Source organism: Carassius auratus, unplaced genomic scaffold, assembly GCF_003368295.1.
Source record: "Carassius auratus strain Wakin unplaced genomic scaffold, ASM336829v1 scaf_tig00216334, whole genome shotgun sequence".
Lineage (NCBI taxonomy): Eukaryota > Metazoa > Chordata > Actinopteri > Cypriniformes > Cyprinidae > Carassius > Carassius auratus.
In genome coordinates, this window is record NW_020528516.1 from 45,958 (window position 1) to 115,527 (window position 69,570).

General features: G+C 37.3%; 4 protein-coding genes and 1 long non-coding RNA gene across 7 annotated transcripts; 4 read left to right on the top strand and 1 right to left on the bottom strand.

Moving 5' to 3' along the window:
• The first annotated feature begins 4,333 nt into the window (after positions 1-4,333).
• Positions 4,334-14,539, top strand: LOC113097617 (gastrula zinc finger protein XlCGF57.1-like). Of its 2 annotated transcripts, XM_026262886.1 has the most exons (3): positions 4,334-4,553; positions 5,274-6,058; positions 11,876-14,539. In XM_026262886.1, the coding sequence occupies exons 1-3, from the start codon at positions 4,439-4,441 to the stop codon at positions 13,343-13,345; spliced, it is 2,370 nt and encodes a 789-aa protein (XP_026118671.1). In that variant the 5' UTR covers positions 4,334-4,438; the 3' UTR covers positions 13,346-14,539. The 2 variants fall into 2 exon arrangements, with proteins under 2 accessions (XP_026118671.1, XP_026118670.1); XM_026262885.1 differs by lacking the exons at positions 4,334-4,553; positions 5,274-6,058 and adding an exon at positions 9,501-9,696 and having other exon boundaries at positions 11,772-14,539.
• A 3,908-nt stretch (positions 14,540-18,447) lies between these two features.
• Positions 18,448-27,998, top strand: LOC113097618 (zinc finger protein 850-like). Its single transcript, XM_026262887.1, has 3 exons — positions 18,448-18,721; positions 20,907-22,397; positions 25,754-27,998. The coding sequence occupies exons 1-3, from the start codon at positions 18,622-18,624 to the stop codon at positions 27,925-27,927; spliced, it is 3,765 nt and encodes a 1,254-aa protein (XP_026118672.1). The 5' UTR covers positions 18,448-18,621; the 3' UTR covers positions 27,928-27,998.
• Positions 27,999-28,988: 990 nt separating this feature from the next.
• LOC113097624 (tektin-4-like) lies at positions 28,989-32,506 on the bottom strand. The gene is made up of 6 exons (XM_026262892.1): positions 31,958-32,506; positions 31,178-31,248; positions 30,816-30,959; positions 30,422-30,644; positions 29,315-29,469; positions 28,989-29,236 (listed from the first exon to the last, which is right to left on the bottom strand). The coding sequence occupies exons 1-6, from the start codon at positions 32,504-32,506 to the stop codon at positions 29,023-29,025; spliced, it is 1,356 nt and encodes a 451-aa protein (XP_026118677.1). The 3' UTR covers positions 28,989-29,022.
• A 6,283-nt stretch (positions 32,507-38,789) lies between these two features.
• LOC113097629 (lipopolysaccharide-induced tumor necrosis factor-alpha factor homolog) lies at positions 38,790-44,261 on the top strand. 2 transcript variants are annotated; one of them, XR_003288899.1, is made up of 4 exons: positions 38,790-38,829; positions 39,127-39,184; positions 43,104-43,187; positions 43,806-43,934. XR_003288899.1 is itself a non-coding variant. In XM_026262898.1 (4 exons), exons 1-4 carry the CDS (start codon positions 39,088-39,090, stop codon positions 44,125-44,127), a joined length of 429 nt encoding a protein of 142 aa, XP_026118683.1. In that variant the 5' UTR covers positions 39,085-39,087; the 3' UTR covers positions 44,128-44,261. The 2 variants fall into 2 exon arrangements, 1 of the variants encoding a protein (XP_026118683.1); XM_026262898.1 differs by lacking the exon at positions 38,790-38,829 and adding an exon at positions 44,022-44,261 and having other exon boundaries at positions 39,085-39,184; positions 43,806-43,947.
• Positions 44,262-56,666: 12,405 nt separating this feature from the next.
• LOC113097632 (uncharacterized) lies at positions 56,667-59,616 on the top strand. The gene is made up of 4 exons (XR_003288900.1): positions 56,667-56,711; positions 56,984-57,010; positions 59,237-59,375; positions 59,454-59,616. It is a non-coding gene; the product is annotated as an uncharacterized LOC113097632 (long non-coding RNA).
• Positions 59,617-69,570: the final 9,954 nt, after the last annotated feature.

The window sequence follows — 69,570 nt, forward strand, 5'->3', positions numbered from 1 at the left end:
GTGAAACACTTCTGAAACACTTTTTCTTCTACTCTTTTTCTTATTTTATCTCCAGGTTCCCTTTTAGGACACTGCAAAAAGATTGATTGAGCTTCTAAGCACATTTGAATTAAAATAAATACATTTAAACTGCGTTTATTGTCTGGAGTTACTGTAAAATAATGATCATCACTGTGATTTCATGATGATTCTTGCCTAGTAAAGTGCATATAAGGGTTGTGACACATCTTTTTATGTGTTTGTGTGACTGCATCATCCTCCAGAGCTTGTGTGGCCCTCAGTATATGTCTGTGGTCTGTGTGTGTGTCTCTGTGCTGCATTGTTCTTCTGAGTCAATGTTTGTGAATATGCCTTCTTGTGTTTCCTTTTGATCCAAACCTGTTTTACAGCAGGTGGTCTCATCGTCCCCCGACTGCACCTCAGAGCTGAGCTGGAAGATTCAATAAAAAAGACCAAATTAATGAACATGTCAGATGCACAAAAGTGTTGTGTTTCATATAAAGTATTATTATTGCAAAAATAAATAAATAAAGAGAGAAAGGACATGAAAATGCCCACAATGACATAACATATTATATTTTACCTGGTCTGGGGGAAAATATAACAAGCATAAAAAAAAATCTTAATAAAAAGTAGGTTTGTTTGAGAGTTATATTAGTATAAGCCAATTGAAAGTGTCCATCGTGATAAAAAATAAATGTGTGTGTGTAAGAGGGTGTTGTGTTGAATCTTTCTGTCTGCATCCCTGTGAAATTTGATTTCTTATCTCAAAGGTTTATGATAAGGCTTTAATTTGTGAATGATGGTTACGATAAGGAAAATAACTTGCGTTAAAAAACTGCCAGTTGTTTTGCATTTTCTGCCTAAGAATATCTTAACTTTTGGAAGGGCAATCAAATTACATAAAAAAAAATCACAGCTGTTATTATAAAAATGACAGATCAAGTCTGCATTAGTTAATGCACAATGTTTCAAAAGCAGCAGTTTACTATTCAATGCATACATTAATTTCTCATACATCCTATATGCTTTAAAACCAGTGTGTGTTTCTGAACCTGGTGGTAACAGGAATAAATGTAGACAGAAATATGAATGATGGCTTTGAAGTCGAGAGGGGAAAAAGAGGCTAGAATGAGAGGTTTTGGTGTGAAGCATGCAGCCTAAAACACACACACACACACACACACACAGGCCTTGTGTGTCACTGAAGCCAGCAGTCACAGCATTGACTTTGATGAGAAAGTCTGTATGAAGTTCAGACCTTCTGTGGATCAGAATAAACATCCACTTGGAGGCTCTAAGGGGAAGGACCCCTGAAACAGACCAAACCCTGTTTAAAGAGGAGACAGTCTGTGTCCAAACATCTGTGTCACTATACTTCATAATAAGCAAAAAGAAGTAAGTTCATGAACAGGGTTTCAGAGTCAACCATAAGATTTACATATTTGAATTGCAAATAAGATTTCCATATATTTGGATTATACTGTTTAACTAAACTAATAAACTTCAGATAATGCATATTTGTCAGCCAAAAAATAAATGACATGGGTTAGAAAATGGTGAGATGTCTACACTCAGAAACTCATGGCATAGTTCATTAACTATGTGCATCTATTTGATTTTATTTAAATAACCATGTTTTCAAAATGCAGGATAGATAGATAGATAGATAGATAGATAGATAGATAGATAGATAGATAGATAGATAGATAGATAGATAGATAGATAGATAGATAGATAGAGAACAGAGGTACTAAGCACAGCACAGCCTTCAGAGCTGCATTCATCCATCCACCCACTCACCATGCCTCAAGTTTTTCTTCTCTCACACTCCTCTATTTCTCACTGCACAGTCTATTCTGCACTTACAACCAAGCTCATCAAAAATGAATTATTTATATTCGCATGTTGAACTGACCAATCAGGATCATGCAGGTCCGTGATTCTGACAGACTCTGTATAATCATGTGCAGAATGTGCTGTTTCATGCATGTCTCATACACGGATGTTAACAAACTCTGCTGATTCTAAGTCTATGAAAAGGGTTTTGAAAGCATTTAAGCTGTAATTATATAATCTGTTGCTGCTTTACAATCTTGTTAATGAGATAATCAGCGATTGCACTGATGCTAATTACCAAGGACACCATACTTAGACCTTTAAGCTGACTGCTTTCAATGTAAACAGTGTGGGTCTCTGTGGAAACAGGAACACTTTATTTATTTATTTATTTTTCCTTACTGCTTTGGTAAATCATTAATATGACATTAAAAGTTAACATTATGACATAGTCATAATTATTAGGTAAAATATACAATTTATGACATTCTTTATATGTCAGTTGCAGCTATAATCTCTTACAAGTTATGCATAAGTTACTTTTGAGTCCATGTTGTCTTTTTATCTTCAAAAACTTTTACTGCATGATTAATGGTTTTTAACATGTTTAAATGTTTAACTTTTTTTAATGTTACTAGGTTCTGAAAGTTCTGAAAGTAGCATGATCAAAAAGAATGTTCCTATAACATTTGCATTACCAAGAATAAAACTTGTAAAAATGTATGTTTTTAACATTCACAGAACACAGAACTCATGTGAACGTTAGTAAAATATTCTTAGAAGATATTTTTGTTAGCTGGGATTGCACATAATAGGAAATGACAAAAACATCTAACACCATTTAAATGTCTTCTCTCGGCCTGGACATGAAGGAGCTGAAATTGTACAGCCTGAGGAGGACAGCTGTGCTGTTATCACTCACAGAAACTGTAAAAATCTAGTTTACTTAAGATGCCGCATTTACTAACGTTAATGATCAAGCGCGTATTTGTGACAAGGAATTTATATATTTAACAGCCCTGTGTTATGGTTGGTACATTAGAGCCTTTGCTGTTATCTTTTACATAGCAAGTGATTGTCATTTTTTCACAGTGTTGAATCACACAGTGAGTAAATGAGCATGAGCTGATATTGCTTTACATTGACAATTATCTCTGTGTGTCTAGGTTTTATTATCTGAATGGGAATGAAATCTCTAAGAATGACCTAAGAAGAAAAGCATAAAGATTAAACCACATTCTGGACACATCCCCAACATGATTTAAGGCCCATGAATACAACAAAATAATACTGCAATTCATATCTAACACTGCCAAGAGTTAGTCTTAGTCTATTATTATCTAATATATATTCACAGTAGATGTTAATTGGGTGCCCTAACTTGGATTGATACTCAATTGTGTTAGTATGTAAAACAAACAGACAGACGATATAACCTCGGCCCACACACATATTCCAAAACAATATAGTCTTTGTGCTTCGGCTCCACTCTTTCTCACTAGTGTCCTTCAAGATAAGATGAGTTTTCATCCTTTACTTAATGCTTTCAGCTCCTTCAGATCTCAATTCAAGAAGGGTTCAAAAAGAAAAGAGAACAATAAGCTAGATGTGTGTTTTCATTTCCATATGTGCTACAGTTAAAGCTCATAAATAAGTATACAGGTATAATAACGGAGTTTAATTTGTTGTTGCATTGTTAGAAAGAGACACTCATCCTTTCACATAGTATGATGAGGTGTGGGTAAAAAACTGAAAAGGTTTAGATAGCCTAATATATGCTTTGTTGTACAAACATATAGGTAACCTAACCACATTATTATGCACAAGATCAAACATAAGCATGATGCACACATCTCTATGTTCTCCACAAACTATGATATCCCCTCGGGTTACTTTGTGTATTTTAACTGCTCACACGAAGTTTGGATAGAGATGGCTATTATTTATTAAAATAATGCAGTGCTAAATGGAGCTTTTTGCTTTGGATCCAATTGATTTGTAAAACGATCCTCGAAACACTTTACACTTGCGACACCTGTTGACCAAAACCATGTGCAACAAGAGCACGGACCAAACCTATATTTGATGACAGAATATACAATGGCAGTATACAAAACACATTAAGTGTATGTTTATTTTGTTCTTAATTTGAATGATTTGTAGTGCTTGCTGTGTGTGTTTAATGAAAACATTTAGAGATAATTAAATATCACTCCCCTTTTTCCATTATAGATACACCAACCTACATTATAAAACTGAACCCCCGATCAGTTAAAACTATATCAGACGCTGGTTTATCCATTCATTGCCCTCTAGCGGAGAACCATTTAAATTCCCAAAGAATCAAACCAGTGTGTGACGTAATAAAGCATCGTTTGCTGAAACCACGTGATTGGTCGGCTTCATACGGGTTTCGAACCCCTGATTGATTCAGAACAAAAGATTCATAGTTTCGAAGCTTCGTGGAGAAGTGTTGTGATTTTTGCCCATTACCACATTATACTTTCCTGTTTCAAATCGAAACAGATTTAGACGTGGACTCTCTAATAAGGAAAGCAGTGAATCAAACCTGACTGATTATATCTTCGAAATAACCGGGATGGAAAACTGCCTGGTTATAAAGATGGAGCAGCGTGAAAACAGCCATACAATGCCAGATGTGAAGACAACAAACCGCCAATCCTCACGAAGGCAAAGGCGGGAGAATGAAAAATGTAAGCTGGTTATTTGCAACTTAGAAAGAATAAGTTAATTCGGTTATGGTGTGATGGCGACTATTGAAATATTACGTTACGTGTGTAAAATGATAGAGAAGTGTTTAGCTTTCTCCACATGTTTTGTGAGACCAACTAGGCTAACGTTACTTTAAAAGTCGTTTACTAAAAATGACTCCAGAGATGCCAAAGGCCTTCATGATAGAGGTTTAGACAATAAAAGTAATTTCATAGATGATTTTATAATTAAGGTAACTTTAACAATTTACCAGAGAAACAGGCCAGTGATAAAATGTAAAATTTCTCACATATGTTGTAATTGGAGATACTGATGCCAAATATATTAAATGCCAAATGCGAAAACAAATGAATTCACCTAACAGGTTAGAGAAACTGGGGAGCAAAACATGATTATAGTTGGAACATATATGTTTACATACAGTTGAATAAACCGATATATTAACGTGTGATTATTATAATAACAGTGCCTGCAGACTTATTTCTGAGTCTGTTATTTTGTTTGCTGTATGTAACAACAGAAAAGTTTCTAAAAATGGCTAAATCATAGGCTAAGACCATTTTGCTCCTGGCCAACTAACTGCTCACCAAATAAATAAATAAAAATCAAGCTAGCATCAAGAAGACCACCGCAACAATATTACAGTAATATTATTTATTGTTCTTATACTGATTACTGGGATCTTTTATGTTTTATTTTAGATCAGAAGGAACTGAAAGAAGATTCGGTCACTTACCATCAATGTGGGATGCCTTTCATTCAAGAAGCAAACCATAAGCAGCACATGAGAAGTCCCTCTGAAGAGAAAGCTTTCACCTGTTCTGAATGTGGAAAGAGTTTCAAAAATAAAAGGATCCTTAATGACCACATGACCAGTCACTCCGAAGAGAAAGCTTTCATCTGTTCTGAATGTGGAAAGAGTTTCAAAAAGAAGAGGGTCCTTAATGACCACATGATTGTTCACACTGGAGAGAAACCTTTCACATGCTCTGAGTGTGGAAAGAGTTTCAAACTGAAGAGGATCCTTAATCAACACATGAAAATCCACAGTGTAGAGAAACCTTTCACCTGCTTCGTGTGTGGAAAGAGTTTCAAAATGGAGAAGGTCCTTAAACAACACATGAAAATTCACACTGGAGAAAAACCTTTCACCTGCTCTGAGTGTGGAAAAGGTTTCACAGTGAAACAAAACCTTAAATATCACATGAGAAATCACACTGGAGAGAAACCCTTTACCTGTTCTGAGTGTGGAAAGAGTTTCATCGTCAACAAGAGTCTTAAGCAACACATGAAAGTTCACACTGGAGAGAAGCTTTTCACCTGCTCTGAGTGTGGAAGGGGCTTTGGTTTTAAACAATCCCTTGAGAAGCACATGAGAATTCACACTGGAGAGAAACCTTTCATATGCGCCGAGTGTGGAAACAGTTTCAGAGAGAGACAAAATCTTAATGTTCACATGAGAATTCACACTGGTGAAAGGCCATACGTGTGCCCTCACTGTGGAAAGTGTTGCAGATTGAGAAAAAACCTTCAGAATCACATAAGCATTCACACTGGAGAAAAGCCTTTCATTTGCCCTCTGTGCGGAAAGTGTTGCAGAATAAGACAAAACCTTCAGAGACACATGAGAGTTCACACAGCAGAGAAGCCTTACAGCTGTTCCGAGTGTGAAAAGAGTTTCACAATGAAACATCGCCTTACGAGACACATGAGAATTCACACTGGAGAGAGGCCTTTTGACAGTTCAGAAAACCCACCAGCTATTGAGTATGTGATATAGATTTGGCCATTTGACACAATAAGAATACATGGAATACCGTTACAATTAGTTTACTTGCAGCAACTGCAGGCGGTCTTGATGATTCATTAGCTGTTGGGCTTAAAGCAGGCGTGCTAGTGTGTGCTAGGGCCAGTCGCGTTTCCACTGTCACTTCTGGGGCTTGATCATGCCTCGTTGGGCCTTCCTCGGGGCCAATGGTCAGGAGCCGTGTTTCCACTATCGAGCTAAGACCGGGCGCGCTAGTGCGTGCCAGGGCCAGTCGCATTTCCACTGTCACTTCCGGGGCTTGATCGTGCCTCGCCGGGGCTTCCTCGGGGCCAACGGCCTGGGTTTTTTGGCCCGACGAAAACCTTGGGCCAAAGGGGGCCAGCTGGGGCTAGAGGAGGGGTTATAAACAAAGGCGGAGTTTCTCCGTGTCTAGAGAGCGTCAGCGTGGATCATTTCAGAAAGATAACAGCTATAACACCAGCATTAAAGACGTTTTAAAATACGTGGAGCTCAAAACTCACTCTTAGTTAGCAGCAAGTGTTTGAAATAACTTGATCCAATGTGGATTATAATCACTAAACAAGGCAGAAATATTTATAAGCGATGTAAAAGACTATGCACGCTAAACATATTACCATAGTAAACATGGTAAAATATGACCACTTGAAGAAATCAGACGTCAGCTCCTTATTCTCTATCACAATCATGTATTTATTAAGTAACTTATATTATCTGTCACAAGCCTCGTCTCGAGAGTTTTTCTCACGCCTATCATAAAAGAATATATTCTAATAATGTTTTTTGTTCGGGAGCTTAAAAATAGAGATATTATCATTCATTCTAAATGTGACGGTTACTGTGGCTAATAAACAGAAACAGACTCGACTGAATAAGCAGGCTATTTTCATGAGCGTTAAAAATAAATAGATAAAATAGAAATAAGTGTATTTATGTGTGATTAATTTTGAGTCCTGATAAATTAAATCAATATGATCAATGTATCATGTATTCTATAGTTAAAACATCGATGCTTTTTAATTTGAGTATTTAACAAAGCATGCAAACAAACGGCCGCTTTTATCATGTTCGTTTTGTGATCACGCATGTTCCAGTGACTTATTTCTTAGTTTTCTGATAACTTCTCTTTGATGGTGAAATGATGAGGTTGCATGACGTTGTTCTGAGAGGCGTGTAAAGGGCGTGTTTTAGTTACGTGGAGCGGTGCTTCAAGCTCCACTGTGGAAACCCTGCGCTATTCTGGCCTCGGTGCTACTGGCCCGATGCTATTAGCCCCAGCCGGCCCATTTTAAGCCCTGGCTCGCACTGGCCCGGCAGTGGAAATGTGGCTTTTTAAAACTTGTATAGCCCTAACAGAACTACATAGTTAATTAAATATCAATGTTTTTGTGGGTTTTCTTCCATTATTTGTGTATTTCTTTACTCATTTATCATTTATATATAATCCTGTATACATTATATATAGCCTTCCGTAATATTTGTTTGCCACATTTTTCTAATGATGTGTAATCTTACATTGTTCAACATTTACTAATGCATTATTAAAATCAACAGTTGTGCCTGTTAACAGTTAATGCACTATGAACTGACATGAACTAACAGTGAACAACTGTAATTTTATTAACATTAAAAAAGATTAATAAATACTGTAACTGTAAATGTATTGTTCATTGTTTATGTTAGTTAACTTAATACATTAACATTAACTAATGGAACCTTTTTTTTTAAAGTGTTGCCTTAAAGGGTTTCTTTCTCCCAAAAATAAAATGCTGTGTTTTGCCACTCACCCCCGAAGCATCATCCTAGGTGTACAGTATATGACTTTCTTCTTTCAGACGAATCCACAAATCAAAGTCTAACTATCTGTTTCAAAAGTTACATTCACATTCTCTATAGATGCTAAATCGAAGTGCATTTCGGGTACAAGATAATAGATTTGTATAATAGTTGTCAAATTCAATAGCAATAACATGAGATTAACAGATCTAAACAATGCTTGTTTCTTCCTCGAATATATATATATATATATATATATAATTATTATTATTTTAGATCTGAGGGAAGTAAAAAAGGTTCTTTCATTTGTTAGTTAACAGACGCACACAATCAGACAGAGACGCAAGATGAACGCACAGCCCCATGAACCACAACCAATAGAGGAAAACCGTTGGAATTGTGAATTCAAATTGCGGACGCGCGGGAGCGGAGCAGATTTCAGCCAAATACGAAACAAACATCAGTCCTAAGAGAAGACATGTTCATCGTTATAGGCCTATTATTGAGCAATGTAAATCAATGAAATTATTTTCTAAAGATTTTGTCAGTAACAGTTTAAGCATTTTAAAGCTGGTTATATTTAGGACATGTCATGGAATTATAAATCTGTTCTGTCACTTTCAAAAACCTATTTAATGCGAGGAAACTTTGTCATTAATGTTTTGACGTGAACTGCTTATGAAAGTTTGATTTAACAAGTTATTCCGAATTAATGGAGAAAACCTCTTGAATGTGTATTCCTTAATTAGAATAAGGTACCTCCGCCAAATATTCTGTTAAAGACAGGTTGAAAACTTTGTTTTCAGTTCTCTGTTTGTTTGTTTTTTTGTTTTTTTTATGTAGGCTATTTATGTTTTTAAAACATATTTTTTCTTACTGAAAAGTTGAAATATTTAATTACTCTAACTACACTGTTTGGTAGACTTTTGTTTTCCATTGGCTCTACATATTTCTGATTGAGCTAATGTTAATAAATAATTTAATAATGTTAATTGATGAAATCCATTTTACAGAAATTCAATTAGTCCAATTGAAATATTATATAGTATTATTCATTTAGCTACATTCTATGGAAAATATATAGGCTAGAAGTATTTCTTGATTTATTTTCTTTGTAACTTACATAGCCTAACCTGACATTAAATTATACAACACTGAATTCACCGCCCTCTATTGGAAATACATCGAAATGGCCAACTTATGACGTAGCGAAGGCTCTTTTGCTGAAATCACGTGTCCTGGCAAGGTTGATGCGTGCTCCGAACCACTGATTCGAAACAAAAGAATCGTTGACGTTTCGGATCTTCATGAACCAGTGTTTTGAAAGCGCCCATCGCTGCATTAATAATGCTTACATTTCAAACCAAATCAGTTTCGATTGTAGAATGTCTTATAGAGAATAGAATGTATTAAAACTGACTAACGGGTAGCCTATTCTGCGAAATAAACTTGATCGATAAAGATGGAGCAGCATGAAAGCAACCAGACAACACAGGCACCAGATGTGAAGACAAAAACCTGCCAGTCGTCACCTAAACAAGAGCAGAACAGTGAAAAACAGAGTAAGTTGATTATTTGTCAGATACACAAAATCTAAATAGTTAAATGAATCTGTTATTTGTTGATCGTGACGTGTCAAATGATTTACAAGCCTAGAAGGGTGGTTATTCCAGATGTTAAAATGACCGCAATACTTGCGGATTTGTTAGAGCAACTAATTTTTTTTTCTTCTATTGTTTTTTTTATATCTAAAATCAGACTGAAGTCAGAGAAGCTAAATGTTTTTAAAATGTGATTTTCAGACTCTTGAATAAATGATCATTCATTCCTTATAATAAAATTAAAAAGACATCTACACCACTCTCTAAGCAGAAGTATATTTCTTTATTGACTGCCTTCCAAAACATCCTGCAAGCTGAAAATTGTTCAGTATAATAGAAAAGGGAATTGGGGGTAATTGAATTTAATAAATTATTTTTAAATAATAAATTTAATGTAATAACTATAAACTAGCTTTTATTCCTTAGTGATTATGAAGTTACTTCACACACACACACACACATATATATATATATATAAATCCATTTTGAATGTTAAAAATAGATAGTCATTTTATGTACTGCTTTTTTTAAGTCTACATCTAGTAGATTTAGGCTACATGCTCTACATCTAGTAGATTTAGGCTACATGCTCTACATCTAGTAGATTTAGGCTACATGCTCTCTTCATACTGAATGTGTCCCAAATGTGTATAAAAATGATAGTGGTGTGGACATGACAGAAGCTGACTTTTGACTTAACATAAAAACTTAAGGATTCATCATTGATGTTTGATCTATGATTTACAATAAAAATTAAAGTTACAGAGCAGTTACATATGCTTCTGTTTATTTTTTTAATCACATGAATGTAAAAAAGAACTCCATTATGGCTTTTAAGGTTTAAACATTTAGATTAAAAACTAAACAAAACTCTGTTTATGTCACATATATTAAAAAAGAATGAGCATTTAAATACATTTTCCATACAATTATCTGATCTGATGATGTTTTGATGACTCACATCTCACTTTACTGTTATAGAGCAACAGAGTGAGAAATAACCAGAGTGTTACACTCACCCGACTAAACCTTACTCTTATCTGGGTCAAGGCCCCGATGTAACCCCTCTGGGTATTACTCCCTGAGCTCCGAGCAGGATTTGAACTGGCATTATCGGCATTGCAGGTGTTTTCCCATTTTAATTCTGGTCTTTTAACCCCGATCACATTTCCTCTTTCCTGTTATGGCCATACATTTTGTGTATTATTGTCACAAGGTGTTGCTTGGCCATTTGGTTCCACAGAATGGTTATGTTTTGGGGACAATGGAGGGTCTTCTTTGATCAATTTTCAGACCCAGACCCAGTTGAGATTTAGCAGATATAAGGAAGACAGTGGACTCAGACGATCAGGCACCACTGATTAGTTTTTATGATCAATCACTGACTTAGTGGGGAATCTCCTTGATCTTAAAAAGTGTTGTGTCAATTTGTTGGACTCTGATTAATGGTAAATCCTACAGTGTCTTGAGAGCAGAAGAGTCAGGTATTACCAACACAGCTCTTGTTATCTGGCCTCCATTACATTCACTCCCATCCGGGTCACGGCACCAATGTAACCTCTTCAGGTTTTACTCCCCTCATTCACTCCAAGCGGGATTTGAACTGGCGTTACCAGCATGGGAGGTGAGTGCACTAACAAGGACTCTTAAGACCACAGCCTCTAACATCAGTTGCTAGTGTACCTCTTGGGGTCAGGGGAGTGAGGTCTTACCCACAAAGTTCAGACCTCCATTACAATTGCTTTTGACTGACAGTGGAAACGTGTCTATTGTGACCACATGCATCCCTAACCACCCATGAAAGTGGTTTGATTTTTGGATCCTGTTTAAACCTATTTTGACAAATACAAGTGAGTTAGCACCTTGTAGGAGATCTAACAGTATCTTATCATGGAAAATTCTGTAGGCATGGACATTAAAATCAATAGTATGTCAAAGACCTCTGTCGCATTCTGCTGTTAAATTTCCCTAGCTCAATCTCACCTTGATTATCATTGAACTGATTTTTGACATTGATATTTTAACATTTGTTTTAGATCAGAATGAACAGAAAGAAGATTCTGTCACTTGGCATGAAGGTGGGATGCATTTCTTTGAGCAAGCAAGTCTTGAGGAGCAAATGAGAATTGACTCTGAAGAGAAACCATTCATTTGCTCTCAGTGTGGAAAAAGTTTCACAGTGAAACAAAAGCTTGAGGCTCATTTAAGGATTCACACTGGAGAGAAACCATTCACCTGCCCTTATTGTGGAAAAAGTTTCACGCAACAAGGTCAGCTTAACATTCACATGAGAAGTCACACTGGAGAGAAACCTTTCATCTGTCCTCAATGTGATAAGAGTTTCACATCGAAACAAAGCCTTAAAAGTCACATGAGAATTCACACTGGAGAAAAACCTTTCACCTGCCCTCAGTGTGAAATGAGCTTCACACAGCAAGGATACCTAAAACGTCACATAAGAACTCACACTGATGAGAAACCTTTCACCTGTCCTCAGTGTGGAAAGAGTTACAAAGTCAAACAAAGCCTCGAGAGTCACTTGAGAGTTCACACTGGAGAAAAGCCGTTCATCTGCCCTCAGTGTGGAAAAGGATTCACAGCAAAACAGTGTCTTAAAAGTCACATGAGCATTCACATTGGAGAGAAACCTTTCACCTGCTCCATCTGTGGGATGAGCTTCACACAACATCAAAGTCTTAAACGTCACATGTGGACTCACACTGGAGAGAAGCCTTTCATTTGCCCTGAATGTGGAAAGAGTTTTGCAGTGAAACAAAGCCTGGAGTGTCACATGAGAATTCACACTGGAGAGAGACCTTTCTCCTGCCCTCAGTGTGGAAAGAGATTTGCAGTGAAACAAAGCCTCGAGAGTCATATGAGAGTTCACACTGGAGAGAAACCTTTCTCCTGCCCTCAGTGTGGAAAGAGATTCACAGTGAAGCAAAGCCTCGAGAGTCACATGACCACTCATACTGGAGAGAAACCTTTCACCTGCTCCGAGTGTGGAAAGAGTTTCACAATGAAGCAAAAGCTTGAGAGACACATGAAAATCCACACTGAAGATAAGCTTTACATCTGCCCTTTATGTGGGAACAGTTTCACAATGAAGACCAACCTTGAGAGACACATGAAAATTCATACTGAAGAGAAGCCTTTCGCCTGCTTTGTGTGTGGAAAGAGTTTTAGAATAAAACAAAACCTTGATGGTCACATGAGAGTTCACACTGGGCTGAAGCCCTTCATCTGCTGTGAATGTGGGAAAAGTTTCACTGTGAAACAAAGCCTTGAGAGTCACATGAAAATTCACAATGAAGCAACGGCGTTCACCTGCTCCGAGTGTGGAAAGAGTTTCACAGTGAAACAAAACTTAGAGAATCACATGAGAATTCACACTGGAGAGAAACCTTTCACCTGCCCTCAGTGTGGAAAGAGTTTCACACAACACGTGCACCTGAAACGTCACATGAGAATTCATTTTGACGCAGTTGGGGAATCTTCTCTGCTGTCTCCTGTGTACACCATCCATCCAGATGAAGTGATAGCAGTAATAGCGTATCAGGACACCCACCAGCTGTCGGAGCAGAGTGATGTAGTCAATCTGTTTATATGATTATTTGGCCGTGACCAATAAGAGACCAATGGGATAATTTGGTCAGGATGCCACTTTTACACCCCTACTCTTAATGAGAAAATGTTTCTGTTGATCATTATAATGGAAAATTATGGTTTCCCCTTCATTTTAAAGTTCCACAATTATTCTACATATTCTGAATGTTTGTTGTAATTGTTTGTTAAAGGGATACTCCACCCCAAATTGAAAATTTTGTCTTCAATCACTTACCACCATGTCGTTCCAAACCCGTAAAAGCTTTGTTCGTCTTCGGAACACAATTTAAGATATTTTGGATGAAAACCGGGAGGCTTGTGACTGTCCCATTGACTGCCAAGTACCTTACACTGTCAAGTTCCAGAAAAGTATGAAAGACATCATCAGAATAGTCCTTCTGCCATCAGTGGTACAACCGTGATGTTATGAAGCAACCAGAATATTTTTTTGTACACGAATAAAACAAAAATAACAACTTTATTCAACAATTTGTCTCCTTTGTGTCTCTCCACATCACCGTTATTCTTGTTTTCTTTGTTTACAAAAAGTATTCACGTCACTTCATAATGTTACGGTTGAACCACTGATGGCAGATGGACTATTCTGACGACGAGTCAATCTTCCCAAATGGGATTGTACCAGGAAACCAGCAAATCTTTTAAAATTGGTTCAAGCATAAAGGATAAGCACAGATGAGTACCATTTGGAAGGACAACAGTTTGTCCCAAAAAAAATCTTCTTTACTGTTCTACTGAGGAAATAAAAAAATGTAAATAAAAAATCAAGTCAGAACTTCTCATTTTTGGGTGAAGTGTCCCTTTAAGTTTCATTAATCTGTGAAAAGCAGAACTGTAACACATGGAAAGTGCTCATTTTACATGAATTTATCCAAGAAACACACTGGTTGTTGTTTAAAGTAGGTTTGAGTAAAAAGTCTATTCATGACCACATACACAGTTAAGCAGAAAATCCCTAAAACCTTTTACTGATATAAGAGCATGTATGCTTCTGTTTAGATATAGTCAGAGCTTTGACCAACACAAATATCTAAGGTTTTTCAATAAACTTCTCATTTCTTATCACTTTATTTCCCACCTCATGCCCTTCTCCTGCTACAGAAGAGTTAACTTGAGAGTACTTTTGAATAGTTTTGAATGTCAGACAAAAATCTTCCTGGCAGGGAGGCAGTGACGACTTCTAAAATGTCTGGCCCAGTTTATCCTGACTGAACTGCTGCAAAACAGAAAGTCAATGTTAGTTGTTTATCACTTTCATTCAGAGATTTAAACAAGTCAAAATGTACTTTGGCATTGTTTCTTCCTGTTGTGACTGATGTACAGTATTGTATATATAAGTGAATCAGCTATCTTGAGGTAGAAAAAAATGCAGGGTTTGATTTTGTCCATCTGAAATTGACTGGAGCATTGTTGTTTGCTATTTTTATGATCTTAGGTCATTGTACACACATCATGAGATAAGAGATGTCATTTCAAGGGTTAGGGAAAGTTATTTTGATTAAAAATTAAAAGAGCACATGAATTGTAAATAATAATAATGATTTAGAAAAAATGTATAATAATTTTCATTATTTTAGAATAAATATTTCATTCTTCAATTAAATTGTCAATTTTTATTTATTGGTGACTTTAATATTTAACTGTCATCAAATATTATATTATATGAGACTTTGCAGTCTCAGGATTGAAACATTAATGATCAAAATATTTTCTATTTAAAAAAAAATAAATTACTCGATTTAAATCAGACTAACAATTTAGCTTTTGTTTTTATTCACAAATTGTAAGAAGGAACAGCTAAACTAAAGTGGTTCTATATGAATGTACTTAAGATGACTGCCTCGCACGCAAAATAACCTACAAAACATTATGGTGGGATTTAAAAAAAATGAAACATTTCAAAACTAAAGTCTGATTTAATAATTTTAAAACAACGATTAGATTTAGATTTTCAAAACCCTGAATACAAATTCATAATGCGTATATTTCCGTCAGAGTCTTAGTTGCAGATGACTGTTACACAATATGAATTTCAAAGTACATTAGCTGTGTTTGTGTGTGAGCCCTGTGATGGGCAGCCCATATGTCCAGGGTGTTTCCCCGGGATAGACCCCAGCCCCCCATGGTCCTACAGCGGATAAGAGGTTTGGAGAGTGGATGGATTATCTGTGTGATTATCCATTTTGAGGGCTGTTGCTATGTAGAGTCTGTCATATCTGTCATCTGCTCAGAATTAAGATGGCCAGCGTAGGACCTGCAGGTTGCAATGAAGACAAAGCTTTTTTTTAGGCAATGTATTAGTCCTTGAATGTAAATACTCCTGTCAATTCCTACTAAATTTTTGGTCAAAAATGGAATTTTTTTTTTTTTTTTTTTTGTATGTATGTGCACTGAATAGAGTCATAGAACATGGCCATAGAATTTGACCTGGTCATATTTTATACCTTTAGATTATTTCAACACCTAACCTGTCTCACAAAAGTTGCAGTTTGTTCTGGGTTTGTTTTCTTATTAAACACGTGTATGTTGTTGTTTTGTTTTGTTTTTGACTATTTAATTAAAACATGTTGACATCACATGCTGTCATCACCTCTCTTTCCAGTTTTATTTTCACCCTGACACTGTAAAATATATCTATTAGCAGTATTTACTGGAATTCTCTAAAGCAGGGAAATACTGTAAACTATCTCAAAATGATGGCAAGCACTCGATATTCATCCAAACTAAACATTTTGTTTAACACAACATAGGTTATATATTTTTAGATAAGCTGTATTATTATATTATTATTTAACATGTCCATAATGTTGCTGCAGAAATTAATTCAAATTGCTAATAATTTTCTTAGGATGCCCAGTGATTGAAAGGTGGGAGAATATCATCTGTGCACAGTTTTTGCAAATGCTTATTACTGAATTCAAAGATCCAGCCTAAAACAACTTTATTACTGGTCGCAGAGTTTTTCTGCACAGATTGGGTTTCCACAAACCAGCTGCATGACTCCGATTATTCTGAGGGCCTGAAATACTACACTAGTCCCTACTTTGTGGAATATAACTGAATCTAAACTGAACCGAGATCAGTTAAAGTTATGGTTCGTGGGTTCTCCAGATCAACGGAATCTAGCGGCGAACTTCGAATTTCGAAACGACAGTGACGTAATGAAGACTCGTTTGCGGAATTCACTTGATTCGAATTAAAAGATTCATAAACGTTTCGAAGTCAGATCACAGAAACAACAGATGTGCAGACTTCTGCCAGACAAGAGCAGAAGAATAAAAGTCAGAGTAAGTTTGTTGTTCGTCACTTACAGAGTCAAGTTAGCAGGTTGTGGATAAAATAGAGAAAGCTACCCTTACGAAAGGAAAATATATTTACCAATATATTTCTTAAAATATATTGTGATATATTGTAATATATTATTTTCCTTTTTATTTCTAATATTTTATATATTTGAATACATTTAATATATTGATGACACATATATTATATAATATATTGCAAAATATACAAATGATTGCCGCTTTCAATATATTGCAATATATTGGAAAAAATAAATATATATATAAGAATATATGCCTAATATATTACATGATATTTTCATGCAGTAACACAGGAGTGACAGATTTAGCCTTTAGTATGTCAAAAATAAAACAATGTCCTCTGTTGCATTACAGTGGGTTGGACATACAGTAAGTTACTTTGGCTTTCTGGCCATTATTGTCCTTGATTTTGACATTGATCTTATGTTCATTTTAGATCAAAAGAAACTGAAAGAAGATTCTGTCACTTGCCATCAATGTGGAATGGGTTTCATTTATCAAGCAAGTCTAAAGAGGCACATGACAATTCACACTGGAGACAAGCCGTTCATCTGCTCTCAATGTGGAAAACATTTAAGATTCATTAATCTGTGCAAGTCATACTGTAAGTTCAAGATAAAAGGCCTCCCTTCCAATTCTTCAAGACCATAGACAAAGTTAACAAACAAGTTCTCATCACCTTGGCTTGGATGCAGTGCAGATGCAGCTTTGACTCATACAAATCGCAAGTGCTATTGAATAAATTACTACATTCCCTGCCTCTTAGTCTTTCCCTTCATATTGGATGCAGAAGTCTTTGATAATAGATTTGAATAACATGGGATATAAGACTCTAATGGGATAATTTCTGATTTAGTGAACCAATCAAGAGACAATGCACACATATTAAAATTAATTTATCATTTATTGGTTTTCATTCAGTGATGATCTGTTAAAGTACATTGGTGTCATGTCACAATATTCTATATTATATTCTATATTCTAAAAAAACAAAACAATAGGAACCATCACAGACATTCTAATGGTTTCCACTACATTTAGGCTGTATACATTTTCAGACACTTTGCTTAAAAGCGACTTATAGTGCATTCAGGCTATATATTTTTTATATTATTTACCAGTAAAACTGAACCCATCATCTTTTCCTCGGTTATGAAATGCTCTACCAGCCACAGGAACATTACAAATACCAACATTTAACCAGATTTAGTGGTTTTAGCAAGTCAACCAATTACCAGAAACCCACAGGGTCCAGTACAGTTCCCGTTAAAACCAACACAAGTCCCATTATAACTAAAAGCTTTATAATTCAGTTATGGTGTCTATTGTTTTTTGTTTTTCAGCAGTGTAAGCAGTGTCCCTAAACAAATACCTCATTGCCCAACTGTAAAGAAGCAAAGAGAAAACTCGGTATACACTAAAGATTTTCACAAGGCCATCAAAAACAAACAATCATTCAGTCACAATCACAAACAGATCATTAGTATGTAATGTAAAAGGCTGATCATGATACCCTCTCAAACCAATTACAAATGTTTTCATTAACGTGTAATCTGTTATGTGTAATCTTAATGAGTAACACTGATTAAAGTTCTCAGTTTTTCATTGTACACGCGTGTTTGTCATTAAACTGAACCTACATAATAAATCTGACCCGAGATCAGCGGCGTCTAGCGGAGAACCGTCGACATTTCAAAGCAGTGATGAAGACTCGTTTGCTGAAACCACGTGACTTGTTTGATTCGTGAACTGATCCAAAGATTCAAAGCAAAAGATTCTTAAACGTTTCGAAGCTTCATTCGAGATCATAAATACACAAACGCTAGGCTTGTTTTAAACCAAATACATTCGTGTGTGGTTATATACAAAACTGACAGAATCAAACGCGACTGACTGAGCGATCTATGGAATAAACGGAGAACATTTCCTGGTGATAAAGATGGAGAATCGTGAAAACAATCGGACCACAGAAACACCAGATGTGAAGATGAAAACCTGCCAGTCCTCACCTATGCGAGAGCAGAAGAATGAAACAGATGGTAAGTTAATTATGTCACTTACAAAGAATCTTAATTGTTTTTACAAATGGAAAACTACGTGCGACAAATAATTTATGCATAGGCTATATATTTTGTATTTGGGGTATTTGTCATAACAACTATATATTAAAATTAGTTGATTCAAAATTACAAATAAAGGCCAAAAACAGAACATCCCTTTACTAATTATGCCATAAAGGTGCATCCCTACATTACTGGCTACTCAAGAAATAAACACATAGGAGGACATCAAAAACTTTTCTGAAATGTATTTTATGATCTTACCTGTATATAATTCAAAACTCGCACAAGATTGGTTTGTATTATTTTGTACAAAAACAATTAGCCTAGCAACGAGATGAAGACTGCAAAAATATTACTATATTATAAGTTATCTATTTCACTTCAGTCAAAAATTGAGAACAATACTGCCACCATATACATTATATATACAAATGCATATGCAAAAAATATTTTTATGGTACTCTCCCATTCACTGTTGTTCAGGTTTCCCAACTATGATGACTCTTGAATGCTGAGAAACCGGAAATGTGAAATAGGTCCATAAATGGTATCTTTGATGAAGAAACAGGTTTGTAAAGTCGTGGGGTAATGGTTAGAGCGTCGGACTCACAGTCGAAGGGTTGTGAGTTCGAGTCTTGGGCCGGCAGGAATTGTGGAATTGTGGGTGGGGGGAGTGCATGAACAGTTCTCTCTCCACCTTCAATACCACGACTTAGGTGCCCTTGAGCAAGGCATCGAACCCCCAACTGCTCCTCGGGCGCCGCAGCATAAATGGCTGCCCACTGCTCCAGATGTGTGTTCACAGATTGTGTGTGTTCACTGCTCTGTGTGTGTGCACTTCGGATGGGTTAAATGCAGAGCACGAATTGTGAGTATGGGTCACCATACTTGGCTGAATGTCACGTCACTTTCACTTTAAACAGGCTCATACACAAGTAAAACTGTATCACACACATGCTATTGTAGAACATTTATTCAATTTATTGCACTGTAAGTTACAGTCCTGTCCAAACCAGTTCATGACTGTAGGAGCTCCTCATTTACCAATGTATTCCTCCTGAATTTCACCTCAGCCTTCCATCATGTTTCGCACATTCGCACACGGAACTAGACTTTATCGTAATTATCGTGGAAAGACTAATTCTTAATGTTGGTAGAATTTTTAATGGTATATTGAAAATGATAAGATACGGCCCATCCCTAATACACTGATGAAGTTTCTCATGCTGCGTTCACACGCCTCATTCGTGCGAAGCGAATTGAGCATCTAGCGTGATACGTGCGTCTACCGCGAATGGTGCTTTTTGTGCATTTATGCATTCGACGCGAATTCGAGGCTCATGCCCGAGTTGAAATATTTGAACTTTGGCGTCACTTCATGCCGCGTTAACCAATCCGGAGCCTGCTTACTGCTGTAGCGGCAGGCCCGCCTGGAGTCACTCATTCAACATGGAGGAACGACTGATATTGTCAGTGAGCAGTCACCCGGAGCTATATGACAAGTTCATATTTCTATAGAGACAGGAATAATAAAAGACCTTGATTGGATGAGTGTCGGTGAGGAGATTGGGCAACCTGGTAAGTTGTAAATACACATTTCACTTTTGAGTCACGTACACGTTTATCAACCCGCGGCCTTCCCGCTGTTTTTTTACAAATATTTCCCGCCTAATATACAGCTACTTTTCGCAAATGCAAATACAAAGCGATAACTCTCTCGATGAATGCTCGGTCAACATCAGCCATCTTGCAAACAGACAACCGCCTACCACGGATTTCGCCTCAGACGCACGTCAATTTCCCTTCAAACGTCTATTTTGCTCTAGACGCGCGAATGCATTCAAAATGTTGAAGAGCCAAACTAGATGCGGTAGATGCAAATTTGACACACTATTCGCATTTGGTGTGAACACAGCATTAGGGCACCAACTATTAAAATAATTTGCCTGGTTTCGTTCAGACATTCGCAACAATAAGTTTACAAATCTGGCTGCTTGCTTTATATATCAAATTGCAGTTCAGGAAAAACATATGCCTAAACAATGACCTCTGTTGCATTCTGCTATTAAATTGGGTCGCAAATCTATACATTTGGCTCAAAATACCACCTTTGTTGTCTTCGAATTGATGTTTGACATTGATCTTTTAATGTTTATTTTAGGTCAGATCGAAGTGAAAGAAGATTTTGTCACTTGCCATGAATGTGGGATGGATTTTTTTGATCAAGCAAGTCTTGAGCAGCACACGAGAATTCACACAGAAGAGAAACTGTTCGTCTGTCCACAGTGTGGAAAGAGTTTCCCAGTGCAACACAGGCTTGAAGCTCATTTAAGGATTCACACTGGAGAGAAACCATTCAGTTGCACAGAGTGTGGAAAGTGTTTCACGCAACAAGGTCAGATTAAAAGTCACATGAGAAGTCACACTGGAGAGAAACCTTTCACTTGCCCTCAATGTCAAACTAGTTTCACATCGAAACAAAGCCTTAAAAGTCACATTAGAATTCACACTGGAGAAAAACCTTTCACCTGCTCTGAGTGTGGAAAGAGCTTCATAACACAAGGATACCTTAAACGTCACATAAAAACTCACACTGGTGATAAGCCTTTCACCTGTCCTCAATGTGGAAAGAGTTACAAATTGCAAGAAAGCCTTGAGAGTCACATAAGAGTTCACACCGGAGAGAGGCCGTTCGTCTGCCCTCAGTGTGGAAAGGGTTTCACAGCAAAACAGTGTCTTAAAAGTCACTTAAGCATTCATATTGGAGAGAAACCTTTCAACTGCTCCATCTGTGGGATGAGCTTCACACAACATCAAAGTCTTAAACATCACATGTGCACTCACACAGGAGAGAAGCCTTTCATTTGCCCTGAATGTGGAAAGCGTTTCACAATAAAACAACGCCTTGACATTCACATGAGAATTCACTCGGGGCAGAGACCCTTTTCCTGCTCTCAGTGTAGAAAGAGTTTTACAGTAAAACTTAACCTTGCGAGACATATGAGAGTTCACACTGGAGTGAAGCCTTTCTCGTGCCCTCAGTGTGGAAAGAGATTCACAGTGAAACAAAGCCTCGAGAGTCACATGACCATTCACACTGGAAAGAAGCCTTTCACCTGCTCCGAGTGTGGAAAGGGTTTCACGAGTAAACCTAAGCTTAGCTATCACATGAGAAATCACTCAGGAGAGAGGCCTTTTATATGTTCTAAGTGTCCAAAAAGTTTCACAGTGAAGCAAAACCTTGATATTCACATGAGAATTCACTCTGGAGAGAAACCTTTTTCCTGCTCTCAGTGTGGAAAAAGTTTCACAATGAAACAAAACCTTGACATTCACATGAGAAGTCACACTGATGAGAAGCCTTTCACCTGCTCTCAATGTGGAAAGAGTTACAAAGTGCAGCAAAGCCTTGAGAGTCACATGAGAGTTCACACTGGAGAGAACCCTTTCACCTGCTCCGAGTGTGGAAAGAGTTTCACAGTTAAACAAAGCCTTATGAATCACATGAGAATTCACACTGGAGAGAAACCTTTCACTTGCTCCGAGTGTGGAAAGAGTTTCACAGTCAAACAAAGCCTTATGAATCACTTGAAAATTCACACTGGAGAGAGGCCTTTCACCTGCCCTCAGTGTCCGAAGAGTTTCACACAACATAAACATCTTAAACGTCACATAAAAACTCACACTGGAGAGAAGCTTATTGATAGAGAAGGGGAAATCTCTACTGTCACCTGTGTACAACATCAGTCCAAATGAAGTGATGGCAGTCATAGCGTACTAGTAAATCTGCCAGCTATCAGAGGAGAGTGATGTAGTCAGTTTGTTTGATTAGGAGACCAGGACTGGAATGAAACCAATTGGACAATTTGGTCAGGATGCCACATTTACTCCCCCACTCTTAATAACCAAATGTTTCTGTTCATTTGTACCAAAAAAGCATGGTAGGACTTTTGGGATGATGCTTATGGATAGTATACACTGCTTTATTCCATAAACATGTATACTTGTGAATTTAGATTACATGGTGACTTTGTATCACAAAACACTAAGGTCTGGTTTCACATACAATGTTTAGACTAAGCCTAATTAGGACATTTAAAAAAAAATTCACAAGCATGCCTCTTGAGACAAAACAAATGCATTGTTATATTTTAAACTCAATCAGTGCAAGTTTCTTTCTGTTGAAACTGCTCAGATTTACATTTTAGTCTGGGATTAGGCTTAAATCTTGTCTGTGAAACTGGTGGTAGATGTCTTACCTTGCAGTCTCAGGTTTGAAACATGATTATAAAGTAAAATGCAACCTACATTAACATTTGTAATAATTTATATTAAACACATTTAGTTGTACTTATTTACAAAATATAAGCACGAATATGATGGTGGACCAGTTTAAACTAAACGGGTTCTACCAATATAACAGCCTCATGCACAAGTTAACCAACAAGGAACTCTACTACCATGTTTAAAAAAAAACATTATACAAACGCGTTAAATTTAATGGAACATCACCAAGATTATGAATAAAACTCTATGTATAATGCTTAAATTAACCTACAGAGTTCTTCTGTCTGGCAAACACCATTGAGGTTTGGGGGATCTGACCATTTCATCTTAGTGCTGCACATTACACATTTTAAATTTTCATTTAAACATTCAGCAGACGCTTTTATCCAAAGCAACTTACAAATGAGAACAATAGTGTCAATCATATAAACAAGAGAACAACAACAGTATACAAGTGCCATGACAAGTCTCAGTTAGTTTTTTTAAGAATAAGACAAGAAAAGAAAAGGGAACCACTAAAAGGGATGGTCATAAAAAAAATACACTGTATTAATGTATTAAAAATGTATTAAAATACATTTACCATACCCTGAAATATGGTAAATAAAGCTCTACCGCACCTGCTTGATATGTCAAATAAACCTCACTAGTTCTTGCATAGAGAGAAATATGCTTGTATTTTAAATATAGGAATCCTGTTTGAGAGATGATGAACCTCCTAAAAGTGATGTACCTTAAATGAACATTATTTTACAAGGGTTTTTCATGAAGGTAACGGGGCTGACATGAAATCAGAAAATGCATATTTATGCCAAAAACATTGCTTAACAATGAGACTATATTTAAAAACAATATGCAAATTAGTTTTTTCTTTATATATATATATATATATATATATATATATATATATATATATATATATAATTTTGCCTTCATTTTGAAAAAAGCCCTTCTGAAAAAGAAAAATCCCTTTGAGGGACAGGCCATAAAACTTAGCCCTATCAGCATAAATGCTATTTAGATCATTTAAAATAATACGTTATTGAACTATGTAATATTGATGAAAGTGTACATAGTATTGTAATGTTTTTAAATTGCAAATGTATTTGTTGTTATATTAAATCAATGTTTTGATTATTCTTAGGGATGCAAAAGGCACCGATTTTGTGGAATGACCCAAACAATGAGAATAACTGTATTTTCTCCACAAGGATCTACGTCAAAACATAAACTTTTCCAACATATTTTGGCAGCTGGATACTCATTAATATCTTAAACTGATTATCCTCCATTTTAGGTACAATTGTAGTTGTAACCTAACTACAGAATTTTTTAAATATTTACTTTGCAAATTTTACTGTTTTAATTTTGAAGGTGTATTAAAACCTTTAAATAACTTACTTTTTAATAAATTCCCTATTACTTTGTTCTTACGTCTTTGTGTCCCAAATATATACTTCTCCAATCTGTTACTCTATCCAGAAACAGGGCAGGGACAGCAGATCATCACCCCTAGCGGTGAACCATCGAAATATCAAGCGTCTCGGTACTGTATGTGACGCACGAGGCCTCTGTGTTGAAATCACGTGACTTGACCAGTGTGATACGCGCACGACCGATTCGCATTCGTTTTTAAGCTTATTTGAGGAGAAAACTAAGTAAGTAGTGATTTTAAACCCGAATCCACTTTGGCTGCAGAATAGCCATTAGAGAATAGAGTGAACGAAACCTGATAGAGACTGATGGAATAAGCGGCTTCGAACATTTCCTGGTGATAAAGATGGAGCAGCATGAAAACAGTCAGACCGCAGAGACTCCAGATGTGCAGACGAAAACATGCCAGTCCTCGCCAATACAAGACTGCAAGAACAAAAGGCAGTGTAAGTAATTAGTTAAACAAGTTAAAATATTATGTTTGTTATATTAATTGTTGATCGCGACTAATGAAAAGTGATCAAAGGACGTCTGCCGAATAAGAGACATCGTTAGGCTGCTCCAGATGTTTAAGTGTCCGCAATAACTGGGAATACAATATAGACCAAGTATATTTAAAAAAAGAATGAACTGAAATTTAAACCGGAGAAGCTTAATGACTTAATGCGATTTTTAAATCAGATAATTTGATAATTAAGATGATTCATTATTTTCTGGTAAAATTAACTAAGCGTAAATATAATAAGAAATGGGCAAAATTGGTTAAAGTGGGCCATGTTTTTTTTTTTTTTTGACATCATGTACAGTATCATTAAATGTCTATGCACATAATGCTCAATTTTACAAAAGTGATTCAACAAAAAAAGTTCCAATTAAAAAAAAATCTAATAATATTATAACACCACATTAAACATTATATTATATTATTATATAACATATTATCAATATAATAAAATAAAAATATTCTTTTTAATTTTTTTTGTTGTTGTTGTTGAATATGGCACCACAATAAATTATTCTTATTTCAGTTACTTGAGTACTAATGTCCATCCCAAGCTCTAGCATTCACAAGCTGTGTAAACGTTCTTATATATACTTATTCTGTTCATTTTACTTTAATGTTTGGGGTGCACATCTATTAACGACCATTACTGTACAGCTAATGTCTCAACTTTATTGCCTATGAATTGATTTTTGACATTGATCCTTTAATGTTTATTTTAGATCTCAAGGAACTGAAAGAAGATCCTGTCTCATGCCATCAGCATGAGATGCATTTCATTCAACAAGCAAACTTTAAGCAGCACATAGGCATTCACACTGGAGAGAAGCCATTCATCTGCCCTCAGTGTGGAAAAACATTCATATTTAAACAAAGCCTTGAGAGACACATCAGAATTCATACTGGAGAGAAACCTTTTTCCTGCTCTGAATGTGGGATGAGTTTCATAGAGAAACAAAAACTTAATATTCACATGAGAAATCACACGGGAGAACAGCCTTTCATCTGCCCTCAGTGTGGAAAGAGCTTCACATTTAAACAAAGCCTTGAGAGACACATGAGAATTCACACCGGAGAGAAGCCTTTTACCTGCTCCGAGTGTGGGATGAGCTTCATAGAGAAACAAAAGCTTAAAATACACATTAGGATTCACACCGGAGAGAAACCTTTCAGCTGCCCTCAATGTGGAAAGAGTTTTAGAGTAAACAGGAGCCTTAAGAGACACATGAGCATTCACACTGGAGAGAAACCTTTCGGATGTACCCATTGTGCAAAGCGTTACACAGTGAAACAACACCTTGAGAATCACATGAGAATTCACACTGGAGAGAAACCTTACACTTGCACGGAGTGCGGAAGCAGTTTCATGGAACAACGACAACTTATAATCCACATGAGGATTCATACTGGGGAGAAGCCTTTCACTTGCCCTCAATGTGGAAAGAGTTTCACACAACAAGGACAGTTGAAATGTCACATGAGAATTCACACTGGAGAGAAACCTTTCACTTGCACTCAGTGCGGAAAGTGTTTCACAGTGAAAAGTACGCTTGACAGTCACATGAGAGTTCACACTGGAGAGAAACCTTTCAGCTGCTTTCAGTGTGGAAAGAGTTTCATTCAACAAGGGCAACTTCAAATTCACATGAGCGTTCATACTGGAGACAAGCCTTTCATCTGTCCGTATTGTATGAAGAGTTTCCCGCTGAAGCATGGCCTTGAGAGACACATGAGAATTCACACTGGAGAGAAACCTTTCAGCTGCTTTCAGTGTGGAAAGAGTTTCATTCAACAAGGGCAACTTCAAATTCACATGAGCGTTCATACTGGAGACAAGCCTTTCATCTGTCCGTATTGTATGAAGAGTTTCCCGCTGAAGCATGGCCTTGAGAGACACATGAGAATTCACACTGGAGAGAAGCCTTTCAGCTGCTCTGAGTGTGGGATAAGCTTCATAGAGAAACAAAAGCTTAATATTCATATGAGAATTCACACTGGAGAGAAACCATTCAGCTGTTCTGAGTGTGGAAAGAGTTTTACAGTGAACCGGAGCCTGAAGAGACACGTGAGAATTCACACTGCAGAGAAACCATTCACCTGCACCCAATGTGGAAAGAGTTTCATGGAACAAGGCCACCTTGAAAGTCACATGGGAATTCACACTGGAGAAAAGCCTTTCACCTGCTCCGAGTGTGGAAAGAGTTTCACGGTGAACAGAAACCTTAGGAGACACATGAGCATTCACACAGAAGAGAAGCCTTACACCTGCCCTCAGTGTGCAAAGAGCTTCACAGAACACGGACAACTTAAAAGTCACATAACCATTCACACTGGAGAGAAATCTTTCGCCTGCTCTGAATGTGGAAAGAGTTTCACAGTGAAACAAGGCCTCAAGAGACACCTAAGAATTCACATTGGAGAGAAGAATTTCACTTGCTCTGAATGTGGAAAGCGGTTCATCCAGCAAGGACACCTTCAAAACCACATGCGAATTCACACTGGAGAGAAGCCTTTCATCTGCTGTGTGTGTGGAAAGGGTTTCACGATGAACATTTCTCTTGAGAGGCACATGAAAATTCACACTGGAGAGAAGCCTTTCAGCTGCTCTTATTGTATGATGAGTTTCACAGTGAAACAAGGTCTTGAGAGACACAAGAGAATTCACACTGGAGAGAAACCATTCACCTGCTCTGAGTGTGGAAAGAGTTTCATGCAACAAGGACACCTTCAAATTCACAAAAGATTTCACACCGGAGAGAAACCTTGTATCTGCTCTGAATGTGGAAAGAGTTTCACAGTGAAACAAAGCCTGAAAAGTCACATGAGAATTCACACTGTAGAGAAAACTTCCAACAGATTGGAGGAGTCTCCTCTACCACCACCTGTGTGCTTCATCCATCCAGATAATGTAGTCAGTCATAGCGTACCAGGACACCCACCAGCTAACGGAGGAGAGTGATTAGTCAAACTAGTTGAAAGATTAGGAGGCCAGGACTGATAAGAGACCAATGGATGCCAATAAAAACACATTGTAAATAGAAGCAGCTAAATTAGGTTATGTAACTAAAGCCATCATTGCAATCCAATAATTTCAAATTTTTCCCCTTCCGTATTTTTTGTTTGTTTGTGTATTTAATTTATATTATACACCTTTCATATTTTTTTTTTTACCTCATATTATTCGTGACTTGACTTGAGGTAAAAAGCAGGAACTGTTTTAAAGAACTGATTACACTGATTATACAAAAGCGCTAACTGTATTAATATACTTTGAAAAAACGAACTGATGAAATTGTTTCTCGTGTAATCTGAATAAAACCATTCAGTCAGTTTTTTTTACTTAAATAGAGAAAGTGCTTTTCAGTTTTGTCTGTATTTGCATCAGATGGTCTTTGGGCTAAAATAAGTATTTTGATACAGATTCCAGTTGTCTTTTTGCAGATTTCACAATTTTAGAAATTTTTAATTATGTCATTGTAATGACTTACTTAACAAAGATTTACTTAACAATAATACAGTAATAATAGTGTTCATATGTCATAGTTTAAATAAAAGTCATACAGTGTCGTTTTGGACATTGTTGATTTTTTTATTCTTTGGGCAAAAACAGTTGAAACATTCTTCAGAATCATAATTTATTTGAGTTCTGCATAAGAAATAAAGTCATATAGGCTTTAAATGATATGAGGGTGTGTAAATGAGGACAGACATTTTAATTTTTGATTGGTCTAATTTTTTATGAATTTGTGTATGCCTAAAATCTTATTATAGTTCATGTTTAATTTAGTCTACTTATTTCATAATACAGTACCTAGAAAACAATATCAATGTCAAATAAACGGCACACACTAGACCATTTCAGCGTATTATGTATCATTTAAAACTAAAATGTTTGCTTTACATTTTTCCCAAAATATTCTTCTTTAAAACCAGAGGATAGACATAACCACTGCATTAAAAGACAATACCACACTGAGCAAATGCACACACATTACATGCCACTGGAAGTGACTGACCAGACCTGCTCTTCAGAAGTGGATATTATGACACTGTATCAGTATCCAGACAGCACTGTGACAGAAGGGTAGCGTGTGCGGTGCATCATACACTTCTCTCGGTCGATGAGGAGGGAGTTTGTTTTGCAAGAGATGTCTTTCTCCAGGGACAGTCTGCTTTCTTCCAGGTCCGACAAAGATTTGCGTGCTTCATACAGCTGCTGCTGTAGGGCTGCTACTGTACTGTTGAGCTCTGACACCTCACCTAACAAACTACACAAACACACACACATCAGATGGGTTTATGTGTGTTAGGAGACTGAGTGTGTGTATGCATGTGTGTTTATGTACCTGAGCTGGGGCTGGTCTCGGCACTGCTCCATGTTGGGTCTGAAGGTTCGGTAATGCAGTCTAGATTGAGCCACTCTGAGAGGAGCTTCTTTATCATACACAGCTTGCTGCAGGTATGAGATATTCCTCTCCTGAGCCCCAATCTGCTCTAGAATCTATTACACAGACATGTTAAAGGAAAAGCTCACCTAAAAAATTGTATTTGCTTAAAAATTTAATCACCTTCACTCCATATAGATGTGTGTGTGTTTTTTTTCATAGGAATAAGTCTGAAAAAATGTTGCATGTTGCTCTTGCTCACCAATGGATCCTCTGCACGTCTGCAGTGAATGGGTGCCGTCAGAATGGGAGTTCAAACAGCTGATAAAAACATCACTATAATCCACAAGTAATCCACACCACTCCAGTCCATCAGTTATTGTCTTATGAAGTGAAAAGCTGAATGATTGTAAGAAACAAATCCATACCTAGAATTACAGCTAATATATCAGACCTACATTAATAATATTGCTTTTTAAAGTTGAAAAGTAATTGCCTTGTCTTTCATCAGGAGAGAATTATGCACAGATCAAGCCCCATTTACAAGCAAAAACAGTTCTAAACAAATACGCTCATGCTAGGAGCAATGGTTTTAAAGTTAAAACTTGAAGTGGTGTGGATTACTCTGATGTTTTTATCAGATGTTTTGACTCTCATTCTGATGGCACCCATTCACTGCAGAGGATCCATTGGTGAGCATGTGATGCAATGCTACATTCCAAATCTTACATTTTTTAACAAATGTTCATTTTTGTTTGAACTGTTCCTTTAAAGCAGTGGTTCTCTCCTCCAGTCCTCGGGACCCACTGCTCTGCTCATTTTGTATGTCTCCCTTAATTAAACGCACCTGATTCAGATCATCAGCTAGTTCAGAGAGAGATCCATGAACTGGAACTAAGTGTGTCAGATAAGAGAAACATACAAAATGTGCAGAGCAGTGGGTCCCAAGGAATGGAGGAGAGAACCACTGCTTTAAACTAAATTTTAACCTCCCGATATGTTTACTTGTATGAAATTATATAGACTCAATCATATGTGATGCCTTGTGTAAATGTAAACGTGTATTGCCTGAGCCAGGTGGAGCTCCAGCTGTGTTTTGGCTTGGCTCAGTTCCATGCAGCGCTGGTTGAAGGCCTGATCTACAGCAGCACACTGTGCCCGTAGGTCCTCAGAAGTCTCCTGCAGGACTCTCTCAATCAGCCGCCTCAAGGCCTGGCTCGCCACCTCCTCTCTCTCCGCCAGACGCAGGTTATCCCGAGTAAACCTACGCCAAACCTCCTCATCGCACACCCTACACAGAAACACATCTGAGATGCTGTCACCACAACAGCTGCGATCTAAAAGTGCTGGCAGTGTTATGCATTATCAGACACCCAATGGAGTCAAAATTTGTTCTTGATCAACCGCTTTAATGTTTAAGTTGTGTCACTCCAACTGAGCTGAGGTAAGGTTTGGCACGCACTGGTCCTGCAGCACGGCTGAGCTGGGATGCCGTTGTGTGTCGGTGCTCCTGTTGTTAAAGCGTCCACACTGGTCATCCAGACTGTAGGCATGCTGTTTATCAGACCAGTCTAACTCAAGAGTCTGCTTCATCTCCCGGTTCAGCCTGACAGAAACAGACAGGTTTAAGACTTTAATCTGCAATCCAATCAAAATCAATTACAATTGTGTGCTGAACACTTATAAATGTTGACCAAATGTTATTTTTCTGGTGTACTATTGCCTTAAGGAATGCTTTGTAAGATATAAACGTGAATTTATTGCACTGATATAGTATAGAATTTGAACAGAATTAAAGAGAGATCCATAATTTGGACAACTGGCCTTATCTGGTCCACAGTTTGATCCAGAGTTTTTTTCAGCAAGGCCTGAATGCTTCTGATCAGCTCCACTTCCTGTTGGAAATCATTGAAAAAATTGTTTAATCGATTGGTTGTTGACACATTGAACTCATTTTGTGTTTAATGGCATCTTTCTTAGTCACTATGCCAGCTACTAGTAATAATAATGGTCAAATATTATTTTAAATATTTTATTAATGAAGGATTCTACAACTATACTAATAATTGTATTGTTATAGACCTATGTATTATTATTATTGTTCTCTATTAATGAGTAAAGAAAAACAATTTTATCATATTCTTAACATAAAGAAATTTGCAAAATGTCCACTTTGTGGGGAGTTGAAGACATGTTTGGTGTGTGTGTGTGTGTGTGTGTGTGTGTGTGTGTGTTAGTGCTGTCAAATGATTAATCACACCCAAAATAAAAGTTTTTCTTTAAAGTATATAATAATGTATGTGCACTATATATTTACAGTATTATGCATATATAAATATTTACGTGTATATACATCTATACATTAATATTCTTATATTTTATGTTTAAATATTTGTAATATATATATAAACAATTCTTAAATATATACGTTTAGAAATAAATACACACACACACACACAGTACATGTATAATATATGTAAACAAAAACTTGTATCATGGATGCTATTAATCACAATTATCATTTGTGTGTGTGTGTGTATATTTATTTATTAATTTGGGGCGGGGGGGGGGTAAAACTTTCCCATTTTATTGTCCTTCAGTTACCTTAAGAAGTTCTTCTTCCACCTGGTCCTCCACCAGGTCCGGCCCGAAGCGTCTCTCTCGGCAGGTGAGGTTATCAGTGGCGATGGCGAAGGGAATCTCCGTGGCGTCCAGCGCTTTCTCCAGCCGCCGCCTGGAGGCCGTCAGCAGGTCCGTTTCCGCGACCAGCCGCTCGATGAGCTGCTCCAGCTCGGACCTCCAGCGGTGGATGTCCTGCAGCCGGTTGCCCAGGTGTTTGGTGCCCGCGGTCTGCGTGCGTAAAGTCCCGGCGTCGGTCTCCGCTTTCAGCGCTTTGGACTCGGTGCAAATCCTCTCCGCGTGATCCCGGTCCGCGACGGACCGGTTTAACAGAGCAGAGTTATTGGCGAGCCACTCCTCAGGGGTGTATTTGGCGCTCCGGTAGCCCGCCGTGGCCAGACCGGCGGATGTACCCGCGTACACGCTTTCTTTAACGGCGGTCTCCGGGTTTGTGACCGGCGGCTGTGAGCCATTCTGCGCCGCTACCCGCGTGTCAAAATAAGGGCGAGACACTAAAATTTGCGAAGACATCATATTTTGGTGTAAATTAAAGTATTTAACAGCCTGTAGTTGCTGTAGTGGTTGAAGTCCCCGAATGTTTGTATTCCGTTGCTTGGATACCGACGGTTTCTTAGGACGCGTTACCAGAAGGACTTTGGCGTTAAGCACGCGAGAGTTCAGCATTCTTTATTATTTTGTCTCGAAACCTGTTATTCAGATACAGACCTTGAATTTGGGATTTAACCAAAGTAATAGCTAGGCAATTAAAGCAAAAAAAAAAAAAAAACATGTATACCTATATATATATATATATATATATATATATATATATATATATATATATATATATATATAGACACACACACATAGGCTAAACAACAGTAAATGTTGTATTTCCCCTCCCTTACGAAAAATAACAAATAAAACAAAAACACATGGTTACTAGTTAAACCATGGTATGCACAAATTAAGCATGGTGTTGATAGACTATCTGTGGTAACTGTGGTAATATCACCCATTGGATTCAATGGAGACAAGTGAAGTCAATTATAAGCCAGGGGGCAGGGTTTCATATTTTTTTGAAGCACCCCTGGGCGCCGGCATTGGCTAGCGGACCCCAGGCGGCAAGGAAGGCGACCGGAAGTTGAAGTCGGCTGCGTGCTGCCATCTTGTAGCAGAACTTCACTTGCGTTAGCATTCCCAATTACACCCATTCATTTTGGCGTCACTTTGACAGCGAATAACTTTACATCTGAGGCGTTTAAAGACTCCGTTTGTCCATTATTTATTTCTAAAGATACACGACAATGTATAAAGGGCTCCATTGCCTTCTATGTTACATGATGGCCCCGTAGAAACAGTTTTTGTAAAAAATAGGCTAACAATTGCATCATAACCACGCGAATCTCTGTCGCATTACCATACAGACAGGAGGAGAAGCTCGCAGGCAATTAACTTAATATGGCGTAGTGGCGTTACATTTTAAAATACTATAAAAAATAACTAATCAGAATACTTACTCCTGCTCACTCACGCCAAAGAACTCCCCGCTCAAGCTCACCGTCTCTGCAAGATTAACGATGGCAGTTTCAACGCACAGCTACTAGAAAATAGAAATTGAATGCTAACAACAGCATTCACGAAAATGTATTAAAGGCCCCAATACCTTGTATCTTACGTTATGGTCCCGTAGAAGCAGTTTTTGTATAAAAACCTTTAATACCTTTAATACATTTTCGTGTTTCTTTAGAAATAATTAATGGACAAATGGAGTCTTTAAACGCCTCAGATGTAAAGTTATTCGCTGTCAAAGTGACGCCAAAATCAATGAATGTGAGTCAATGGAATGCTAACAGCAGGTGGGGGGTTAGCTAATCATTGGCGGCACCCAGGGATGATTCAATAAAATATGAAACCCTGCCCCCCTGGTCTTGGTAAGTATCCTACAGCAGACATAGCCAGCTGAACGTAGGCCTACTGGATCATTGCATTCTCTTAAAGTGACAGTCTTTATATTAACAAAGAAATCACTCACTACTCTTGATTAAAAAGCTTTTGTAACTTTAATAAATAAATATCTTTAATTTATACAGTCAAATACGCGATGCTGTTTTACATTTCATAGGTTTATTCAATTTCTGTACCTAAAAACTAATGCTAGACCTCCCTAAAAATATGGTATATATTTGTACATATATGTCTTGCTGCATACCGCTCTAACACTGGATAGTTGCGCCCCTGCACCCATACCATACATATAACCAATACATAAAAAAAAACATGGTTACTACACTTTTACTGCAATAAAACCATGGTTCATTTTCCCCATAAAACTGTATCAGACAAGGAAAAGGTAAAACTCAATTCAAGTTTATTTGTATAGCGCTTTTTACAAAACAAATCGTTACAAAGCAACTTTACAGAAAATTATGTTTCTACAATATTTAGTAGTAGCTAGTAGTTTGTGCACATTTGACAGGATTTTAGAAAAAATAAATAAAAATAAAATAATAATAATACAAGACGTAGTCAGCTAGACGATGAACTATCAATATTATTAATTAAGTTATTATATGATTCAGTCACACATTTAGCAATAATTGTTAGTTCTGTTTGTTGATTCAGGGTTAGCATCATCTGAGGTCCTCTGAGGGTCAGCATCATCTCTTCTCAGGTGTTCTGGATCCAGACTGGAGCTTGTGTAAATCCTAGTTACCACGGGATGTAAATCCCGTGGCGAAACATAGAAACAGAATACAGACATCATTAGCATAGCTGCTGATCCATCAAAGTAAGATTAGTTTAACCCAAGCTAATGAATAAAAATGCACCTTTGATCAGATGCAACTACACTCACAATTAAAAAGATACATTATTCGAATGCTTGGCGAAAGAGATGTGTTTTTAATCTAGATTTAAACAGAGACAGTGTGTCTGAACCCCGAACATTATCAGGAAGGCTATTCCAGAGTTTTGGAGTCAAATGTGAGAAAGCTCTACCTCCTTTAGTGGACTTTGCTATCCTAGGAACGACCAAAAGTCCAGCGTTTTGTGACCTTAGGGTGCGTGATGGGTTGTAGCGTGGTAGAAGGCTAGTTAGGTACGCAGGAGCTAAACCATTTAGGGCCTTATAGGTAAGTAATGATAATTTGTAACTGATACGGAACTTAATAGGTAGCCAGTGCAGAGACTGTAAAATTGGGGTAGTATGATCATATTTTCTTGACCTGGTAAGGACTCTAGCTGCTGCATTTTGGACTACCTGTAGCTTGTTTATTGACGAAGCAGGACAACCACCTAGAAGTGCATTACAATAGTCCAGTCTAGAGGTCATGAATGCATGAACTAGCTTTTCTGCATCAGAAACAGATAACATGTTTCGTAGCTTGGCAATGTTTCTAAGATGGAAGAATGCAGTTTTTGTAACATTGGAAATATGATTTTCAAAAGACAAATTGCTGTCTAATATAACACCCAGATTTCTGACTGTAGAGGAAGTAACAGTACATCCGTCTAGTTGCAGATTGTAATCTACAAGATTCTGTGTAGTGTTTTTTGGTCCAATAATTAGTATCTCTGTCTTATCTGAATTTAATTGGAGAAAATTATTTGTCATCCAATCTTTTACATTTTTAACACACTCTGTTAGCTTAGATAGTTGGGAAGTTTCATCTGGTCTCGTTGAGATATATAGCTGAGTATCATCAGCATAACAGTGGAAACTAATTCCGTATTTTCTAATAATATTACCAAGGGGCAACATGTATATTGAAAATAGAAGGGGACCTAGGACGGATCCTTGTGGCACTCCATATTTTACTGGTGATAAATGAGATGACTCCCCATTTAAGTAAACAAAATGGTAGCGATCGGACAGGTAGGATCTAAACCATCTTAGAGCCTGCCCTTGAATACCTGTATAGTTTTGTAATCGATCTATGAGTATGTCATGATCTATGGTGTCGAACGCAGCACTAAGATCAAGTAAGACTAGAAATGAGATGCAGCCTTGGTCTGACGCAAGGAGCAGGTCATTTGTAATTTTAACAAGTGCAGTTTCTGTGCTATGGTGCGGCCTAAAACCTGACTGAAATTCTTCATACAGATCATTTTTATGCAGGAAGGTGCTCAATTGAGCAGACACAACTTTTTCTAAAATTTTAGACATAAATGGAAGATTTGAAATAGGCCTATAATTTGCCAGTACACTAGGATCTAGTTTTGGTTTCTTAATAAGAGGCTCCAGATTTGATTAAAGGTGCCATCTGTAATGTTTGGCAAAAAAAATCAAGTCATACTCCACATTCCATACCAGATGGGGGCAATATGCCTCAATAAAGTGAATTGGTCTACTCTAGAGTAACAAACGAGAAACGGCATAGTCTCTATGCTCCGCCCCTACTTTCACAACAACACTACAGCCATAGCCGAAGCCTAACTGTGTGTTCACAGCGCCGGCGTCTAGAGCATCAAAAATCGCTCTTGCCGCTCTGCTCACGACGCTGCAGAAAGATTTGTGAGCGCTCAGATGCTCTAACGTAGATCGAATGCTTATTTTGTATTTAAAGCGGCCGCAAAGCAAACAAGCTTGTTGATCTCGTGCAGACTAACCACAAGGAGTTATAAGTTAACCTCATTAAATATTGTTGTGGACGAAATATTATGATCCTTTACTTAAAATGAACAATCTCAGACACCTTGTTCAAGGTATCACTTTTAATTTATTTTTTATGTCCTTGTAGGCAAACAGGGACACATCATAGATTAATACAAACGCTAAACAGCAATAATCAACCTGTCCTTTATTCTGCTTGGGAACTAATGTTCCCCCCCTCAAGCATTCACCGTGAGACACACGCAATTGACTCTTTTCACACGCTTTCACGCCACACATCAATTTTTTCACGCACAGAAAAACCACAAAGCAAACAGGACAAGGAGACCAACAGACTAGACAGAGCAGGTTAGTTATGAAATAAAACAACGGGTAAGTTACAGCTAGCTAATTATCAAACGCAGCTATGGTTAGCCATCGCTAACATTAGCACATTTATCGAACAGCCTTCGATACATTTCTATGCTATAACTTCCCGAAAACAAATACACAAACATATAAAACAAACTTCTAGCGAAATACTAACAGCATCTAACTTACCAATCCAAAAGAAATGTTGCAAGTTCAGAGTCGAATCTCATTTCTTTCATGTCCATCAGTTGTCTCCAGCGATTAAAAGCAGTGCCAATGTTTACTCTGGTATTCTTATCGGATTTGATTTGTGATTCTGAGCGCGGTTGTTTCCCTGTAGCGGGTGTTGGTCTCTTGCCAAGGGCTTCAGCTATCCTTCTGCTCTCTTCCCTGAACCGAAAGTAGTGGGCTGTACTTTCCACACGATTGACATCAGGTTCAAGTACACGCCCACAAGCCGTGCGAGTTATTCGTGTATTGCAGGTTGGCTGGTGGTTATGTTGCCCGCATACCGCCTCCCATGGCCGAAACTGGTATTACGACACCTGTCGGGCCGGGGCTAGTAATGCTAATGCTAATTAAGGTTGATATCTCTGCAGCACTATAACTTGAAATTTTTTAAATGACATCATCGCCCTTATTTCTTCTCATTCTTTTGATGCGTGTAGGTCATATTATGGATATTTTTACCTCAATTTTTGCATATGGCACCTTTAATGCAAGGTGATGCACATTTATAATCCTGTTCATAGCACTTCTGAATGTACAGAGCTGAGTTTCTCAAAGCGTATCTTTCTCTTTTTTTAGCAAGATTTTAATTGACATCATGTTGCTTCACTGAGGTTAATGACTGACTAGTTCCAGGAAACGCCGGACACAAAGATATGACTCAGTGTATAATAGAAGAGCAATCATCTGTTTTAGTGGGTTAATGGAAAATTCCTCCCATGGTGGACTATCACATTAAAGTTTTATGAGCAATGAGTACAAAAGATAGAGCAAAATATAATGATGCATTTACAGTGTGTGCACATCACCCATAAGAAGTGGAAGAGAGGAACTCAGCTGTAGTAAGGTCACAATCTGGTCAAAAATTACAAATAAGCAGTGTATGAACACACTACAGATATAATCAGAGAGGAATCAAACCATTAAAATCAAATAAGAACATGATAAACAAAGTGGTCTGTAGATGGTAATTTACACAAACAGGCTATTTATTCAAAAAAAATAATAATAATAATAACATAACGAAAAATAGGAGTCATTAATTATTTTGAAACATTTTTTTTCAAACTTATATTTTACATGCATTGTTACATGTCTTTGCCCTATTACGTAAGATGTAACATTGCTTAAACAGTGACACCCAGGAAGTGACATCATTTTGACCTTTTTACAGCATGGCATGAAGACAAGTAAAATAAATTAAATTACAATTATGAGTGTAATTGTGTCGACTGCATTCATCAAACACAACTATTCAACCCTCTTAAGTTACTATAAGAAGGAAATCAAACAAATGTTCAGAATCTTCAGTTGGTTTAGAGTGACATCAAAATCACTTCTGTCTGCTGATCAGCCAAAATGTCCTACAACATTAACAGCAAGTATAAACAAATGGAAAAATAACTTAGTTGAACTGATAATAATGCTTTCTCTGTGTTGCAAAATAGGCAGGTTATTCAAACCCACGTGTTTTAACCAGTTAAAGATGACCCTGTAAGTTCACCATTATCTAGCCTGTAATTTTATTCCAGCATTTATGACTGAAGCCTGCTGTTCTCTCTGACTGATTCTATTATAATCTTGGTCCACGCCCTCTCGCTCTCTCCCAGCCATCCAGACTCTGCTGTACATTCAGAGGAGAAGCAACACAAGGGACTCACAGGTACGTGTTGTGCACACATTTTTACTTAAATTGAAAATTATGCTTTTTTTTTTATACGTCTAATACATAAAGGCATATGTTATTGAGCTTTGCATTGATAAGTCAAGGCTATCATGATAATATACAGGGTGTACTGTTCGTGGCATGTACTTTAGCAATAGGAAAATTACTAGAACAAGATTAGGAAGGAGAGAATATGACTTGACGGATATAAAGAAACATCTACTTTCCGACTATTCGCATTCACAGGTTTTGATAATGGAGAAAGACTACAGACCCCCTCCTTCTGTTCCTCAGATGAATCAGACAGGCGTAAACTTCCCTGGCCAGCAGGCCGTGTACCCACCACAAGCAGGTCAGCTGATCTTCCACTTCACGCTCACTAATAAGAAGGAACAGGATGATTACACAGCTGTCTAATATAAGTTACAATGGCAACCTCTATATGTGAGCCAATATTCAATAGTGTCTTTTGTAGCTGTAACCCTTTTCGCCATAGGCTCGTGATGAGGCAAGTACGTTATACAGCAACGTATAAAGTATTGAACCCTCTTAACCCTAATGCTTGGTAAAAAGGTGAAAGGGACATTTCATTGTATAATAACCACTGTCTAAAAACACTATGATTCACACTATCTCTTTGCTTATCAATGGGTACCTGAAAGAATATTCTTGGTTTTAAAGCATATAATATTACCACAGAAAACACTGAGCTACACAAATACAATGGCTGGTTAAAGAATAAACAACATGAACGCCATAGCTCAACTTCCTCCTTTTGTACAGTTGAACAGCAAAGAGCAAATATCTAAATAAAACCCAATTTACAGAAAGAAAAAAACCCGGGTAATGAAGTCAATTGAGAGTGAGGAGTTGTCGTCATAGTACAGAGCCCCTCCCCTCGATAGCTCCCTCTCCGCCATGTTGGCAGGATCCTGGTGGCAAAACATGATTTGTTTACATGTGTTGTTAACTACGGTGCCCGTAAAGGGACTTGTTCGGTTTACTTAGTTTTGTCGTGGCCACAAAATAATAACTCGTGGGAACGTGATAATATGTCGTGGCCACGGGATATTAATTTGTGGGAACGTCATATTAAATCGTGGGAATGTCATATTATGTCGTGGCCACAAGATCATTTTGTCGAGGTAACGAAATCCTTATGTCGTGGCCTCGAGATGCTATGTTGAGGGAACAACATCCATTTCTCGTGGCCACGACTTCTTATGTTGAGGGAACGATATGTTTTTCTCGTGGCCACGAGTTTAATGCGTAAACAAACCTGCGTGACCATAGCAACCCAGGATTATCAGAAATGGATTCATTCAGATTTTATTTTGATTTAGGTAATTATTATAACAATCATATGCTCTGGCTACCGGGCTGTATTACATGCGATCGTCAGCATTCAAATGAAGTTTATCATACATAAATATGACATGTGCATAATAAAATATAAAAACTTTTTTTATCCATCCTACAGTCTTGTGAGTCCATTAACTGATAGTACTTCCCACGTAGTATGTGCACATTATTATTATTATTAGCCTTATATTATTGGTTATATATTTTTTATTTCGTTTATATAAACATTTTTTGCTTCAATTTCGATCTCTTTACTTAACATTCTGAATACTTTTGTAAATAATAGCATACAGTAAATGCTCGACATTAACATAAAATGTCATAAATGCATACACTTTATATGTATAAATAATATAATAATTTCTTAATTCAAAATAAAATATGAATGAATCCATCTCTGATAGGCCTAATCCTGGGTTGCTATGGTCACGCAGGTTTGTTTACGCATTAAACTCGTGGCCACGAGAAAAACATATCGTTCCCTCAACATAAGAAGTCGTGGCCACGAGAAATGGATGTTGTTCCCTCAACATAGCATCTCGAGGCCACGACAAAACTAAGTAAACCGAACAAGTCATTTTACTGGCACCGTAGATTTCATAGGTTGCCTATTTGTTAAGAAATAATGTTAAATGTTAATGAATCATGTTATGGTATGATTTGTTGGTAACACTTTACAATAAGGTTTATTTATTAAACATTAGTTAATGTATTAAGTAACATGAGCTAACAATGAGTAAGTAATACATTTGTTACAGTATTTATTAATCTTTCTTAATGTTAGTTAATAGAAATAAAGATGTTCATTGTTTGTTCATGTTAGTTCACGGTTCATTAACTAATAATAACACGATTTTAATAAAGTATTATTAAATGTGGAAATTAACATGAACAAAGATGAACAATTGCTGTATAAGTGCAGTTCTTTATTAGTTAAGGGGGGGGGGGGGGGGTGAAATGCTCGTTTTCACTCAATATCCTGTTAATCTTGAGTACCTATAGAGTAGTACTGCATCCTTCATAACTCCAAAAAGTCTTTAGTTTTATTATATTCATAAGAGAAAAATAGTCCGTACCGATTTTTTCCCGGAAAAAAAAGGGCGTCTGGAGGCGTGACATTACCGTGAGGAAAAAACATCATCCAAAACAAACCATGGCTAACAGTCAGATTCAGCGTATATTTATGATCCAGAATCAGATCCAGAGGCTGAAATTGAGCAAGAGCAGCATCAGCAACGACGTCTCTATGTGGTATGTACTGAAACTGTGTATATTTGCTTAGCGGTTTTGGAAAATGACTAAGTTCCACTTTATGTCGTCTTTTGTTTTTTAAGCTGTACATGTGGAAAGTGCAGTTTGATGACAACATCGCATGTTGTTTACTTGATGTGCTTACGCGCCGATAGCTAAGTTAACAACACAGAGATATTTGAAGCAGTTTTACTCACCGCCTGCGGTTCCAACACACGATCGGACCCTTTTTCGTTGGGACTGCATTATCCTTAAGAAATAAAAGATGTGCAAATCCGGCGTCAAACTGGGCCTTGTTTGTAAAACAAGCATCTTCGAAATGCAGGGAATAAACAAAAACACTTGCACAACTCCGTTGATGCTCTGTAAAAATGAACTCCATCCACTGGTCCCTTAATGCTGTTTTTTTTTTTTTTTTGGGGTAATCTGTGCAGGGTTGTCTTGCCCTGGCAACCAAAAACACACTTCTTTTGTGACATTTCGCTCTCGCTCTGATCAGTGAAGTCTGTTGTGCTCTCAGTGCTCTGCTATACGGGAGCGCGCTCTTCCGGCAGAAGTGCTTTAGGACCCATATAAGGAAATTCCGCTCCATCTAACGTCACACAGAGCCATACTCGAAAAAAACTTGTGAAAAACCGGAAGAGGTATTTTTGGAACAAAAATACTCCTTCAAACGTACAACTTAATTTTTGAAACTTTGTCCATGTTTAGCATGGGAATCCAACTCTTTAACAGTGCAAAAAACTCAGTATGCATGAAATAGCATTTCACCCCCCCTTTAATGTTAATTAATGTAGTTAACTAATGAACCTTATTTTAAAGTGTTACCGATTTGTTTAATATGGTTAAGGTGTACAGTCAGACAAAGCATTATTTTAATAAGATGGATATAGTTAATAATAAAAATATAGTGCCTATGTGAAGCAAATGAACAATAGGCCACTGTAGAATTAACAATAGACTCTATAAAATAGATTAACTTACCAATAATAATTTTAAAAAATTGTGTGTTTTACATGAATTTAGAAATGTTTGTAGATTGGTTATTTATTATGTGGTTTCACTGTTTGGATGGTGTTACTGTCTGCAAACAATGACAAATATTTTATCCAAAATCTGTGTTCACGCCACCTTATACAATTACTAAAGTTCATTAGCAATTTCTCATCCTTCTCCTCTCTAGGTTACAGCAGTGGAGTTAATACAGGTGTACCACACGGTTATAAGTTATAGCTGAGGTTGTGTTTAACCGTGTGGTATTTTTAATGAAAACATGTTTTAAGTTGTGATTTACCATCACTGGCACTTCATCGGACCTGTGGTCATCGTGGCCCCGAGGGGTGTCCAGGCGTCCTTTATTTTTCTGTATTGAAGGTGGCAACCCTAGTCGTCATAGTCCTAAAACATCACAGTAGTCCACAAGTAAACCACGTCTCCAGTCCATCAGTTAATGATTACTAGATGAATACTATCGGAGACAGTGGATAAGTACATGACATACAAGAGAGGAAATCAACGACCATGAGCACCAAATCAGCATATTAGAATGCTTTCTGAAAACAAATTCTGATCTAAATAATTCCCAACATCGAACCAGTAGTGTACACCTCCGCTGCAGTGGGTTTCAGTGTTTTCAGCCAGCGCTTTGACTCTTACAGGTCCACAAGCTCCACCTTATCAACCACCTCCTTATGGGTTTGGGGATCCGACCATCACTGTCCAGCCCACGGTGATCCCTATGGGTGAGTGTTCAGCTCCCAACACCCATTCTTTCTCATGCTTTTATTCATGCAGTGACACTCTGGTAATCACTGTGGTTAAACAGTATGTTAACATAACCAGGATAAACCGTATCAACTAATATCTATAATGAAAGGCACAGCCCTGTGTACCATAGACTCCTGATTACCAAAAAAAAAAAAATTGTTTTGTGAATTTAATATTTGTTCATGTTATTACATTGTTTAAAGCATAATTTATATTAGAGAGTGTACAACATTTAGTATTTTTTATAAACTACGTTTATAGTAGTATGGCTTAAGGAAAACCAAATATGTGATCATTGACCTGAATTTTAATTTTATGAAATATGATATAATATTGCATGTGTATTGTTTGTGACTGAATGTTGTCATTCTCAGAGAAATTCACTAAAATATAATGTTTTCTGCAGAGGACAAAACTCTGTTTGTCATGAGAACAGAAGTGTCTTTTTGTGAATCGGATGTTGATGTCTGATGTTCTTGGACAATGGTTTACTGTGCAACACAAGCTTGCACTAGCTGTTTTGTGTGTGTGTGTTTGTGTGTGTGTGTGTGTGTGTGTGTGTGTGTTTAATAGATGCATTTGTACATATACAGCTGCACAGATGGTGGTTGTGAGTTTTCCTGATGTACCGGTCCGCACTACCTGTCCTCACTGCATGACAGACGTCCTCACAGAAACTGAACATATCAATGGATTGCTCACCTGGCTAATTTGTGGAAGCCTTGCGATCTTTGCGTAAGTATGCACAGATTGCCTGTATTTAATTCACAGGCCGCTGATATTCAGAGGATGTCTGCTGTGTTTTTCAGGTGCTGGCTCTGTTGTTGCATCCCGTTCTGTGTGGATGCATGCAAGGATGTGAAGCACACCTGTCCAAACTGCAGAAAGATCATCCGCATTTACAAACGTATGTAGAACATACTGCACAAGAGAACATGAAGATCCACCAAAATACTGAAGAGTTGCCCAGAAATCACTTTATGCACTGTTACCTTATTACAAATTTGTGACATTCAAAGCGATTCAATAAAGATTGATTGAAGATATCATAAAGTCTATTTACTTACCTTTTATTGAGATATCTCTATCAATTTATATATATATATACAGTGCCATGATAGGCGGGTTTGGAAAGCTTTTTTCCCTTTAATAAATTGATTCACCATTTAAAAGCTGCATTTTGTATTGACTTGCATTATCTTTGCGTAATAGTACAATTTGTGTGATCTGAATCTTTTAAGTGTGATAAAAAACACCAAGGGGGCAAAAACCTTTTCACAGCACTATATATACAGTATATATTCAGTTTGTTTGTATGTGTTGAGATAAATTGGGATGAATAAATTTGCAACATTTATGTCTTGAATTTGTGAATATATTGTGAATTTATGGCATCACCCATCCACTTATTTCCCCATCATTATTTGTAAAACTGGAAACTGGAGTGGAAAAAAAGATATATATATATTAAATAACAAAAACGATGTGTATGGCAATATAGGCACTTGCATGTCATTGCTCTTTTGTTGGTTGTGATTGCTTCTATTTTCATCATTTGCAAGTCGCTTTGGATAAAAGTGTCTGCTTAATGACGAAATCTAAATGATCTTAAATGTAAATCCTAATAATTAATTAATAAATAAATCAACTGTAGCCTATTGAAATTATTTAAAATATCCGTTTAATGCAATGTCAGTTCAATTTAACTACAACTGAATGCTGAAATTACAGAATCATAATACACATTTTAAAACTATTGCATACCTACCACAATAAAGACCCATTTCAAATGTTTACATGCTTTTCTTCTCTTTCTGCTCCCAGTCGCTGTGAGCAGTTATGAAGTACTGATCTTTTAAATACTTTCCAGCATTTCAGAAATAAATGGGTAGGCCTACGCTAATTACACTGAAGTACAACAGTTAACCTAAAGTGTTCAGGAGTGCTGAAAAAGGGGTTCAGCACTGAATTTTGAATCGACTTCTTGTAAACTCAGAAATGTGGATTTAGACGGCAATTAAATTACCACATGACCTCTGTGTTTGTCTAAAAACAGTAAGTAATTCGGCCGTGGAATTTTAACGGGGGTGGTGAGAGAAAAACATTGACATCCTGGACTCAGACGGCAATTAAATCACCAGTTACATTTACAGTTACAGTACAGTTAAATTTGGGTTGAACTGTTCTGGAACACTGTTGTAAAAACAACTTAACCACTGATTTCTAGTCATGTCCTCTTTTGGAAGACCAAACAAAGTAGATTCACTTTCACAACAAAACACATGGCAGCGGCGGCAACTAAGAAAAAAAGTAACACCTTCTTTCTTTGCGTGAACATTTGTGTGGTGTTATTCAAATTGTCCCACACAGTGACATAGACATGTGGGGGCGTGTTTAAGCGAGGTGTTTTAGGAGGGTGTGGACGAGTCTTAACTTTTATAAAGAATATCTCTCTTGGTTTGAGACTTTAGTCTTTGCGACTTTAGGGATCTTATCTATTCACGAACAGCTTGTAACATTTCAAAGAGAAAGCAAAACTTGAAATCACATCATATGACCCCTTTAATAATTAGGGGAGCACTGGGCACAAACTAATGTAGGGTTAGTTGAAACACCTGGTTTAGATATTTCCACACATAGTCACAAGTGTCAAAAAAATCTTTTGTTAAAAATTTGGAGCACAGAAATAAGTCTGGCCTCATTTTAAGGAAGAACCTTGGCAAGTTCATTGTTGAACTGAAAAAAGTGAAAGTGAAACAGAAATGTTATAGAGGTTTTAGTTAATGGCAATATTTTTATACAAAAAATATGTTACACGTTACAAAAAAAAATGCTAGAAAGTCAAAGCCACACAATCTGTGCTCCTATTTTGGGGTGACATCTTTACAAAATGAGCTTTCAGTTTTTTGTTTAGGTGCAGTACTTAACTTTATCCATTAGATGTCAAAGCTCAACTGCACACAGAGTATTGGGATCTGTGAATGGCATTGGGGTGTCATTTTTCCCCAACAAACACTACACACAATATGTATCAGAGCTATCCACTCTAAAACATGCTATGCCTAGTCTATAGAATTATTTATTTATATGACTACAGTGATCATGTATTTATTGCAATGTACAAAATTCAGTTTCTTTACCAGAATGATTTAACAATTACAACAACAAAACTTTACATATAAACTACAGGAAAACATACAAAACCCTTATAAGGTTGCAGTCATAAAGAATTTCAGTAAATTGTAAACATAAATGTATGAATCTTAAGTGCTAATATTTTACAGATTGCATACATCTTCAGATGATATACAGGCTGAGTACACCTCAACAACTGTAGAGTATAATATATAATGTAAAAGTAAATAAGGCATTTCTTCCTTCATTATAATGGGATTTTAAAGATCATTCACTGGTATCTACAGCTTTACTGTACACTGTAAAAAAAAAAGCTGAGAAATTTTAAGAAAGAAAAAAACTTGAAACACCAGATGAGAACTTTTTTCGTCAAGTGAGCCTCAGGTGTTGCAGACTCACCCACGAGTCTTTAGTTTCCTTTGTTTGTTTTGTCTATGCATTGCTGAAATTGTGGGAGACATTGCTTTTGCTTTCACCTCAAACACACCAAATTCATCTTTCAAACCCAAAAATATATTCCTTCAGTGATCTCACCGAATCAACAGCACAAAGTGCAAAGAAAAGTGGTCTCTAGTTTCTTCATTTTTCTTATGCGGTGACCTTGCATCATTTTGTCTTGTCAGGTTCTGTGTGCTGTTTTCTGTAGTGTTCATCAGTGACTCTTGAACACTTTGCCAGTGGATTAATGTCTTTGATGTGAGCTTGCAGGCCATTGTACACTCCTGACATGTTTGTAGCGTTATCATAGCGTTGTCCATAGCAGTTACTGATGTTTATGTCCATTTCATGTAAAACTGTGAGTATGGCTTCACACAGTACCTTCCCTGAATGCATGGCTTGCTACAGGGAGGAATTTTAGGAATCCCCCTCAACAAGGCCCTCGTGTGAAACATAGTTGTTGATGAATGTAAGCTGATTGATGACACGTCTCTTGGTTACTACAAAACATACACAGTAAAATCCAGAGTGTTACATTAGCACTGCTCTGAACATATGATCCCACTCAAAAAGAGTGTTAAAGTAACACTGAAGCAGTGTTAAAGATAATGAGATAATAATATGATTAATTAAGCACTGATTGAGCATTACTGATGTTGCAGAATCACTGAAGAAAAGCGAAAACACAAAAACTAGAGTTGACTTCAGCCACAGCCTTAGATGAAATCAACTGAAATAAAAGACATTCAATCTCTCAAGATCTCAGAAGAAGATGATAGAACAACTCTACAAACAACATCATCAGCTTCACACATTACTAACCAATTAGATTTTTTTTTTTTTCTGGAGTATCTAAAACAGAAGGTCTTTATTGAGAAATAAGGTTGAGATTTGTATTTATTTTTTCAACTTAAAAATTTTGGTAAATAGTGTTTGCTTTAGTTGCCTCTTCACCCTTAACCAAGATGTTTCCTTTCATAGGTCACTTCGATGCTGCGGTGACATCACCGTATGGGAACTCTATTATACTGTCACGCCTGATATAGCTGGGATCTTAGGATAGCATCTGGCCAAATGAAAAAATAAATAAAATAAAAAACCAGAAGCCAGGAACTGTCCTCACATCTAGGCTGTAAAATTTGACAAAAGTACTTGGTGAGGACCATCCTGCCACAGCACATATATCATCCATAGAAGATCCACTAAGGAAGGCTTACAATGAAGCAACCTCCCTCGTGGAATAACATTTTTTAAATTAGAGAATTAAAGGAAAGACTTAATTTTCACCAGGGTTCGAAGCTGGTAGAAGCTTGCCTTTACAACTTGATTTACCTGTCTATCAAGTTTTAGGGCACTGTCCAGTACCAATCCCAAGTTTTTTAAATATGGCTTAAAATAAGGTGCCATGGCACAAAGATTCACATTTGTTGTGTCATGTACACTGGAAGATGTAAATACCATAACCTCAGTCTTACTCTCATTCAGACTTAAAAAATTCTGTGACATCCATGCTTTAACATCCTCAAGCCAAGCAGCCATCTGTTCTAGACTATTTTTATGTTTAAGAGGGAAATATGTTTGTGTGTCGTCTGCATTACAATGATAACTGAAGTCATATTTTCTAAAAATAGTACCTAAAGGAAGCATGTATAAAGAAAACAACATAGGGGCCAATGTGGAGCCTTGAGGAATTCCAAACATCAGCTTTAACATCCTCAAGGCAAACAGCCATCTGTTCTAGACTTTTTATGTTTAAGAGGAAAATATGTTTGTCTGTCATCTGCATTACAGAAGCATGTATAAAGAAAACAACATAGGGGCCAGTGTGGAGCCTTGAGGAATTCCACACGTCAGCTTTACAGAGGAAGATCGATAGTTACCAATGTTGACTGAGAAACTCCTGTTTGTCAGATAAGACTGAAACCAATGTAAGACTGAGCCTCTGATGCCCACTATGTGTTCTAAATGAGACAGCAAGACATTATGGTCATCCAGTATCAAATGCAGCACTTAAGTCCAGAATGCTACCGAGTCTCCAGAGTCAGTGGCTAAGAAAATGTCATTAATCACTTTTACCAGAGCCGATACAGTAGAGTGAAATTTTCTAAGGCTGGACTGAAATATATAAAAAAAATTATTGTCGACCAAAAATGTTTGAAGCTGGCACAAGACTACTTTGTCTAAAATTTTTGTCAAGAATGGAAGATTAGAAATAGTCTTAAGTCTTAACTCTTAAGTCTGGGTTGCACTGATGCTTGTTTCAAATACTCAGGAACAAATCCTAACTCGAGGCATTTGTTTATAAAATTTAAAACTGTCGGAACCATTACATTAAACACTTGTTTAAATAATCGTGCCAGAATAGAGCCACTGACTCAGTCGGGTAAATAGAAACAACAGGGTTCAGCACAGTACGAATCACATTAAAAAGGATTCTAGGGTTACTGTAATTCTTGTCTACAAGGGTGGAAAAATAATCTGATTTGGCCACTCTCAACTCATTCTGATACTTAAGAAGGGAGGCTTTAATCACCTCATAGGAGATCTGTAATTTATCCTTTTTCCATTTCCTTTCAACCCTTCTACATGCCTGTCTCAGAGTCTGAGTCAAAATTTGGCATAATACCCCCCAAAAAGACGGATAAATCCATTATGAAGTCTTTATATGGCTTTGGAGGCCTATAGACCACAGCAACAGCTAGTGTAGTGTCAGGGTCCAGCAAAAATAACTGCAATTCAAAGCTGTTGTATACAGTTCTTTGTACAGTCCAACACTGAAAACAGTCTTTAAAAATTTTAGCCAAGCCGTCCCCCCTTTTCACAGATTGGGGGGAATTAAAATATATACACTTGGGTGGTAACAGCTCCGAAAACGGAGAAAGCCTCCAAGACCACCTGCTTGAAGCAGAAAAAGGATTTGAAGGGGGGGGGGGGGCATAGTCAGGCCTTGGTCACAGCAAAACTTACACAAATCCTGGTGACAAGTCCATGCACAAAGGTGAAATAAAAAGAGCTTGTAAATACCCAACTCTCTTGAGGGAGATAAAGCTAAAAGTATGGCTGTCTTTAGAGTCAGGATTTTTCAGACACAGTTTCCAAGGGCTCAAACAGATGTCCTGATAACCCTTGTAATACAATGGATAGATCCCATGATAGAACTCTGCAGGGCGGAAAGGCCGCAGCCATCACAAACCCTGCATAAATCGAGAGACCAGGGAATGACGACTCACTGAAACCCCATCTAAGTACATTTGGTTAGCTGATATGGCAGCCAACTTTAAGAGTGGCTGGTGTTACTTCCTTTGAAAAACTGTTTTGAAGAAACTCCAGTATTGAAGTGACAGGGCAGTAAGCTGGATCCATATTACGAAATCTACACCAAGTAGTAAACAGTTTCCATTTCAAGGCATATAAACGTCTCATAGAAACAACCCTAGAATTAATTATAGTCTTGGTGGCCTCTTCTGAGAGACCGGGATATATTAACTCACTGCGCTCAAAGGCCACGCCCACAGCTTACATAGATCTGGCCTTGGGTTCCAGATCATTCCCCGTCCTTGCAACAGCAAGTCCTGTTTGAGGGGACTCTTCCATGGAGAACCCACTAACAGACTGATCAGTTCAGCAAACCATGGCTGAACCATGGCCACCACGGAGCTACCAACAATAGTTGTTCCACTCTGTCCAACCGTATTCTAGGTAGCACCGCTGGAATTAGCCAAATCGGTGGAAGAGCAGACAAACTGGTTCTGGGGCATTCGTGGGCTATAACGTCCAGTCCCAGGGGTGATGGGTGATTTGGGGGGGGGGGGTGGACCATAGTGGGCAATACATAGTTGTGCTCGACGCGAATAAGTCCACTTCTGCCTTTCCAAATGCTTGCCATTTATACCTCATCGTTTGGGGGTGTAACCTCTGTTCTCCTTCCTCCAGGCTCTGTCTCAAGAGAAAATCTGCTCTGAAGTTCAGTGTCCAGGTACATGAACCGCTCTGATCAACAGAAATCTGTTCTGAGACCATAGAAGGATGTTCCTTGCCAGCCTGCATATGGGGCGAGAGCATAATCCTCCTTGGTGACATAAATACGACACAACCGCTATGTTGTCCATCCTGATTAATACATGATGGCCATTCAGCAATCTTGGAAAAATATTGGAGAGCTAGAAAGACTAGCAGCTCCAGTGTGTTTATGTGCCACCTTTGCTGTGCATCTGTCCAAGTCCCATGGGCTGGGCGTCCTTGACAAACAGCCCCCCAACCTGTCAATAATGCATCTGTCATGACAGTCTAACGGCAAAAATAGACCCCTAGGCAAACTCCTTTCCAAAGAAATTTGGCAGACATCCAGGTCTTTATCGTCAGAACACACCTCTGTGTCACTGAAATCGTTCAATGTGGATAACAATGGGGTGAAATCCTTTGGCCTTTCATCCACCATTGAACTGGACGCATATGAAGTAAGCCTAGATGGATTACAGGGGACGCTGCTGCCATTAGACCCAAAAGTCTGTGGAACAAACTCACCATAACTGTGCGGCCTGCTTTGGAGTGGTGACGGCATAACATGAAAGACTGAATGCATAGGGGAGACAATAGTGTCCTCATTGTAATGGGCGAAAACAATGGTGGTGAAATCCGTGGCAGTAGCGTTTGTGATGCGTGCTGAATAAGGCTGCTTCTAGGACCTTGAAACCTCTTGGTGGAAGTCTGGGAAGAAGGGGGTGGTCAGGTGCAGGACTAGTTAAGAAACGGTCATCCATCTTAGATAGGGATTGGGCCTGGGCAGCCCAAACCAACCCCAGTTTATCTGCGTGGGTAACCACATCCAACAGCTCACTGTAGGAAGGGGAGGTGCGTGTGAAGTGTAAAAAACTCCAGTGCAGAACTGTTTTCATAGTCCAGGTCGCACACATCACCCCAAGTACCTCGCAACCGCCAAAGCGTTATGGCAAGGGTTGGACGCAAGGGCAACTTTAGAGAAATTTCTACTCCCGAGCGGAGAACTTTAGCCAAAGGTTATCACAGTGAAAAAATGTAGAGAGGCTGCTATTTTGCATACCTTTCATGAGTGTTTCATGAGCGAATTCTAGAGCACAAGTATAGCTCCAATATATTTAGACTTTTTGTAAGTATTAGTCAAGTATACTTAAATTTCACTTTAAGCATATTTATGAGGAGTACATAAAGCCCATTTCTGAGAAGTACATAAAGTGTACTTTCCTGTGTGACTTGTTACAGAGAGGAATTTTAGGAATCCCCCTTCAACTAGGCTGAAACATACTTTAACGATGAATGTAAGATGATTGATGTAAAGGAATAGGAATGTGTCATCGCAGTGCAATGCCTGGAATGAAACATATTGTACTTGGTAAAATTAATTTTAATAAATATAACTATCACTTTGAATAATTTTATCAGTGAATACTGTTCTTGGTTGTTGCTCATTGTGCTGCATGTCTTTCCGCATCTTAGTCCATTGAGTTATTTGCTTGGGAGCTTTCATTTCTGCACCTATAAAGAGCATTTAATGCACACGTATCTATTACTAAAGGTCTAACTGAATGCAAGAAAACGGAATTAAATCATATGATATTAAAGCATGTGTTTAAAATACTATTTATTTATTGTTATTTACCCATTTAATTCTAGCAATTTAATGGCTGTGTCCAGTATGATTGAAATTTAAAGTGTGTATCTCCCTAATTACAGAGAGGGTTTACCCAAAAATATCAATCATTTACATGTCGTCTACACGTGATAAACCTGTAGGTTTTGATTACCAGCATTCTTTAAAGTATTTTCTTTTGAGTTCTGCTGAAAAACAAAATGTCAGGGGTTTAAAAAAGAAAGAAAAAAGATGTAATAATGTAAATGACAGAATTCTGGGTTAACTATACTTTTAAATTAATAAATTAGAAGAAACTCTTTTCACACAATTTTAACAGTGAATCCTATAATAAAATGCTTGAAAAATACACTTTCAATAGATCCATATCTTCCTGTTGATCAGTTCGTCTCTTCAGCTAAGATTCCCCCAATTGTTGCAGAAAGTATTATATTACATGATATTACATGGTCAGAGCAGACATGTACTTGAACTTACTTTCATCGACTCGTCGACTGTAGTCAGTAACATGTGTTTTGGCTGGTGAGCACCTGTACATACAAATCTGCTTACATAACAACTGTAAAAGCTTGTTATTGTCGTAATTGTCATCGTAAAAATTACTGCAACTAGCTTATATTTAGTGAACTGAGATTATTTGAAAATAATGTTCTTCTATAATTATTATACTAATAGTACAAACAAATCCTCTTCACTCTAACATCCTTGAAGTAGGTACATTCATAAAAATAAGAATGTAGAAACTAAAATTACAAACTTTTCTCCTTGTATGCGCTGGACTGTCATCATCCTCCTCTTCATCATCTGTTTGTTTGCAGATCGAAGTGTGGTTCGTCAAAGTTAAGTGCAGCGTAACTAGACTCACATCTCGATGTTTTAATAGCTTTAGGTGGAAATTTCAAGTTTTCTGGCAAATCATAAGTTTCACACGCAAATTTAACCTCTTGCGAGTTTCACTATGAACTTGGTTACTAAAATTCTAAAATGTAAAGACGCATCTATGCTTACAATAAATATTTATAAAAAAAAAATCCCATATATCCACATCTTTTGGTAAATAATCCATTGTGATTTATTGTTATCAAAGCACAGCAGACTGACGGTCCTAAAAAATGGCAGCTGCAACAGTGTGTGACATCCCATGAATACACACAAATTAAAAAAAATGCATCATAAATTTTACCAAAAGTTTTTACTTCAGCATGTAAATTGAGGTTATCTGTATTGCGTACACCTGCGATCCTCTTATCTCAAGCATTTAAGAGACCAAGCATTTGGTCTGACAGTCTGAGACTGAAAATGATAAGCTGACAGTTATAAACATGGTTTAAATGGTGATGGGAAACTAAAGGAGGTGTTTGCACTAAAATTTGGGAGTTTTGTAAATGTACTATGTGAAAGTTCTGAATCTGAATTAGCATGGGCCCTCATGACTGTACTTTCAGCTCCACCCCTTATCTTTACCATATTCTGACAGACTCTTTATAATATCTCAGTGTCTTTTCGGGGCAAGAGCATACTGCAAGAGAGTTCACAGCTTTCTGCCGACTGCAGAAACACACAGGTATGTGTCATATTACATAGAGTTTGGGAATTTTGGATTGATTTCAGATTATCTGTTTCCACAGACAACCATATACATTTAAGATGCATGTATTTGAATTGCATATAATTTATATACATAAATGTTCACAGTGTTAAGATTACTGAAAACTTAATGTGATGCATATTTGTCAGTTATAATTAAAACAGGTAAGATTTTTGCAAATGTAGCTATTAATAAACAGAAAATGTTTTAAATACACAAGTGATAAGGTTTATATGATTATTATCAATAAATCCAATTTTTAAAAAATAATTGTATATTGCTTGTTCCACAGTTAGATTTTTGTTTAAGCTTTTTAAGTGCACTGTTATGTCTGAACACAAATAATTGTTAATGCTAAAGCTGAGATAAAAATAATAGCGATATTATGAAAGCTGAATTTATCAACAGATGATATGAGGGATATCAGGTAATTCTCAAAGTCAGGATCAAAAGTGATCTTATTTACCTGCGTTACCCTTCCTTTTATCCCTTTTATTTTTATTCATCTGACCGTTGGTTAATGTTACAGTGTTTAATGTCAGTAATTGTCAGCAGCTACTATTAAAGCTTTCACTTTAACAGTGTTTGATTTGAAACGTTTGACGCAGGTTCTTCTCTTTTTTTGGAATCCACGCATTCCGCTGATTTCGGTTTCTCACAACTTGAACTCTTGGCAGTTAAAATGTTGGCAAACTGGCTGATCGGGACTCAAACTGAGACGATCAGTTCTCATGAGAACACAGCTGATAATTAAGTCACACTTAAAAGAAAATCCCCTTGCCAGTGTTGAATATGGATCTGTCACACTATTAAAGCACATGTTTTCTCAGTTACAGGCTGCAGTTGATGGAAAAAGGAAAATTGCCCCCTCCATATTCACCAGTGGCCCCAAACAACATACCCGGCCCAGGAATGCAGGTCGCCTATCAAACCCAGCCAGGTCAGTTGACCCTCTGGTTCTGAACCATAACCATGTTCATGGCGCCATTTGTTTCCATCAATGATCGTGGTCTACTGTACACAGCCCACCACTGACAGTCATGACATCCAGCATAACTTAAACATCTACATCTCGTATTGATCATAGCACATGAGACTTATTTCAGAAGGAATGTTTCCGCATACCACAGTGTTACTGTAAACACCCAGCATTTCTAGAAAAGATGTGACTTATTTCACTTTTTCCGACTGACTGCAATATTTGCTATCTAAAATTGAGCATATATTTACATAATATTTGCCAGTGTTTTGGAAGAACGAGTTCGTTTGAGAAATATATAAAGTGTTTTGGTAGTTAAGTGCATTTTGAGTGTGGACTGAGCTGCTGTGCAAAGATGAAAGTTGGTTAGGGGACTGTGTGAAGAGTTTTGGAAAAGTGACCTAAGTATTGAGAAAAGCTAGCAATTGTTAAAAAAAACTGTAATTTAAGTTAAAAAACAACAACAACAACAACAATGGTCTGAATGTCAGTGTTTACTGGAAACACTTTTTATGCTTAAGTTATAAATGTAAATCAATTTGATAAATGAGATAAATCCAACCTTTTAAAAAAAGAAAATAAATCCTCATGTCATGCCACCATTTGGAGATGATGGTTGTCTGTTTTCCAGCTCCAATGGCCAACGTTTACCAACCTCAACCTGCCCAGATGCAAGTCATGCCTCAGCCTGTATATATGCCTGCTCCTGGTGAGTGTTGATGTGCTGTGAGCGTCTGGTTCTGTGGGTTTCATCACCAGCTTGTTTCTCTTTCAGCTCCAGCACAGCCTGTAATTCATATGGTCCAAGGTCCTCCGCCAGTCCAAGGTGAGCAGTAAACCCTTAGATTACTCTGTGTTCAAATACTAGAGATTTTGTCAAGCACAAGATTCATCTGTGTGACATGTTATAGGACATAAGTAGTGCTTTGTTTTGTTAATCTTTTTAAGTGTACTGTGATGTTTGGATACAAATAATTATTGTAAAACCTGAAATAAAGATAAAATAGCAATATTGTGAAAGCTGAACTTACTAACAGATGATATGAGGGATATCAAGTAAGTCAGGATCAAAAGTGATCTTATTTACCTCCGTTACCCTTCCTTTTATCCCTTTTATTTTTTTTCATCTGACCATTCGTTGATGTTACAGTGTTTAATGTCAGTAATTGTCAGCAGCTACTATTAAAGCTTTCACTTTAACAATGTTTGATTTAAAACGTTTGACGCAGGTTCTCTCATTTTTTGGAATCCACGCATTCCGCTGATTTCGGTTTCTCACAACTTGAACTCTTGGCAGTTAAAATTAGTTGGTGTTCCTGTAGCTCAAATGGTAGAGCATTGCGTTATTAAGCACAAGGTTCGGGGTTCGATTCCACGGGAACACATGATAGGTAAAAATTGATAGCCTGAATGTACTGTAAGTAACTTTGGATAAAAGCATCTGCTAAATGCATAAATTAAAATGTTGGCAACTGGCTGATCGGGACTCTATTAGCTGTAAGACGATCAGTCATATCACTCATGATAACACAGTGGATAACATAATTAAGTCACACTTAAAAGAAAATTTCCTCAATCGTGGCTGCAGCTCAGCCTACATTTGTGCCTGTCCCAGGTGAGTGTTAATGTGCTGTGAGCATCTGGTTCTGTGGGTTTTCATCACCAGCTTGTTTCTCTTTCATCTCCAGCACAGCCTGTAATTCATGTGGTCCAAGGTCCTCCGCCGGCCCAAGGTGAGCAGTAAACCCTTAGATTACTCTGTGTTCAAATACTAGAGATTTTAATCAAGCACAAGATTAATCTGTGTGACATGTTAGAGGACATCAGTAGTGCTTTGTTTTGTTAATCTATTGAAGTGCACTGTGATGTCTGAACTCAAATAATTGTTAATGTTAAACCTGAGATAAAGATAATAGCAATATTATGAAAGCTGAACTTATTAACAGATGAGTGCTATGAGTGTCTGGTTCTGTGGGTTTTCATCCCCAGCTTGTTTCTCTTTCAGCTCCAGCGGCTCCTGCTCCGGCCCAGGGTAAGAAGTAAAGCCTTACTTTGTGTTCAAATACTAGAAGGATTCATCATACTGTAATGCAGTGTGTTCTGGCACAATACAAAAACAATAAAACTAATAATATAAAAAATAATTTACAGCTCTCAACCATTAATTTACAACTTTTTACAGTGTTTTACCGTAATTCTACCATGGAAATTAACTCCACTCCCACTGCTTCAATCTGTTCAAGTTTAAAAACTAACATTCATACGATGTTAGTAGTGTGAAGGAAAATTTAGTTGTCAGCTATAGCACACATGAATTTGCTGAAGTACTTAACACAGAGATCACCACTGTATCATTGACACCACATTTACTGTCTTTATATAAAGCAACAAAGATCAGTGTTTGTGTCTCATCATTGACTGAAGCACAATCTCTACTTTCCAGCACAATGGTGAACAACAAAACTACATTAAACTAACAGATCTCTCTTGTGTAAAAACACATTAATACAGTTGAGTTCAGTATTTACTCTCATTATCAGTGTATAACTTTGCATACATTTTTTTCTATGGATGTTCACAAATATTTTAGTCAGATTCACTTTTTTTTATTTGGTAACTGTGACTTTTATGTTTTACAGTATATTGCTGTTTTTTTCCTAGACTTAACAGCAACAAACTGTAGAAAAACAGTTATTTACTGGCAACCATTAATTTACGGCAATAAACTGTAGAAAAACAGTTTGCTACCAGTTTGTTGCCGTAAATTAATTACAGTTTATTACTGTTAAATTATGTTTAAATCTTTAACTCTTTAAACCCCACAAAAAAATCCTCAGTTTTAAATGAACACTTATAATGTGTGCACACTACAGAGTGTTTGAATAACACTGAATCAGTGAAGTTAATGAGATAATTCCGTGATTAATTGATGATTGAGCATGAGTGATGAACACCTGCTATTAACAAACCGAATCACTAAAGAAAAGAGAAACACAAGGACTACAAATGACTTCAGACACAGCCTTAGATGAAATCAACTGAAATAAAATACATGAAATCTCTCAAGATCTGATTAAACAACCCCACAAACAGCATCACCAGCTCCACTTATTAATAACCAGACTGACTTTATTTCTGTCAAATGTCTACAGAAGATCTTATTGAAAGTTAAATAGGTTTAGGTGTTTTTTTTCTCTCACGATGGAGATCAGTGTTTACTTTAGTTGTGCTCTTGAACCGTGACTTTTCAACACTAAGGTTTTTTTTTTCCTTTATTTTTTTGCAGTAACAATGTGTCTTTGGAACTTATTATAGCAAAAAAAATATTAGAAAAATTATATATATATATATATATATATATATATATATATATATATATATATATATATATATATATATATATATATATATATATATAAATAATATGCATGCTGGGAGTCACCATTGTCAACATTGTTGAGGTTCATATGCTGATTGTTGAGGTCTCTCTTTGAGTGTTAATGACATAGAAACTCAAAATATTTTTAAACAAACTATTTTTAAATCTTTATGTTCTTCACATCACTGTTCAGTCTTACAATATATATATATATATATATATAAAAAGAATATGTGTAATACACTGTTAGAAACAGCCAGATGAATTTTAAAGACATTTGTATCATGAGTTGCAAAATCTTTACATATGAAAATGTGCCTTCAAAAGTCTTTGCAAAGCTGGAATTGCCCCACTTTATAGAAAGAGACACTGGCATTGTAGGCTACTGGTTCAGGAAACAGTCTTTGTCCTCTGTAATATGTGCAGCACACATCTGAATATTTGGGTTGAACTGTTCTGAAACAGTGTGGTAAAAACAACTTAACCACTGATTTAGTTATGTCCTCTTTCGGAAGACCAATAGACCAATAGTAGTTTCGCTTTCACAACGAAAACGTGTCTACACAACATGGTGCCAGTGGCAACAGCAAGAATCAAATTTACGCTTCTTTCTTTGCGTGAACATTTGGGCGGCGTTATGCAAAAAATACCACATTGTGATGTAGACGTGTGGGGGCGTGTTTAAACAAGCTGTTTCAGGGGTGAGTGTTTGACTCTTAACTTTTATAAAGAATATCTCTTTGGGTTTGAGACTTTAGTCTTTGCAACTTTACTCATCTTCTTTATGCACCAAGAGCTTGTAACACTCTGAAGACAAAGGAAAACTTGAAATCGTATCATATGACGCCTTCGACTCTTTTATCTATGTATTTATTGAAGCAGTAATTATTCCACCACATCTGACTACTGCTGCGGGACGGATGAAATGTCATTACTGCCAGAAGGAGGTCGTGACAGAGGTAAAATATGTCAATGGCATGTTGGTGTGGGTCCTCGTTGGAACTCTTGGCCTTTTAGGGTAAGGAATCATATTCATCAGATTCAAATGTATCAAACTGACAGAGAAAAGAAAACACACTTATTTGTTTCATTCCAGGATCTGGCCGTGTTGTTTGATTCCTTTCTGTGTGAACGGCTGCAAGGATGTAAAGCATACCTGTCCCAACTGCAAAACCATCGTCAGTGTGTACAAACGCATGTAGCTTGCTCTGAAACAAAGAAAATCTGATAGACCAACATAAAAACTCTGAGTGTCTTTAGGGGGAAAGCATGGTTGGTTGTAGCACTTTTTGCATTTCCTTCGGTTTCTCAGAGACTGTGTGTGTTAGAAAAAACAATTGTAATGCTTTAAACCTACATCTGTCAGTTGTAATGTGTGAATATATGATAATATATGTACAAATTGTTCTTAAACAGACAAGATCAAATGCTACAATTGACCCCAAACAGGGGTTCTTTAAAATTATTTTAAGAAATAAATCTGTAAAATAACAGAAAAAGTGGCACCATTAATTTTGTTCATTTTTATTCATTATAAAATATAATACAATGTTGTGAGAAATACATGTAAAAAAAGTAAATACAGTAAAGCAAAATGTTTGTTGTACAATAAATAATTTCCCTAAAATTAATACAGGTAGGTGTGCCTTGTATTTAAAAAAATAATTCAGTGCATGCTAAAAAAGTTGTACTCCAGTACAGCTACCCTTTACTGTAGTTACCTCCCAATTTTTTTCTGTGCCCCTCTGGCCACCTTTTTTCCAGGACACCCTGATGACATTTTCAATATGCACAATAAAGACAATTACATTCACATGTGCATGTTCATCGGCTTTCTCTTAATAACACTTATATGCAAATGTTAAGGGAACATTTCATTTTATAATTGTGCAAATATAATGCGAATATTGCTTTTGATTGACTCCACTCAGAACATTCTAAAACAAGTAGTAAAATTAAAAAAATGGTTAGATGAACACCCAACTAAAATATTTCAGGGAAAACATTTAATAAATGATCTATAAATAAAGAAATAAAAGCAAATGAATGCAAAGATAAAGGTTTCAATGGGTTTCAGTGTTTTTACAGATGACATCTTCACTTTACCCCAAAAATGGGTCTCCATCGACCACAGTCCAGTTCACAGAGGTCCTGGTCCATGCAGATGAGTGTTCACCACAAAAGACCAATCATTTCTCTTTTATTTCACGTATTGAGATTCGTTCCCAGCACTAGAGTGTGAAATATACTGAATGAATTGTCATACAAACTCATTTTGAGAGCATTAGTGTGTTTCCTTTCTTAAACACTAGATGGCATTCTAGCTTCTAACCAGCATTATTACCTGTCCTCACTGTCTGGAGGAATAATTTAATCTTATTGAGAACACATAGCTCCAGACTTACTGTCCAAATCTTTATTTGTTACTAGAATACTTACAAACCTCTAAACAAACATCACAATCTGAAACCAAACCTCTTTTACTCCAATTCAGCACAAACATGGGGTTTATCTGTATTACATACACCTACACTCTTCTTGTTATGTCGAGCGTTTAAGAGAATATGAAGGTCAGCAGTCTGAGACCGAATAAGCTGACTGATATACTGTAAGACTGGTCGGGGAAAAGATGAGACATTAGGGGTTGATGGAAATTTAAGAATTTTGTGAACATGCTCCATCTGACCATTCAGTTAGGAACTCAGTTTTGCATGATGCTGAGGAACTTCTGAAAACAGATTAGCATTGGCGTTCATACTTATAATTCAGCTCCACCTCTTATCTCTGCCATACACCATCCAGTGATATCTATAGTGAAGAGCATCGGCATTTCCACAGCTTTCCACCGACTGCAGAAACACACAGGTATGTGTCATATATTATGATTTTGGTGTTTTAGCTAGAAAAAGATAGGAATCATTGTCTTTATTTTGGATTATGTGCATCCACACAGTCACATTTGTGATGTTTGGATACAGATAACGGTTATATGAGAACATGAGATAAAGATAATGACAATATTAAAGGCTGACATCCACAGCAACCTATGACTCATAATCTTTATCACTGTCCTCACCCTCACTGCTTCTATCCTCTTTGATCATCAACAACTTTTTCTGATGCTCTGCTCTCACTATCACCAATAAGTAAAAAAAAAAAAAAACATACAAACATTCACCTAAAACATGAACAAAGGTTATTATGCAGCCTGCTAATGTTAAACAATAGTGCCAGTGCAGTCAGTCAGTGTGTTATTTTTATTATTGCTTTGTTTTTTGTTTTTTTGTAGCTCGACTGAAGCCCTCTCATTCACAGATTGCTGATAATGAGACCAGGTCAATACTGCCCTCGACATCCAGCACCACCAGGGGTCCGAACCAACATACCCTAGCAGCCACAACAGGTCGTCTATAAAAAACCCAAAGGTGAGTGGACCCAGCCCCGCTGTGGATGGGTTTGCAGAGAGATTTTTCAGAAGACATCGCAGGTGCTACGTCACTTCCTCCCCAAGCGCTCTGGCCCTGTGGCTGTGAGCCACCAGGAGAACCCTGCCACTCAGCCTGCAACGACGGCGCAGCCTCACCCCCATCACAAATCTGTGCCTGGGCTGCAGCAGCGCTCCCGGATGGGGAAACGCTTCCCCTTTCTGAAAGTGTCAAGGTCTCGGCCCATGAGTTGTGCTGGACCCCAAGCCGCCTAAGCCATCCTGATGCACTAGAGAAGAAGAGGAGAGGCTCTGCTATCGCCTCAGCTAGAACACCCTGCACAAAGTGCTCGCTTTCATTCTCCATCCCTCCGAGCACCTGTGAGCAATGGAGTTTCCTTTCCAGTGGGTCATGTCCTGCAGGTGCAGTGCATACCCAAATGTTTTACCACTGTGATAGCAGACCCACATACAATAAAGAGCTAATTTCCAAATAGCTAAGTTCCCAGTATTTTCTCGGCAAGCTCTCATTCTAAAAAATAAACCCTCTCGCCTTCTGTTTCACAGCTTGGCCAGCCATTCTGGGAGTGACAATTTGAGTTTTAAAAACAATTAGATGAGATTGCTCTAATTCGTTCGCAGGTCATTCAAACTTCTGTTCCAAACAACAAAGCACTCATCAGCAACACCTTCAGATTTGGCTCAAAGCCCACATTCCACCCCACACCTAGCGCCTGGGCGATTTCCTGTCAGGGTAAACCCCAGCTGTATCAGGGCTGTGGGCCCCTGGATGACCTATTCACCTGTTCCAAACATCAATAAGATTACGCATGACCTCCAGAAGGAAGGTAGTCATGACGGACCCATCCAACTTGGGTTGGGGCATCCTGTTGGAGGGCAATCCAGCATTCATTTCCTGGTCAGCCTCGGAGTAATGCCTGCATATCAACTGCCTAGAGGTGTTGGCAGTTTTCTTAGCCCTGACAACCTTGAAAGGGCACCATGTCTTGGTCCAGTCGGACAGCATGATGGTGGTGTCTTATATCAATCACCAGGGTGGTCTCAGATCACACCCTCTTTGCAGGATGGCTCGTCGCCTCTTCTTTTGGGCACAGAAAGAATTCCTCTCACTAAGGGTGGTTCATGTGCCAGGAAGATTAAACCTTGACGCAGTGTTTTGATCACACCTGAGGTTTGGGGTTTAAGTTGCTATGTGTTAGTAATTTTGTGCTAATTTTACTATATCTATATACAAGTGTGACTTATGTGGTTGAGACAATGTATTATTATAGACAATTATAACTTTTGAGGTGTAATGGATATTTTTTTGAGCAGTTGCATGCTTTACTAATAGACCGTGCAATTCTTCCATTTGTGCTTTTGACACTCTGTATTAAGTGTGATAAACGCCATGCACTCTGTCTGTGTGTGAATATAGGAGACTGCAGACTTTTGATGCAGACATGGTGTCCAGAGGAAAGGTAGCCCCGGGCAAATGGGCGCTACACCGTCAAACATTTCAAAAGGTCTGGTCAGTCCTCGGGAGGGCAGAGGTCAACCTCTTTGCCTCAGAAGACAATTCTCATTGCCCAACATACTTCTTGATACAGCGAGATGCTTTGGCCCATGTTTGGCCCAGTGCTCACCTATAAGCATTTATACCAATCACCCTGATTCCTCATGTTGTCAGGCGGGTCAGGGAAACCAAGTGCTCTCTCCTCCTAGTGGTCCCACTCTGGAGGAACCAGGCTTGGGAAGCCAGGGCTCTTAGCAGCGACTTTCTCACAGGTGTGTTGATGCGAAAGCCCTGGCTTATGCATCAGAAGGCTTGCAATGCCCTATAGGTGAGAGGGCCCATTCCACAAGAGGCAAGCATTAACAACAAGTTCCAGATCACACCTTTTAATCATGAATAAAGTATTAATCTTTGAGGTTTAAGTTGCTATGGGCTTTGTTTATTTGGACCATGGAGAGGAAGGTGATGCATCTCACAATAAACTTGTGATATGGAACCTCTATGTAGCTGTAGTGTGATTTTTGTGGTTGAAACAATGTATAATTATAACTGCGCTGTTGAGGTGTAATGGATACTTTTATGAGCAGTTGCATGCTTTACTAACAGACCCTGCAATTCTTCCTTTTATACTTTTGACACTCTGTATTAAGTGTGAAAAATGTCATGCTAATAAGGAAGGCAGGGAAGTTGATGCAAATTGTAAAGGCTATAAAAGGCCAAGTAGAGCTTTAAAACCGCAGTCTGATGGTGAAGACCTATTTGCTGTCATATTCAGTCTTTATTACTTAAGAGTTATTGTCTACTAATAAAGTGAAGCCACAACAAATGGTGACACGTTAAAACTTTATTAAATAAAAGTCTCTGAGTAATTTATTTATGAGTAACATATTATTCTGGAACTGAATATTCCTTTCGAGCCTCAAGAAGTCTGAACTCAGCTGAGCAGATTTGGGTGCTGGGGTAGATTTCAAGTCTTTTCGTCACATATCCGGATCTCAGAGGTAAGACCAAATGATTTGCAGCCGTTGATGAGAATATGGAATGTGCATTAGATGTTATATGGATTTCCCTCGGGATTAAAAACATAACATCCATACCCAAGAAAAATTCAATAGAAGAGTTAAAGCAGAGTCTGGATCCTGTTATGTGAGGACACATCATCTGAACTAAATGATCTCAATAAAATTATCCCAAACGTAACTGTGGCTGTGCTGCAAAGTATCGACCCTGATGCAGCAAAACACACTGTTGCTCACATTAATTTGATCATGCTTGATTCTGTTGAGATTTATTTTTTGCATTCTGGTAGGCCTAGCCTATTTGTTTTTAAAAATCTGCCATACAGTGCATTAGATCATGACAGTGCGTGCATGCGTGCAGTCGAGGATGAGCGAGCATAGGGTTTGGCTAGATTTATTTGGAGGTTATTGCTCATGTCTCATTAGCCACAAATGCAAACGTTTCCATATTCACAATATATTTGAATGTTAAACTATTATTTATAATGTAAATTAGGTTTGTACACTACACACATTCGCACATAGATGGAAAAGATCCTCTTCATATGATCAAAAACATCCTTGGCATAACAGCAGAGTGGACCGGTATACTACGGTCTATTTAAACTGAGCAGTGTAACCTTGTATGTTTAGTTGACTGTATTTTATTTTGATAATGAACAGTGATGTAAGTTTGAATTGCTGGAATACTGTGTGCCAGGCTCCGGCGCGATCAAAACAGCTGAGACATTAAAAAATACAAACTAAAAAACCTTTTCTGCAAAAGTGTTTACCTTCATCTGTGCACACTCACAATAAAAACAGAAGATTTGTGCTCTTGTAAAATAAAACAAACAGAATATGTGCGTTGTCATCCTTTTCTTTCCGTGAATTTATGGAGCGCTTCCACACTTCTGTTTTAAATCTTTTATCTTAATTATTTAAGTGAGATATATTTGACTTATATATATTAATATTATGAAACCAATTTGTTATTTTTATGTTAGGCCTATGACTTGCTGTTTTGAATCCAGCAGTTATTTATTTACAAATTATAAGCTCTGATTATGACAAGTGTGGTATAAGAGCTTTGTTCATTAGAGGAATAATAGGTTAACTGGAAAATGTTAGATCGTGACCATGCCTCTGGATGCCGTTTGAGCCTATAGCCTTCACTCATGTGGCTTTATTCTGGTTTGCCAATTGAACACGAATTTCCACAAATTCAATAACATTTAGGCATTGACTCTTTTCCTAAATCTTCACAGTCTAACCCCCTAAAAATGTCTGGGGTGGCGCATACAACTGAAAATCAAACTATTAGTAACACAGGAATTTAAAAGACATTTAACAGGTCAGGATGTATCATTACTGCTTAGCTAAACGACTTCGTTTTACAACTGTTAAAGCATGCAATAAACGTACAACAAATCAGTGAATTTTAGTTCAATTTGGGTGTATTATCAGTAATGAAGTAATCAAGAAAATCACAAAAAAAATAAACAAATAATGGTTACAGGAACCTTTAGGAGAGTTAAAGTCTCTGAAAAGACTAACTTAAGATTGTTCTCCATAAATAGCTGGAGTAGGCCCAAAGCCACACAACAGGTTGTGGCTGAAGTCAGTTGTAGTTCTTGTGTTTCTGCTTATCTCTTTTTCTTTTTCTGTTCTCTTCTTTCCTTCAGTGATTCTGCTTGTTAACAGGCTTATTAAGGCTGAAATTACTTCATATTTAATATACACAGATTTTGTGGCTCAGATAAGGTTCTGGTTAATTTCTTTACTCTGGCTGACATGTGGCATTGCTATGTCCTGCTTGTGGCTCAATTCTGGCAAACAGGAGTGGTCCACCCAAGTGCCATCATTCCACGCTGCATGTGGGACAGATCATCTTTCCACGGGTGCCAGATGTGGGCCGGATCTGGGCCGAAACAATGTTGCTATGTGGGGTAGAGTAAACCAAAGAATAACAAATCCATTTAGATCAGTTTAAAGACTGTAAATTGTTAAAAAAAGAGTCCCTTGCACTATATAAAAATGCATATACATTTATAATAGTTTCATAAAGCCCAATATAATCAGCTAATAATCAACGAAACTGATGTCCAAAATACTTTTATTATTAACTTTTTTATATAATGCTGCTATAATGAGACACTTAAAGACTCTTATTTGAAAAGAGACATGGTCATTGTATAGTCTGATGTCTCGCTCTCATCATGGCCACGCAAAGCCAGCTCAAACACACCACACAATTTCACACAGTCAATTATTCTATAGAATATGTCTTTTTGTGTGACCTCTTCATTGTGCCTTCTAATGCCAATCCTGTAGCCTTTGTCTAGCTGTCCCAAAAAACTGGAGCCTCATAGCATTGTCAAGATGACTTCGGCTACTTTAATATCACTTTTCAGATAGATGTTTTAAGTCTCGAACACCTGTTGTTGTCCACAACATTTCAGTGACATTACTTTGAAAGAGAGTGCCCCCACTTACAATCCCTGCCAGACTTGAGACTCAAACCCACAACCTTCCAGTTACAAGTCCAACTCTCTAACCATAAGGCCACAACTGCGCCCCAGAAGTCGAAATTATGAGACACAAAATGACAAAAAGTTGTAAAAAATTATGAGACAAGTCAAAACTATGACATACTAACAATCAGTGTTGAGGTAATGCAAATTCTGTAATCAAATTACTTTTTTCATGTAACTAGTAAAGCTTTTGAAACATTGAATACCACATAAGGGCACATGAGAAGCCAAACTATTCATGTTTTCATCATGAACTTTTTTTCTTTCAGCTCCAATGGCAGTTTACAACCCAGTGCCTACCGTTATGTCGGCCACAGTAACTCAGACCTTCCAGTCTGTTGTACCTAAACCGGGTGAGCAGAAAAACCCTAGTTCAATGATTTCTCTCATGTCATCTTTTTTTGAATATCAAATAATTGACATGTGCTTTATGTTCCCAGCTAACAAGAAACATTTTTAGAATTTTGGTAACATTCCGGAAAGATTATTACCTGAATTCTTCCAGCAATCTTAATAGAACATTCTTTCAGAGTTATCTGGTCTTCAATTATTGATCTCAAAACTATTTGTACAAAATTACAAAATAGAATGTTTCCTAAATGTTCAAATAGTTAACTGGAAGAAAGTTTGACAAACATTTTTAAAAACTGGACTCTGAATGTTCAGAGAATGATCAGAAATAATATTTTCAATACCTAATGGTAACATGAGCAAAATGTTATTTTGGTAGCTGGGTAAACGCATCAGAATAAGTGTACTTCTTGATATGAGAAAACACTCTTTTCTGTTTTCTGTCCAGAATCTGGCCGTGTTGTTTGATCCCTTTTTGTTGGAATTCCTGTAAGGACGTAGCACATCGCTGCCCAATATGCAAGAGTGTCATCTATGTTTACAAACGCACATGATGAAATAAAGAAATCATGGAAGACCAAACATCTTTAGCGCCAACATCTTCTGGACAGTACTGGGTTTTCTAAAGAAAAACAACATTATATAACATGCAAAAGGCTGATATATTTCTTGCTTTATGAAAATATATGCACATGTATATATATATATATATATATATATATATATATATATATACACACACACACACACACACACTCATATACATACATACATACATACATACATACATACATACATATATATATATATATATAGTAGGGAAAGTGAAACCCATAATGGCTTGTCATGTCACGGTGGTGTTTTCTTTTGAATTGGGAAGTTCTTTTTTTTAATTGTAAATTTATAATGAACTGCAGGATGTAGGCTACTTATCATGCATTGTGATGTAATCAAGCAGAATACACATTTTACTTTTGTTGGCATTTTTACATACACGTTTATTTCAATGTTTGTAACAATGTTTGAATGCATGTAACAATCATGCCTTTGTATGTTCTACTGCATTCTACTGCAAGTTGTGAAGTCAGCGAAAATTAACAAAATGATTTGATTGTGACTGAACTAAGGGAACATTCCAATGTTACATTTATGTTTTCTAAACGTTAAGTTTAGGTTTAGGTGTAGGGGGTCAAGAATATATTTTTGGAGTAAAATGTTGTTCCAGGGTCAACAAAATATGTTGACCTAGGAACACATCTAACTCGGGACGTGCTCAACGTGGCGGCTACGCCAAGTAATGACGTCACGACGCCCAAGCCCTATGAGAGTTGAGAGCTGTTGAATTCAATAACATAATGGTCAGTCCATCTTCAATCTTCATGAAACACTGAAATATATTTTTCAATAAATAAAAATAGCTAAAATTATCAAGAACGCATAGTGGTTACAGATAATCACATCCAGGCCTCGAACAGTTAGGCAAACTCTGTTGAAGAACAGTCTGAAGAGAAATGGCCTTCTACAACACGAGGGTGCAGCCACTGACGGAGATCTGCTGATCCCAAAAACAAAAACGGGGCACTAGGATGCTCTCTAGTGGCTAACAAATAAAACTGCAAGAATTTAAAACCCTTCAAAACCTCAAATGAAATCCATCGTTAGCTTGTTGATAGACTTGCAATGCACGTGAAAAGAAAAGATGATCGTGGAGAAATTAAATGGTAAAATGGTCAAGCATTTCATTTGAATTTTTAAACCTTTAGATTTAAAACATTATTATTGTTATCTCAAATAACTGGTTATTCAGTGCAGGAGCAGAGCACTTTGATATGGCAGTACTGTGTCAGAGCCTGAGGCATCAGTCCATTTTCCACTGTACAGGAGAATGACAACAATAAACCTTGACTTGACCTGACAGGAGACTTTCAGCTGGATTAGTGTGAGAACAAAACAACATTTTCTGATTGATATATATATATAATTATTTAAAGGTGGGGTAAGTGATTTCTGGTATTAGCAATGTTGATATTTAAGATCACCAAAGCAAACGCAACCCGTGCAATGATTAAGGCGAAATCTGCTGTGGAAGCTGGACGAGGGTATGATGTCATCAGTAAGTAAAATGGAATATTTAATAAAATTAGTATATATATATGTTTATCCAAAGCGACTTACAAATGAGGACAGTGGAAGCAATCAAAAACAACAAAAAGAGCAATGATACACAAGTGCTATAACAAGTCTCAGTTAGCTTAACACAGTACACGTAGCAAGGGCTTTTAAATAATATAATAAATAAAAAGAAAACATAGAATAGAGTTATATATATATATATATATATATATATGTGTGTGTGTGTGTGTGTGATTTTTTTCCATCTAATCAGGCCC

Coding starts and splice junctions, on each gene's coding strand:
- LOC113097617 (XM_026262886.1), top strand. CDS start 4,439: ATGGAAAACTGCCTGGTTATAAAGATGGAGCAGCGTGAAAACAGCCAT. Junction 4,554..5,273: donor AAGGCGGGAGAATGAAAAAT/GTAAGCTGGTTA, acceptor GTTTTATTTTAG/ATCAGAAGGAACTGAAAGAA. Junction 6,059..11,875: donor ACACTGGTGAAAGGCCATAC/GTGTGCCCTCAC, acceptor GACTCTGAAGAG/AAACCATTCATTTGCTCTCA.
- LOC113097618 (XM_026262887.1), top strand. CDS start 18,622: ATGGAGAATCGTGAAAACAATCGGACCACAGAAACACCAGATGTGAAG. Junction 18,722..20,906: donor GCAGAAGAATGAAACAGATG/GTAAGTTAATTA, acceptor TGTTTATTTTAG/GTCAGATCGAAGTGAAAGAA. Junction 22,398..25,753: donor TCCGAAGAGTTTCACACAAC/ATAAACATCTTA, acceptor ATTTCATTCAAC/AAGCAAACTTTAAGCAGCAC.
- LOC113097624 (XM_026262892.1), bottom strand. CDS start 32,506: ATGATGTCTTCGCAAATTTTAGTGTCTCGCCCTTATTTTGACACGCGG. Junction 31,249..31,957: donor TGGAAGAAGAACTTCTTAAG/GTAACTGAAGGA, acceptor GATTTCCAACAG/GAAGTGGAGCTGATCAGAAG. Junction 30,960..31,177: donor CAAACTGTGGACCAGATAAG/GCCAGTTGTCCA, acceptor TGTTTCTGTCAG/GCTGAACCGGGAGATGAAGC.
- LOC113097629 (XM_026262898.1), top strand. CDS start 39,088: ATGGAGAAAGACTACAGACCCCCTCCTTCTGTTCCTCAGATGAATCAG. Junction 43,188..43,805: donor GCCCACGGTGATCCCTATGG/GTGAGTGTTCAG, acceptor GTACATATACAG/CTGCACAGATGGTGGTTGTG. Junction 43,948..44,021: donor GGAAGCCTTGCGATCTTTGC/GTAAGTATGCAC, acceptor TGTGTTTTTCAG/GTGCTGGCTCTGTTGTTGCA.